Source organism: Neovison vison, chromosome 7 (assembly GCF_020171115.1).
Source record: "Neovison vison isolate M4711 chromosome 7, ASM_NN_V1, whole genome shotgun sequence".
Classification (NCBI taxonomy): Eukaryota; Metazoa; Chordata; class Mammalia; order Carnivora; family Mustelidae; genus Neogale; species Neogale vison.
Window position 1 is genome coordinate 196,158,164 of NC_058097.1, and position 60,948 is coordinate 196,219,111.

The window sequence follows — 60,948 nt, forward strand, 5'->3', positions numbered from 1 at the left end:
CTGACAAAGGAAACTGATTGTTATAAATTATATTTCAGAGAGCCTGACGTAAAAAAATTATGCTAGTCTGATTACAAGGCACAATAGCTCATCCCATATGAACCTAATGGCATGGAAATACATTTAATAGTACATCAGTTAGACTTTTCAACTGGAATTTATTGTTCTATTAGAAAATGAGAGTTGTTCTATGAAATATATGCTCTTAAAAAGTAAAGTATTGAGAGGCCAATAGCGATTTTGGTGGAGAGATGGAAAGGAGACGGAATCATGAAGCAGGGGGAGTGTGGAGGCAGGAAGCAGTAAGGATCTAAAGACATTTGGGCTGAGGAACCCAGGCAAGTTCTACTTGAGTAGCTCAACCCCAGCCCAACTAGTAGTGAGTAACCCCCCCTCCCCCGCCAAATAGCCTATTAAAAGGCCCCAAAACTCCCTGCTAAAAACCTGTAGGCTGACTCTGAAAAGGAGGCAAGAGTGACTTGGTGGCTCCTTCAGGGAATGACTTACCAAGAAGCCACTGAAAATGCTCGAAAGGTTCACTTGGTCAGTAAGTTGGGGCAGGTCCATCGGGGAAGGATCCCTGTAGATGCACTTCCCCTACGGCTTGTTGCAAGCTCTGTCACTCTTTCCTGATGGGCCCCATGGCCACTTAGAAACCAGAAGTCCAATACCTTGGTGGGCCGAGGGGCGGAGTGGTAGCCCAGAGTTGACAACATGTTTGGCAATGGTCAGGAAATGATCCAAGGGAATAGAGTGGAATTTGTGCCCTAAGTAAGGTTGATGAGATTTGGCAGATCAAAATACAAGATTCCCGGTTAAAGTTGGATTTCTCATAGTATTATTTTTGTTGTAATTATATTTCATGCAATATTTGGGACTTTAAATAATCAAATATCATATGTGGCATACTTAAATATTTTTTAAGTTGTTGTTTTCCTGAAATTCAAATTTAACTGGGACTTCTGAATTTTGTCTGGCAACCTTAGTCCCAATCCAGCCAGAGCAAAGCAGTGTTCTAGCAGCAGAGGCTAGCGGGGAAGGTCAGGAAGGAAGATGCTCTCCAAGGCTGTATCTACTCTAGGTCATTCTCACTGTAGAAAAAGAGCACTGGAGATGAATTTAAGAACTTGTTCAAGGGCCAAAGGATTGGCTTGAACAATGTTCAGGGAAGACTTACAGAACGTGTGCTGCTGACTGAGGGATCAAAGTGATCCCACTGATTTAGCCCTGGCAGGTGCCCAGTGTGAAGTCAGCAGCTTCCCAAGTGTTGTATCCCCATCTGGACACTAGAGGGAGCAGCCTGGTCAGAAGGAGCCCAGATTGCTTTTTTCGGGTTCCAAGAAAGAGTGAAAGTCTAATTTCCATGCCAGTTGAATAGAGAGGGAACCTTAGGAGATACAAAAGAAGGGGGCATTGAAGAGAAGATGCTGGTTTATGAGCCTCCTAAGCCAGAGGGAAGAGCTACCTTTGCCCAGATCAGGGGGTTAGCAGAAGACCATGTGAACAAGAACCCCTAGTCATGTAACATAAGAGAGAGTTTCTCCCGAGAAATACAGTGGGTAGAAGATGAAGTGCTTTATACAGTGGCTTTATCCAAGGAAAGAACGTCTGTTGCAAAAATCCAAGCGAACTTCAGTCCATGCACAGAAACCAGGTGCACTGGAAACTAGCCCTGTCTTCACGGGCAGTGGGGACACTGAGATGTGGGTGGGCATGCCGGCTATGAGCCTTGTCTTGAACAAGAGCCTGGGTCTTCAAGGTGGACCTCTTACATGAGCAAAAAGTACCAGTTTCCTATCCAAGCCTGGGTAGGAACCATGTGTGAGAGACTACGGGGCTTTGGTCCACCATACTACATCAGCAGACACATGTTTGATCAATGTTCAGGACTAATTAGAAGACGTATAGGCGCCCACTTCTATTCCTAATCAGGACATAAATTTAGTAAGATGTAGTGCTAGCAAGGGGATCACATGAAAAAAGAACCCATTTTGATTATTGAGCCTGTATTCTTCCTGTTCTTCCAAAATAGGAGCCCAAATATCACAAGATCACACTGAATAAAACAGAATGACAAACAGTGATATTTACAAATTTTCCCCATAAACAAGGAGTGACCCTAAGCTACCTACAATTAAGAGGATTCCGTACTGTATATAAACATTAGAGTTCTCCAGGGTCTACTGCTTTTCTCCTTTGGAGAAGAGTGAAAAGGCATTTTAGGATTGAAAGCTATTTCTGGAGGAAACAGACTCTATGCTATTCTAATCAGATATTCTCCTGACAGCTCATAGGAAAGAAAGTCCAAAGCTAATAGCGAAATGAGAACCAAAAGAGTAGTGATGTATCACTCAGACCTTATGACAGGGTTCAATCAGAGGAACAGAACCAATATGCATGATATCGATAACATATTTGTCATAAAGAACAATACATTTTGGGAACTGGGGTAGAAATGCATGGAAGGTTATTGTCCTTGCATCTGATGGTAAGCCCAGTGCTGCTGAAGGTCAGCAGGGTTGGGGACATACTGGAACTTGCCTCTTTCTCTCATGGTCTCCAACCTTGACCATGTGGAGGACCGGCAGAAGCTGGCACTGTCACCATGGAGTTGCATGAACACCTCGTTCAGGACTCGAAGAGTCTGGATGAGGAGACCTGGTGTGAGTAGGAGAAGTTGATCCCCAGTCTGGTCCTGTGCCCAGTGAGCCAGTAGATCCGTGACAGTGGGGGCATGCCACAGGGGCACTGACACTCCACAGCCACTGGAATCAGGGTATATGACACACCTGTGGAGGACATTTCTGTGAGTCTTTTGAGAGCAGTTTCCATAATCATTCTCTCGCTAAATAATTGAAGAGGCTTCCCATTTTTATTCATTTATTTTGAATGCATGTAAAGACCTTAGTTGCTAAGATGTCTAGATGCATTCTGTCATTTGCTTTTTACAGGCACTGTTCTCTAAGGTGGGCACTAGCTCTTACATTTACAAATGAGATAAACGAAGTCTTAGAGTTTAAGTAACTTCCTTTCAGAGCTCTTTCCACCCCCCTACAGTTCTACGTTTAAAACAAGTACGTTTAAAGGAACTACTTTTTTTTTCATTTACTCATATTTCTTCCTCTCCTTCCCTGAAGACACTTTCTTGTCCTTCCCTTCTTCTTCCTCCTCCTCCACCTCCTCCTCCTTCTCTTCTTCCTCCTCCTCCCTTTCCCACCTCTGTCTCCACCTCCTTTTCCTCGTCTACCTCCTCTCCCTCCCTCCCCCTCCTCTTTCCTCCCCCTCCTATTCCTGCTTCCTCTTCAGTATTCCATTTGCAATGGCTCTGGCTAAAGTGAAACAGGAGGAATATATTTTTGTGGCCATCCTGTTAGCTATTTCCTCATGATTTACGGTTAGAATTTCTCTGTCCTCCCTCGCTCCCCAGCATCTGTCCCAGGCTCAGGTGCCAGCCGTGGTGGCAGAGCTCCTGCATATGGTTACTGGCTGCGGGACCTTTGCTCACTTGATATCCAGTGCCCAAGTTCACAGCCTACCAGAGCTCTCCTTGGGTCATCGTATCCAACCCTCTTTTTCTCTTTTCTGTGACCAAGTTCCCAGTTCTCTTCCAGTTTCTAGAACTAGAACCTCACCCAATTTGTTAGGAACATTCTCCTCTTCCTCACAAGCTTCCATTTCCAGCCTTTCCTCACCAGTCCTGCCCTGTGACTGTCCTAAAGATGGCAGTGCAAATCTTCACGTTACTTATTTCCTTATTGTCTCTTGCCTCTGATCGTTCCACCACCTACTTAAGGACACTTACCTATTGAGGATGATTATGTCATGTTAGCCTTAAAAATGAAACTGCCAGTCATTTTACCAGCAGAAAGGGGTTTATTTGGGAATAGTAGAGAATTACAACTTGAGAAAAGCAAGCTACAACAACCACAGCCAAGGCAGACCAACAGAGGGAGGACCGCTCTTTTATAGAGGAAGCTGTGGGGAGCTAGGGAAAGCTGCCATAAACGCAAAGTCCACTGGACTAAAGAGGGAGTTCCAAGTATAGGGCCTCCTCATTGGCTGAGTTGTGGCCAGGCCGCTGTTAGGGAAGCACCTTTCTTCCTTGCACTGGGTAGTAAAGTAGGTAAAGTAGCTTGAGAAGGTTCGTCTCTTCTTGTGGGGTCTGCAATCCTCGAGAAGTGGTAGGGTGTGAGAGCTCCCTGCTTTGACCTCCCAACACCATTTTATTTTAAAGATTTGTTTGTTTGTTTGTTTATTTGAGGGAGAGAGCATGAGAGAGTGAGCACAAGCAGGGATAAAAAGAAGAGAGACAGGGAGAAGCAGGATTCCCACTGAGCGGGGAGCCTGAATTGGGGCTCCATCCCAGGACCCTGAGATCATGACCTGAGCTGAAGGCAGGTGCTTGACCAAAGGAGCCACCCAGGTGCCCCTTTCCAAACACCATTTTAAACAAGGTTTCTTTTTATTAATTTTCACAAAAATTCATCTTCTAAGCTGGGACACCTCTGAAAAGGAAGGGAGGTGTTATTAAAATCGCACTGGGGGTAACAGGCACCGCTCTGACCTCACGGTACCCAGAGTCTGAAGTTTGTACACAGCCTGGCCAGGTATGGGCTGATGTTAGGAAAGCTGGTTAACATTTCCCTGTGATAGTCTTCTTTTCTATGAAATTGGGCTAACAGTTGTTCCTTGGTCTGGAGTTAGCATAGGAGGAGGTGGGTCAATGCATGTAGAACATGTAGAGTGATGACCCCTCCATGGCAATCATTCAATGTATTTAAACTACAGTTTGTATACTTTTTGTACCTATAATGTTGGCAACTTAACTAGCCTTTCGAAACCTGTAAGACCTGAATGTGAGGTGTGGGACTACTCTCCCTCATCTAGACACTGCTCTTACTGACTTTGTTCTTTGACGTAATTCTTCGGTGCCCATCCCCAGTGCTTTCCCAGCCATCTCCCTGTATGTCCTGCTTGTATTTCTTGTTCCAACAATGCATTGGGCAATGTCTCAAAGCCAGAAGACAGTTACTCCTGCTGCCAGTTTCCTAATCAACGGTAAGCCTTCAGGAAGCACAGTGAACTCAGAGTGATCTTAGCACGCTCTCCAGCCAACACATTTTCACTGATTCCTCTACACTGTTGCACAAGGCAAAGGCACGTTAAGTCGGAGTCAGAAGAGGCTGCAGTTTTCCAGAAAAGACACTCTAGCCATCATTTTCGAGTGTCTCCTACTTGGCTTCAGAGGCAAGACATCTTCCAAGGCCTGAAGCCTCCCAGGTAAACCCTATAGATTTCCTCTCCAGAGAAAGCCTCCTTTTTAATTATCTGCTGGGGTGCCCCCCAGTGGGCCATGAGGATGTCTGCAGAGTTTTCTGTATGGTTGCTATGTAGAGATTTGAAATTGCAGCGAAGAGCATGGCTTCCCTTTAGAATTTGATTGTTTCCTGGTGCCAAAATGTTAGATATAATTATATAGTTATTTCTTTGGGAAGACACGGGCCTGGACACGCATAGCCATGTGCACGCACAAACATAGGCATGCACACACACACCCCTGGGATGTATTCTATCCAAGGGGCTGCCTCCAAGTTTGGCTGCCAGCTCTGGGAATGGGATGGTCTGGACACACTTGAAGCCTGGGATTTAGTGAGTGGGTTTCTGCATAAGCTCGGAGGGATCATAATGACATCCTAGAGCTGGGTCACCAGGTTCTGATTCCTATCTCTTCAATTGTTGGCTGTGTGTTTTTTGGGAAGTGACATAACTTCCCTGCCTGTAAAATGGAAAGGATCACAAGAGTAGTACTTATTCATGTGGATGTGTGAGGGATAAATGGGTTAAAGGAGTAAAACACTTAGAACAATGCCTGACACAGAGTAAAAGCCAGATGGGTGAACTTAACTGGAGTTCTCAGAAAATCTACACTTTTCTCACTTAAAACAAAACAAAACAAAACTAAATTGAGCAAATAATTGAACATAATTTATTTTGCCTAAAGGCTGAAATTCTCCCTGGTAATTATAATTATTCAAAAAAAAAATCAAATTAAATGATGTGGTTAGACTCGATTTCCCCCCTCTAGAAGGTCTCTGGAGTTTCTCCGTAGGAGAGGCTCCAATCCTTGAAAACAGATTTTCAGTACAGCATGGCTCCATTGAGCTGGACCAAAAATTTATTTATTTGTTAAGCATGTATTCCCTGAGTGTCCAGTGTGTAACAGACAAGGACATAGGCACTGACTTCTTATGTTGGGAAGACAGCAGATAAAGCTGAGCTTCCAGTCACTGGAGGCTTAGAAGGGTAAGTGGTATAAAAAGGGAAGCAGAAGACATTCTTAAGAACAGGGAGCTTCCTCCAGACTTGGGCAGGACTGAAAAGGGCTTCCTGCATGAAAAGTGTGGATGTGGGCAAGGGGTCAGTCTGGAAAAAGACCAGACATTATCTAGGTGGAGCCTGAGGGACAATGTGTTCAAGACAGGAGGAATAATACTGAGAAGGAGGGTTTGAGACTTTTGAGAGCTTGATGCTTGGGGAATTAAAAGAAAGAAACCATGGCTGGATGGAGCTATGAGATAAGGAGGAGGAGGCATGAAGCTGGAGTAACAGGCAAGCAGCTTCTGATCATGAAGGAGCGCTGCTCCCCACATTACATACATTTTAAAGCAGTAGATGTCTTATCTAAAATATATGCATATTTCCCGGGGTGTCTGGTTGGCTCAGTCAGTGGAGCATGTGACTCTTGATCTTTGGGTTGTAAGTTCGAGCCCTACATTGGGTGTAGAGATCACTTAAAAAAATAAAATCTTTAAATATGTACACACACACACTTTTCCCAATGGAGAAATTTTATTTTATTTTATTATTTTTTAAAGATTTTATTTATTTTTTGAAAAAGAGAAAGACAGCACAAGCAGGGAGAGCTGCAGGCAGAGGGGAGAGGGAAAAACAGACTCCTCTGAGCAGAGAGCCCGATGCAGGGCTTGATCCCAGGATTCTGAGATCATGACCTGAGCTGAAGGCAGAAGCTTTAACCCACCGAGCCACCCAGGTGCCCCTATCAGTTTTTATACTATGAAATTATACTGTCCAAGATGGAACATACTGTGTATATTTTAGTGATAATGTATTTTTTAGTTGCAATGATTGTGGAGGTTCTTTGGTGATCTTTATATATGATACTTTAAGTCCTTTTGACACAAGGCAGAGTGCAAGTTAAAGTCAACATTTAGCAACTGTTTGTTAGGTTAGGGACTTCATACCTTATCAAAGTTGCCCCTTGTAAAGTTAATATGAAATTAGAATTATTTCCATTTACATATGTGAACACTGAGGTTCCCATTCCTAGATCACTCAACTAGTAAATGGCCAAATTCAGACTTTGACTTGGCTCTTCCATGGTGAATAAACTATCCACAGCTATATGGCTGCCCAGAAGGCAATCTTCCCCTATAGTAGTATGTAGCATAATGATTTTTTTTTCACATTAGTTAGCATAATGATTTTTAAAAAATGTTGGACCTTAAAGTAGAATGTCTCTAGTAGAGCTGAATTCATTTATGAAAGGTGTAAGTTTGGGTATGTGGTTTAACCTCTCTATGCCTCCATTTTCTCATCTTTAAAGTGGGAATAATATTCCAACATAGACTGTGAGGAGCATTAAATATGTTCAGACGTTCACAGGAACTATAGCACGTTTGGTATGTAGCAGTAAGTATTCAATAAATTATACCTATTGTTATTATAGGAATATGACCAAAGGCATCTTCCTTACCTAAGGGTTCACCACTCAGTGAAGCCATCTGTCTGGTTGTCTAGGACAGATTTGCAGAGAGAGGGGCCTATGTAATAATGTATACCTGTGTATAAAAAAGAGAAGGGAATCACTCTTCACTGTTTCAAGGTTAAATGAGACATCCAGACTTACTACAATAGTCTAATGATTACTACCCCAAGACCAAATGAAACTCAACAATGGAAATTGTTGCACCATTTTGAAGTCATTTTGAATCAAACATTTCTGTTGTACTAAAAAATTTTTAGCTAACAGTAAAGGGGAAAACGTCAGTCCTTTGGACTTCTTTTTTGTGACAGCCATCAATAACCCCAGATGGCCTCCCAAGGAGTTGGTAATGAAGAACCTGGGATAGCCTCAACAGGTAGTCCCCCAGCAAGACAGGCAGAACCAGAGGTGATAAATAACTCTGTCTACCAGCCCATTGATGGATTGCAAAATCACCTGAAGGAGAAACTGCAAGCCTTAGGGGTATGTCAACCTTAGTTTAAAAAAAGGTTTAAGATGGAAGAAAATACCTATCATATGGAAAATCTTGTTTATTCCCATCAGGGAGAATCTAAGTTATTCAACACTGAGTCAATAATGTACTTTTTAAAGAAAAGACCAGAATCTACTTTAGACTTGGAGAGTAGGAAACATCCTATCAACATTGGAGAATGGACTCCAGTCTGAGCAGCACATCAGGAGGCTGAGTTCTTATGAACTCATACTCCGTATCTTAAATTTTAAAAATTGTGTTGAGGAAGGCTTAATGAACTGTTGTTTTAATGTCTGGGTGCCTTCCCCATCATATTATGGCCCTAAAGTATGCTAGGAAGGTGATTGACCTTATCTATGAGATCAGCCATGTTGCCTGTACTCTTCTACCACTTTGTGGAAGGGGGGTTTGTGAGAATAAACAGGAGCAGGGGGAGAGGTGGAGATGAAGGGCTGCCCCTGGTATCAGTGGCGATAGCATGGGATGGAAACTTCCGAGCGTAAGCCCTAGCCCAGTTAAATTAGTTGACTTTATAATCATTTCAAGCAATGATACCTGCTTTCTGAAGGAAATTAAAATGGTCTCTTCTCCGTGTACATTAGTATATGACCATTATGCCTTTCCCCCCTTCTTCTTACAGGCCGTCCAGATCCTGAGTGGAGCAATTATTCTGGTTCTAGGTGTTTTTCTAGGTTCCTTAAGAAACATATTCCATTTCTTCAGTCTGTTTTTCTTTATCTTCTACACAGCCTATCCACTGTGGGGCCCTATATTTGTGAGTATTCCTATTCCCCTGACCAGAGATCACTGCATAGATACCACTGCTAGAAATGTGTTGGATTATTATAGTGTCGTTCTTAGGTGATTTGAAGATGGCCTGCTATGGGTTTGATTTGTAATCTTTACATGTTTTAAAAACAAAGTGCCTTTCTGACTAAGAGAAATCATATTTTCTGAGTACAACTTAAGTCCCAAACATGAAGGTAATGTATTCATGTATTAAACCCAGGTATTATGGATACTAAGAAAATCAAATGAAAACTGAGTATTGGTGAATTGTTTTGTGTAGCCAAGAGAGTCCTGGTTTGAGACACAAGAGATTTGCCTGCTGATCACAGTCTTGAAATCCGAAGATTGATTTCCCCTATCTAGGTCAAAATGTAATCAATAAAATGGGCGTTGGTCCTAGGTGATCTTAAAATTTATTTATTTAGCTTTGTTATTTGACCATCACCTACCTGATGGTTTATTTATTTTTTTTAAAGGTGATTAGTAGGAAGTATTTGTTAATTAGGTAGGGTTTGTTTTGTTTGTAGATTCTGGTATTAGAACTTCGAGAATTTATGTGTGTTTGGTCTCAAATAAAGGTGCTGCCATGACATATCAAAGATGGGAAGGGTTAGCTGAAAATGGTAAATGGAACGTGTAATTGGCAAATGAAGAAGAAAAAATGTATAGCAAATTTTGAGCTCTGATTTATTCATACCTTGTTTTGTTTTTATTTTTTTCCCCAAAATCATTGACCTTCAGATGTCCTGTAAAACAAAATTGCTCATCATCTGGTCAAAAATTTCTTGACCCAAATCAGATCTCATGTTCTGACAAAAGAGTATATTCAGTTTCTGGATATAGTCTAACACATGTAATTTGGATTTAACATTTCTGAAATGTTTAAGTAGTTAGTATAATTATTTAGATGACCTAGCTAGAATCTGGATTTTTTTTCCAGAAAATCAGGAGTACACATTTTCTCTGCATCATAAATCCTATCTAAATGGGAAATTTCCATATTATAGAAAAGAGAATAATAAAGAGTCTCAATTATTCAACTGGAAATGAATATTCTTTTCTCAGAAAGCTGAGGTCGGTTTGTTGAAAAAAAGTGGTCAGGGAACTAGAACGCACTCTTTTAAGGCATCCTCAAGACTAAGATTCAAATCTGACTGTTGGATTCCCATTGCCAGAAACTTTTCTCTGGCTCTGTATCACCAGCGGAGCAAAGTCTAAGATCCGTGACATGGAACAAAGCATTTCCTATCTGGCCTTTCTATATCCTTGTCTCCTTCCCCTTTCTTCTGTATACAGACCCTGCTGTCTACACACACTGATGTGTGATTCCTTCTGTTTACCGATCTTCCTCTTACTAATCCATATTAAACCATGTGCCTTTGGAAAAGATATTTTAGCTCTTGCCCTCCAGTTTCCTAGGATAGTAGAAATAATATAAGGACCTTCTCACTGGGTCACTAGGAAATTAAGTGGAAAAAATATATAAAAACCTTAGCTGTTTTTAATAGGTGCTTCATGTTTGCTAGGCCCATATCTAGTATCTTACCATGTGTTATTTCATTTTATCCCCATATAACTATAAGATCAGTGACATGGAGCTATGAACATCTCTATCTTACAGAAAAAGAAACGCAGGCAAAGATGGGTGTGACAGTTTGCCTCAGGAAACAGAATGAGAAAAGTTAAGATGGCATCAAGACACAGAGCATATGCTCTTGACCACGAGGCTCTAATGAGCCTGGAGTTTCTTGTGATAACCACTTTGTTATCAAGCTTTGCGCAGTGGCAGTATCGTAGCCAATGAGGTTTATCCGAGGCGCGATTATTGCTAATTGAAGTGGAATTCAAAACCCGTTCCTTCACATTCAGTCAGAATTCAAGAATTGAATTTATGTAGCAAGCTTTAGCTCTCCATGATTTTGACGTTTGCCTTCAAACCCTAGGATTGGTTTGATAAAGTGTTGTAAGATATATGAGACATAAAACAGAATGAAGTTTTAAGAAAACCATGAACTTGTAGAGAATTCAATTTATCAAATTAGAGTCACGAAAACAATAGCTTATCAAAAATAATCATTTAAAAAATTAGTGGACATTTCAATATAGACAGATTTGCAGAAGTTCTTTAAGAAAATCTAATCCAGGGGCACCTGGGTGGCTCAGTGGTTTAAGGCCTCTGTCTTTGGCTCAGGTCATGATCCCAGAGTCCTGGGATCGAGCCCTGCATCGGGCTCTCTGCTCAGCAGGGAGCCTGCTTCCTCTTCTCTCTGCCTGCCTCTCTGCTTACTTGTGATCTCTTTCTCTGTCAAATAAATAAATAAAATCTTTAAAAAAATAAAAAAAGAACATCTAATCCAATGAATCAAACCCTTATCTGAAGCCTGGGTAAGAACACGAGAATAATGTTACATATGAATGTGCATATAAATAAATGTTATCTACATTAAATATAAATTATGTTACACTAAATATATGTATTTATTATATTTTTAAAGTATGCACACTCATGTAACCTATAAAAAGCCAGATATATAACATGATGATAGTATGTATTTGCTCAAATTTTAATGAATTTAAAATTTCATTGCTATAAAATGATGAACGACATCAAGTATAATTCATGTGGTAGAATGTTAATTTAAAAATGAATCTTTGTACAACCATTGCTAAATAGCTACTAATCCAAAGAGTACTAAGAAAATATAGTTGAGACTTAGTATTCTCTAATCTGCTTTGTTTCCTGTGTTCAAGCAGTTCATTGTTTCAGGATCCTTATCTGTTGCAACTGGGAGAAAACCCACAAGAGCGCTGGTAAGTGGCAGTTCTTCTTGTCTTCCTATGATCATAGGACTTGAAATAAATTATCTGTTAATAGCAGGAGAGTAGAGGTTGGTGAATCCAACTGAGATACCGAGTCTCATGTAATGCACAAGAAAATTAATTCTCTTTCCTTAAGGCACTCAGATGGTAAATTATCAGAAAGTCATAGAGATTCGAGTGATTATTGGGATGGTTCCCTTTAATAGTTGATGAATCTGCAGCTCAGAAAAAGGCTTCTTGACTTTTGTGTGTTGTGAAACTTGATGAATTCTAATTACTTAGAGCGTACACTTTCTACCACTGATTCCACCACTGAAAGCAAAAAGTTCTATTCCTTTAGTGATTCATTAAACACTTACTATGCCCCTATTATGTGTTCTCTCTAAATCATCTGCCCAGCTACACAGCTTCTCTAGCTCATTCTCTGCCCTCTCCCTGGATGGTCACCTTGAACCCCAGTCCCTTTTCTCTCACCTTTATTCTCTGTTGATGACCTTTCTTCCTATTCCGAGAAATGCAAGCCACTGGAGAGGAACGTTCAGACCCCCACTCTAATATCCAGTTTGTGGACAAGATCTGTACTATTTCTCTTTTCATTCTAACCTCTTATAAATCTGTACTATTTCTCATTTCATTCTAACCTCTCCACTATTTTCTCTAAAGCTGGTATCCCTCCTTGAATACTAGATTCCGTTCTTTTTTTTTTTTTTTCCATCCAAGTGCACCACTCCAAATGTCTTTCTGCTAGATCTTTTTAATTGTCCTATAAGCATCCAGTAACTGCTCTAAATAGAAAAAAATATATACAGTTTCATTCCAAACTCATTCCAAAAGGCTTTATTTTCTTCTCTACCCCATCTCCATAACTATTCTCCTTAAGATTACTGAAGACTTCTGAGCACCTGGGTGGCTTAGTTGGTTAAGCAACTGCCTTTGGCTTGGGTCATGATCCTGGAGTTCCAGGATCCAATCCTGTATCGGGCTCCTCCCTGCATCTTCCTAGACAGCATTCCTATTAACACCACCACTTCCGCTTCTCTCTGGATGTCCAGGTTCTCCTCTCTCCACTCCATTAGCCCTAATACTTATTCCCCTTCAAAAATACTACGTAGTTTACCAGTTTGTATGCTTAATTGTTTTCTTTGTCTTTGCTGCTAGAATGTAAGCTCCATGAGGGTATGGGTCTTTGTTCTGTGATGTGTGCCCAGCATCTAAGATGATTCTGGGTGTGTAAAAAACCTTAAATCAATATTTATTTAAATGAACCACCACCAAAGGAAGGAAGGATGTGCTTCCTATATTGAATGAAAATTCCTGTTCTTTTTTTAGGTGCAAAACACTTTTGGAATGAATATTGCCAGCGCTACTGTGGCTCTAGTTGGGTTTGTTTTTCTCTCAGTAAATTTAGCAGTTAATAAGCAGTCTTTCAAGAACTGTGAGTCTTCACAGTCACAGGACTTGTGCATTTACGTGGGCATCTTTTCAAACGTATGTTTTCCAAAATTATGTTTAATTATAAAATATTTCAAACAACCCAAAATGTACAGAAGAATAATGTATCAGGTATCATGTAACCTTGATTTGAACCTGGGCTTGGCCATGTATTAGCTCTGTAATGAAGGTCAAATTAGACAATCTTTCTGTGCTCCAATTTGCTCGTCTTTCAAAAGAGGATGATAATAGTATCATTCTTACAGAGTTGGTGTAAGAATTAAACAAGTTAATATTTGATGAACTGTTGAGACCATGCACTTTCTGTTATACTATTAATATTGATTACTACTACTATTACACTCTCCAGAGCAGTTAAATTGAAAAAAATTTATTTCACATCTTAATAAAACTTATTTGGGAGTTTTGCAGTGTTCTCTGTAGTTTGGGATTTTCAAATCAAGACGGACTTCTGAATTTTGGCAGTTGTCTTCCTTTTAGAGGGAAGTTCCTTAAAAACCTTTTCAGATGACTTCATTGTTTGTGTTAGAAATTCTCCTTCTGAGGTCCAATTAGAATTAAGATTTTCCTTCAAATATACCTATTTTCTCCATGATGACCTATTTTATGATCTATTTTTACTGACTAACTCCTGTGTGCTGGCATAGAAGTTTCTGCATCAATTTTCCCAAGTTGTATTTTTAATTATATAAATTTATATTTATATTGGTCTGATTTTTTATTCCTGTGGATTTCATAGTATTTTGCTTCTGGAGCAATTTTATATTTGTATCTTCAAGGTGCCTCAGTGATTTTGTGTTTATTATTTCCATTTAGTGTTTGGTTGCTAGCGACGGTGTAAATGCATAAAACCGCTAATGAAATTCCATTAATGAAATGGTGGAGGGGTCATTTTTGTCTATTTTCCTTAACTGCCTACTTGTCTGCCTAGTTTGCTATGATTCAAATTAGTAGATGTTAATGAGAGTATCAGCATTTCGCCTCCACAGTTTCTTTACCTGTGACTACCTCACGTGCGTTGATAAATGCAATGTATCTCTCTCTAGGGAAAGTATTTCCATGTTTTTAGGTTGGCAAATTGTCTCTTGTAGAGTGTTCGTGTATGTCTGTGTCTTAAACCTAATCTGTGGTTCACTTTGTTCTAAGGGCAGGAGACGTTATATTTGGTCTCCTGATGACACTTCTTTCCCTCTGAATGTTTGTTCTGGGTTTGATATGAGACATCATATCCCCTAGGGCCTGATGTCCGTAATGCTGATCCTTACCTTGCTGGAATTGTGCATAAGCATCTCTGTCTCAGCCATGTGGTGCGTAAAAAGCTCACGTAATTCGACTGAGGTGGGTTAGTTTCCATCACTAATAATTCACATGGATTGCTAGGGTTTGAGGTTCTCACTGAGTCCCAGAATTGGAAAGACAAAATCATGCAGTAATGATTTGTGGGGTTCCTAGAGTTAGAGATGGTGTGAATATGTGGGATGGAATCAAGGCTGGAAAAATGAGGAAACAGTGTATTTCCTATAATATTCAATACATGTATAAATTCATAGTATCATGTTATAGTCATATAATTAGTATAATAATCAATAAATTAAAATATCAATAATAATACAATTAGTACAAGATAATAAATATTATAACATTTAGTACATTTTTATTCAGATATAATTAAGTTCAATTATTTACTCTTAACTTATCAGTTTTTAGTTGTATAGCCAGGAAAAAATTATAAATTCTTTCCAGATTTTAAGTAACTCAAGTATAAGATGAAAACATTTTCATGCTCCTCTAATGTTTGTTGTGAGGATCATGTACATAAAACCTTCAGCACAGTAATGATCAGCAATCACATGTTATTGGTGATGATCATGATGATTAAGGAAGGGTTGGAAGGAGAGGGAGGTGATGATCCTATTCTTGGACATTGATATTTTTATTTTCCAGGTGATTTCTACTCCTTCCAATTCTGTATAAGCAGGAATGCCTCCTGATGAAAATAAGTCTGAGAGCAAGGAAATTCAAGCTTAAATCTCCAGTGAGTCAGAGCTTCATCCAAGAACTCGGGAGGATGGGAGCCTACAAAACGCGATCCTGCTCTCTTAGGGCACCAATCACGAGAAACTTGAATATTTGACTCAATCTTCTTCTGTTCCAATTATAAACCCCATTAGTATGTTTGGGTATGGAAGGAAAAATATACTTCTTTAGACATTCTTGGTTTTGTAATGTCTGTGATCACCGCTCCAAAGTTGTTCGGAAAATCAGTGTCTTTCTTCTTACCTACCTATTCCACTGCCTAATAAGTTTTAAAGAAGTCAAGTAGAAAAATTCCCATTTTATGTGTTTTCTCTAAACCCAGCTCCCAACCATCCACTAAAAAAGAAAATGAATCATATATTTTTTTTTTCATTGCAGAAAAACACTTCCTGGCTTTAGCTGACATACGCATTGTAAAAACTCAAATAAAAATCCATCATTATCTTCAAGATACATTTTTATTACATTTGAGGTGGGGAGGGTCAAGCCTCAGAGATTTTGTTTCAGTCAGCTGCTGAGATTCCAATATGCCCTGATACATAAAGGATGGTGGAGACCAGGGACTTTGAGAGCAGTATCAACATTTGTTCTTCAAAGGATGGTGAGAAACTGCAAAACAGAGATGTAAAAAATAAGCCTTTGGAATCTCACAGATCTGGCTTTAAATTTTGATAACTGTCACTTATTACCTGTGTGAATTTGAGCAAGTTACTTAATCTCCTTGATCTGTTTCTCCTCATCTATAAAAGACATGTGATAATATCAGTGACCTTCAGGTACCTGGGTGGCTCACTCGGTTAAGAAACCTACTCTTGATTTCAGCCCAGGTCAAGATCTCAGGGTCCTGGGATCGAATCCCACACTGGGCTCCATGCTCAGCTCAGAGTCTGCTTGAGGTTCTCTCACTCCCTTTCCCTTTGTCCCTCCCACTGCTTGTGCTCTCTCTCTAAATCAATACATAAATAAAATAAAATAAAATCTTAAAAAATATCAATGACCTTATCAGTTGTTATGAGACAAAATAGACCTACAAGTACTAAATAATGCTGGTGTTATGGTGCTGCTGCTGCTGCTAAGGCTGAGGTGGGGTGGTGGTCAGATGTGCAGGGAAGATGGCAGAAACCCTCACTTCTGTGTGGCTCCTCCTATCCCCTAGGGATATTAATGGTTATCTTTTCAAGGTGTCATTTTGATGTTAAATCTCCTTCTGATATATGTGATTCCTGATTTATCTACTGCTGAAGTGCTTATGTTTCACATTTATAAATGAATTCCCTTCTCTTTTTTTAAAAAAAATTTTTCAATTTATTTATTTTCAGAAAAACAGTATTCCCTTCTCTTGATACTAAACTGTGTCATTCAGAGTGTCCGTAAATTCATACCCATAGACTACTCTTAGCTCCTTGTTTACCATGTATGCAAAAATTCTTCCACACTCTTCTCTACTTATTGTTGCCTCTCCAGAGCATGCACACACATACACACTCATTTTATATATATATTATATATATATAGATTAGAATACATATATATACACATATATAATACACACACATATATAAAATGAGTGTGTATGTATGTGCATGCTCTGGATATATATATATGTGTGTATGTGTATATATATGTATTATATATATGTATATATACATATATGTATATATATGTATTCTAATCTGCTTTTTAATCCATTCAACAATATCTGGAGAGTGTCGACTATGTGCACGTGCTGTGGTAGAAGTTTAATGTATGATAGAGAATGACGGATAGTTTTTGCTCTCTAGTTGCTCATAGTAAGAGATATAGACCTATGGAAATATGTGATTACAACATGGAGTGATAAGGGCTATGATAGGAAGAGTATAGGATTCTGGGAAGACGTAGGAAGAGTTTCTAACTCAGACAAGAGGGGATAACATTTTTTTCTTAGAGGACTTCTAAACCGAGCTCTTAAAGATGACTAGAGTTGGCAAGATAAAGGGGGGTGGATGCAAAAATCTTTAAGCTGGGGAGAATTGGGGATATTCAGGGAACTAACAAAAGAGTTTAGTGTGTCTATGATGTGTGAGGGGCAGATGGCAAGATAAAACTTTAGAGAGAGAGGGAAATTACACACATCACAAGAGATCATAAGACAAACTCTATGAGTCTTCAGAAGCAATTGAAAATTGTATGTAGTGGTGTTGAGCTGGGTTATATAGACTTGTGAGAACTGATTTTAAATTTTCAGGGTGACTTGAAATTAGCTGTGGGGGTAGTATTTATACCTCAGAGACTGGTAAGCCGCAAGTCACATTCCCACTCCCACCCTCCAACTCTGGAAAGCCAGTTGTTGAAATTTACAGCACACCACTGGGAAAATATGGACAGGGCATACACTTGCTTGAAATTTAGAGATATCCTTTTGGTTGCAATGTAGAGTGTATTGCAAGGAGTTTGTGAAGAAGAGGTTGATTAGGAGTCTGATACAGTACACAAAGCAAATGGTAGGTGCCTATGGACTTCTCCAGAAAAAAAGTGATTTATAGTAACATTTGTATTATCATTTTTCATTATTTCTACTTTTCTCCTCTAATATGTTATAATTAAACAAATTATTTTTTTGGTATTTTTCCAAAGATATCTGCTAACAAATTTTGATCAAAACATATTGACATCCTATAGTGGACATTGGGATTGCCTATCTGGCAGCCATTCTAGCTATCCCTGGCTTGATGGCAACCTTGAGATTTTGGTGGAGACTGCAGGACTCACCATGGTAAATCTGAACCCATAAGAACACTTCCATTCCTGATTGTATCAGCCCATGAAATGTCCCTTAACCAGGGCTTGATTCATGTGTGGAACCATCAACATTAAGTTAGAGGCTCTTTTATGAATGTAAAAATGACCTTCCCTTTCATCATATTTGTGAACTAAGCTACAGCTAGAATTAGTAGCTATAGTGGCCGTGGCGAAAACCAACCTCAGTAGTAAGCTGAAGGCAATGTAAGAGAATTTCAGAAAACAGAAATCAAACCCTAACCTACCACATCTGAAATTTAACCCATATCTGGAATTAGAAGTTTCATGAACACAGACATTCTGTTTTTATTGTTAAACATTTGTTGCAAATATCTTCTCCCATTCTGATTTTGTTTTGTTTTATTTTGGTGTTTCTTTTACCTCTTGTTTTGCTTCCACCCTGAATTGTTGTAGTTTTATTTACTCACTTTTCATCATGATTTATGCATTTTGCGTTTTGGACAAGAAACCCTTCTTTACTTCAAGTCCTTGGAGATTTTCTTTTTATATTAATATTTTTAATATATCCATAATTTACTTTTTCTATAGTGACATCATCATCATCATCACCATCATTATCATCATTGTCCTTTTGGAAAGCTAATAATTCTAGAATATTTTGGTTGAATATCTCCTTATTTGCCATACTGAAGTTCACATACATTCATGCACATACCCAGAGCCTCCTACTTCAGAGACTTTGTTGTTGATACAAAAATAACACATTGTTTTAGGTGCACAATTATTTTTGGGTAGTATGGACATTTAACAGTATCAATTCTTCTAATCCATGAACATGGAATATATTTGTATTTATTTTTGTCATCTTCAGTTTCTTTCACTGATGCTTTATGGTTTTTAGTTGTTCTCTTTAACTATAGGATTTTTCCTTTCAAGATCTTGCTCATCTTTTATTATATTTACATCTACAAATGGGGGCAAATTACTTTCTTTTTTAAAGATCAATATATATCCCTTGTCTTTTCTCATCTGAGACATTTTCTCAGACTACCCTTGTTTTCATGACTTTGACATTTTTGAAAAGCACTGTTCTGGTATTTTGTGGAATGTCTTCTCAGTGTGATAATATTATGCCATGATTCAAATAGATTTATGGTTTTGGAGGAAGACTTTCATATAGTTGAAGTACCTTTCTCATCACATCATGTAAGGACACCCAGTATACTCATGATATCAATATGGTGTCATTGGTGTAGTAAACCATGATTACTTGGTTAAAGTCTCCCCAAGATGTGCCTCTCTAGTTTGTAGACTGTTTTGAGCTGAAGGCAATCAAGACTCTGTGGGCTCAAGAGAAACTTTGTCCCTCCCTTAACTACCTAGGGGGATCTAAACTGGAGATCTTTCCCAGAATAAGAGTTATTGCCAGAGACAAATTTTTTTAAAAAAAATTTATCTATTTATTTGAAAAAGAGAGAGAGAGCATGCACAAGCAGGGGAGGGACAGAAAGAGATGGAAAGAGAGAATCTCAAGCAGACTCCCCACTGATTGTGGATCATGACATGGGGCCCCATCTTATGACTCTGAGACCATGACCAGAGCTGAAATCAAGAGTCACATGTTCAAACAACTGAGCTACCCAGGCACTCCACCAAAGATAAATTTTATATGAGTGACCCATCTGTGTGGCAGGACAAACATCCAGTTACCAAACATGTACCTTTCTTCTTATTGCCCCGTGATTTTCCCTCCCCTTCTTTGAAGGCCCAGATCCCTTCCCATTCCTTAACTCAGACTTCATTTTACCTTTTTTGTCTTTGTGCCTCTCATATATGTGGAACTCTCATACATAAGAAATTAAATTTTATTTTCTCTGGTTAATCTGTCTCATGTCAATTTAATTCTTGGACCAGCTGAAGGAAACTTTGAAGGGAAGAATAAAATTTTTCCTAAAAGATGAAGACATCTTTTAGATGTCTTCACTGAAAAGTTGCTATTTTTTCTCTTCCATCCTCCATTCATTAGAAGTGAATTAATGTCTAGTTTACATTCAAGGGGAAGAGAAATGAGCTCCACCTCCTGGAGAAAGGGCTATCAAAACAAAGGCAGGCATTTGTTAAAACCACCATTGTAATAAATATTTTAGAAAAGACATTTTGAGGCTATGTAAATATCTTATTTCTCCTTAAAGTTTCACTTATTAATTTTATCATTCACATACAGAATTTTCTTGCAGCAATTACTTCTGTGTCATTCAAAAGTTGATTTTCTATATTCTCATTTCTTCTTCCTTTATTATTTGAATTCTGAAAAGAAGATTTGTCCCTTTTCTCTCATTTCTTTCTTCATTAAATCATTTATTTATATCTGTCTGGACTAATATATATTTATATTACTCTTTGTGTTATGACACATATTTTTTTAATTGGTCCAATTGTTCCAGTTTTTGCTGTTGAGAGCTGAGCTGACTTCTGTGTAGTTTTGACATGCTCCCAATGTTCCCTTTCTTTTTTAGCACTTTGCTGTTTTCTAGAACCAGAAGATGCTCCAGGTTCATTTCCCTGTTGCAGACATAGAATTTCCATTTCTATAGGGAGACCTGGTTTCTTTTTGGAGGGAAATTATGTTTTAAAAAACCTAATATGGGGTTAGGTATGCTTATTGCTATGAAAGTCACTGTTTTAGACCCCACCCAGTGGACAAGGTGAAGAAATATACATAAAACACTAACCTGTGTGCACACATGTTTATATTTATTGCTGTACCTGTTATCTGCACATATGTTAAAGGATACATGAGTTCAGACTCATCTCTTCTACTCAAATCCAGCCCCACAGGGCTCATTCTAGCAGCAGCCCTGCCCTGCTTATTAATAACCTGTTTATATATAAACCTTGTTTATAACATGTAGGAAATCTGGCAATGATTATCCAACATTTATTTGTGTGTTTGTTTAACCTTAGCATACTTGTAAAGTTGTTTCAGAATTGCTCACCAGTATTATGTAATACTCAATTTACCAACACGAGTACAGCACTGAGGTACAGCTCCCTTTGTCTTTTGTCTGTGGTCTGCAGTCAGAGAAGCTGTTTGTCAGCTACTAAGGTCAGCTTCATTTAACTCCCTTCTCTTCCAGTGAGGTTTCCATGTGTTTCTAGTAAGATTTAATTCATTTTTCACAGTCTGCATTACATCCTGAGTTCCATAGTTATCCTGGTTGGCTTTTTTCTTTTTTCCTCTTCCTTCCCTTCCCTCTTTCCTTTCCTTTCCCTCCTTCTTTGAGGGAAAATAAAGGATATGGGGAAATTATTCTCTTGCAGGAAGTCACATTCCATCTTTGACTTGCTGTAAGATCATTTATATGGTCCTTAGTTTAAACTGCCTGACTCAGGCTTTCCTCCTGTCGCCCCACAGAATCCCTGTGACCTGGAGAAAGTAGCACAGCTTTGCAATAATAAAACCTCAGCTCAGGAAAATATTTTATTTATTTGAGAGAGACAGAGATAGAGACAGAGAGCATGAGCAGGGGTAAGAAGGAGAAGCAGGCTCCCATCATGGGGGTTGATCCCAGGGTCCTGGGATCATGACCTGAGCCAAGGGCAGATACTTAACCAGGCACCCCAAAACTCAAAAATTTTAAATGATTTTTTCTATAGGTTGTAAAGTACTTCTGCTCATCTTTTCTCCACTGTGTCTTGTGAAATTCCTTCAGTTAAGCCTGGGTTTTATTTTGGGTTAGGCTGGGGTGAGGGCAGTGGTTCATTGTTGGGTTTAGAATAGTGGGAATTATAGGGGTCCAGAGGGTGTTGGGCCATGATGTGCCATTTTGGCATGCAGATGATTTTGAGCTGAAAAAAACCAAGGCCCAAAAGATCCAGAAGAAACTTTGACCTTTCTGCTAACTGCTTAAAAGTATTTCAATAGAGAACATCCTCCGGAAGGAGAGCTACCATCATAAAGAACTACAGTATGATGTGAACAAGGTGCAGGAGGCTCAAAGAGACCTAGCAAAGTCTGTTGAAACTCCTATGCTCCATTGTTTCTGCATGTCCCAACAAACACTTGCTTACCAAACATTTTCTATCATCTTCCTGTGAATTGCTTCCCGTACCTTTGAAGTCCCAGACACTTACCCCTTCTCCTTCGTTTAGGTTGACATACATGCCCAGTTTTATTTGCCTTTGGGATTTCACGTGTTTGTGTGGATTCCACATAGTAGATAACAAAATTAATTTTTCTCCCATAATTCACTTTAATTAGTAGACCAGCCCAAAGAACTAAGAGTAAAGGGGGAAATGTTCCCTTCACTCCCTAATGAAGGAATCATCTATTCATTCATTCACTTCTTCAATATTGAGTTTCTACCACATGCTTTGTCCTTCTGTGAAAAATTCAGAGATAAAAGTGCAACTTGTGGAATCATTTTGTCCCTATTTTCATGGAACAGTAATAAATGAAGTGAAATGTGTAAAATAAAAACCCACCCAGACAAAGGGTTACATAAATAGTCACAATTTTGATTAATGGTTAAAGATGAATTTGAGTCATCTATACAAGCATTCCCGTCTGGATGAATTGTCTCACCCATATCTGATGCAGGTGATACTTAGATAAAACTCAGGACTTAGACTTTGGGCTGATGCTGGAATGAGTTAGGGGCATTGGGCTGGAATGAGTGTATTGCATATGTGAGAAGGACATGAAAATAGAGACAAATTTTGGATGTCTGCCATCTCCCTAGTAAGAGGTCCTAGTAAGTTTTTTTTTAATATGAAGAAGTTATCATAAAGAATACATGGACAATTTTTTTAGAACATAGTACATGGGTGCGTCTCTAGTTTGAAAACGCTACTGATTATCCAGTAGAATTAATGCATAAAATTTACATTAAATCTAAACATCATGTATTTTTATCTTTATGGATTAAGAGAAATTATAAAGACATCTAGAGAGAAAATACATGACACATACAAATATTTGTAATTTTGTAAATAATTGTGAAATTATATTGGAATTGCCAAAATGAACTCTAGATGCTAGAAGAAAAGAGAGTGAGTGGTTCTCAGTAAAAGAATATTTTCCAGTTCAAATGCCATACTTCTCTAGAATTCAATCAAATACGGGGGGTGTAAAAAGAAAATGTTCAGGCCAACAAAACCACAAAAACTCTATTTCCCAGATACCCTTTCTCAGCATTTAACCAGAAAGTGTGTTCTATCCCGCTCACGAGTAAATCAAAAACTAGGGAGCCCCCTACAGAGGGCGCTTTTGCACACATACCATTTCCCTCAGCAAGCATTGCCACAGGAAGATGATGAACTTAGCAAGGGAGAATATTTTTCACCAAGAATTTTTTTTTTTTTTTAAGATTTTATTTATTTGACAGAGAGAGCAAAAGTAGGCAGAGAGAGAGAGGCAGAGAGAGGGGAAGGAAAGCAGGCTCCCTGCTTGGCAGAGAGCCCATCACCCAAGAATTTTATCTCCTGCTTTTAAGAAAAGGACTAGAGATCTCTCCCAGTTCCTGCAACCCTGCGCTAACCACTGCTTGCAGCCGGTGAGAAATTGCCACAGCCTCACACTAAGCAGAAGTTTTTGGTCACAAGAGAACAAATATATTATACACATAATTTTCCCTGTGTAATTGCCATTTGGGGAGCTAGAAGGGGTGGCAGCAGATAGAGAACAGACGCGTGCAGGACCTTGGCAGTTGAGTGGCCCAGAAGCAGCAACGGCAGGCAGATCGGCTCCAATTTCAGGAAAGAGTTGAAGAGATTTTAAGCACGTGGGTTGTCTGTGTAAATCTTTCTCTTTGCATTTCTTAAGTCATGTAAATGAAGAGACAAAGACTTTTGCTTTTAGATCCACCAGTTCTGTGTTCTGATCAATGTTTTCTTATTTCCTTCCTTTTTATAACCCAACTTCCCATGGAACCTTGGTGTTTGTGTCCATTTTGGCCTTTCTGGGCCTCTTAAAGAGAGAGACAAAAGGACACAGAGAGAGAGAGAGAGAGAGAGAGAGAGAACAGAGCTGTAATTATTCCTTTGGGAGTATCAGAAGATATGCGGAATATCAGCTTCCCATTTGTAAAATGAAAATTGGTGCATATTTATTTTAAGTAAATTGAGCATTCAGTTGGAGAATACAATTGTTGAGGTGGGATCTGAAGGGACATCTCTTCTGAGTGTGAAAGAGTAAGTCCAGTGTGTGCTGAGAAAAAAAAAAGATGCTCGTGGAAAGCATCTGCAAATGTTCTGCCGGGATGTTACACACACCCTGTGGTGCAGGAAATGATCTCTCTATTATCTCTTTCTTTCAGACAGAGGCATAATTAAACCTCATCTTGATAATCTTGCCTCCACCAAAAAAAAAAAAAAAAAAAAGTCATATTGGCATATGTTTCAATGTTCACAATCGCAAAAGACAACACTGCATGTTCTAAGGACTCAGATGTGGGGACAGGATTGGGTAAACATCTCCAGAGGGATAGAAGAACGTACTGATGAAACCAGGGTATGAAGCAAGTGGGGGGCCAGAAGATAGGTTTTAGTTTCTGGTTTGCATTTTGCAAGTCTCTATTGAAAATTCTCAAAAAACAGTATCATTATGCCTCCATCAGAAAGGATGAATACCCAACTTTTGTATCAACATGGATGGGACTGGAAGAGATTATGCTGAGTGAAATAAGTCAAGCAGAGAGAGTCAATTATCATATGGTTTCACTTATTTGTGGAGCATAAGGAATAACACAGAGGACCTGAGGAGATGGGAGAGGAGAAGGGAGTTGGGGGAGACAAAACACGAGAGACTGTGGACTCTGAAAAACAATCTGAGGGTTTTGGGAAGGTGGGGGGAGTGGGAGGTTGGGTGAGTCTGGTGGTGGGTATTATGGAGGGCACGTATTGCATGGAGCACTGGGTGTGGTGCATAAACAATGAATTCTGGAACACTGAAAAGAAATTAAAAAACAAAACAAAACAAGAAAAATAATATCAGGTCCAAATACCAAAGACTGTCCACAATTTGTTTCCTGTCTAAACCTTAAGCCTGACTTCTAATTATTTGCTGCACACATAATGCACTCTTACATGCTCCCAGAAAACACCACCAACAGGCATTTCTTTAGGACTTTTGCAAGCAGATGTGGTCTCATTCTGCAGATGAAAACTCCTGAGGGCATGATTTTTAAATCCTGGCTCCCACGGTATTTTCTTAGGGAAAGGTTTTCCTTGAATTCTGCACACCCCTTGGCAGGTAGAATTGTTTCATCCTCCTGTGTGTTCCAGCAACATCTGGCATACTAGTAACATGAACTCATTTATCTGTGACTTACTCTTACAGCCTGTGAGAGCAGTCAGGACAAGGACTGATACCATGGTATCCACCTCTCTGTGGTGGTGACATAGTGACATCAGTGACAGAGCAATGCCTGACCTAGAGCCCAGACTCCTTTTTGGATGAATGTGTACATAAAGAAGTTTTATTCCTTAATCTCAGTAACACATTGGTTCATTCCGCAAGTTCCCAAAGACACCGTGGGCAGATGGTGCATGGCTTCATTGATTTTTGTCATAAAAGGTATGCTCATATATCTTTTAATGTCCTCTATTCACAAGCATACCTTAGTTTCCTGGAGAATGAGAAGAAGTTTCATCACATCCCAGAGAGACAATACAGGTGACCAGAGGGGCAATCTGGAGTATCTTACAGTTTAAGGAAGAACCACTTAGGGTTATGTCAATACTTAATCTGAAATAAAAGAATCCCACATCTGTGATTCATTTTACCACGTATTTATTTGTTTAGCTAGTTAGCTATTAAGATGAACACATCAGTTAAGCTCTGACCCTAATTTAGATACATTGCTCTGTCCACTTAGATCTACTCGTGGAATGCTTATCAAGTTCATGCCCCTCAGGGCTTCATGGCTGCTTCCTTGCCCTCAAAAAAATCAAAAGAGCAGAGAGTCAGTCTAATTAATGTTCAGCAGCCCAGAGAGTCTTTTGGATGAACACTTAGCTCCCACACCCTATCAGGAATCGCCCAGAGCATTCTTCCTGTCCAATCTCAGAGCCCATCTGCTGCACAGAGCTATATGAGTCATGCCCAAAAGACAGGAAGAGAGAGAAAGACAACAAATATCGGATTCAGAGGCAAATCCAGAGATTCAGAGGCTAAGACACACTCGTGAGCACGCGTCAGCCTTAGATGATGTGTGAAGCCACCTATGCCTTAAATAGGGAAGATAGGCTTTTCAGAGGTACCTTGGGGAAAGTTCTGGCACAGAAATGGCCAAGGAGAGAAAGCTCCAGAAGGGAAGAACATCTCTCTCTGCTCTGCCATTCTCTCTCACCTTCTCAGTCTCCAGTAAACTCTTTCCTTGGTTGGTTCTGTAAATGGTGCTGGTCTCAGGCAGATTCATTCTCCAGGACTCTCAAATGTCCTCGCTTCACACTACTCTCTGTTCAGTCCCTTAATTTTGTTCTTCATTCTAACAAACAAATGAAAAACCCTATTGCTCTTAATCAGCTGGGAATCTTATCTGACAAATGTCTTAAGTGTAAAGATAGTCGTCAGTACCATTAGCCAGCCCATGCTGACTGTCCGTCCGGAGCCCTCTGTAGGAGGAAGGCCCCTGAGGCTCATTGTAACCGCGTTCTTCACCGGCGGACAGCTCAGCTAATGAAAAGATGGACCCAGAAAATAGTGGCCGGGCAGGTCTTGCTCTCCCAAACCCACAAGGGCCCTCCAGGTAAGTACAAGCTACTCTTTTTTCCTATTCCCAGTGGGCCAGAGACAGTCACGGTGCTGGGGAGATGCCAGCTCCTGGATGTAGGCACAGACCCAGCTGGTTGAATTAACATATGTACTATAAGGAAACACGTTGCTATACTTTGCCAGTAGTTCTCTCGGGGTGATAAGGAAGTTGAAACTTAGCTTGTGAACTGGAAATAAGTTTTCTCGCAGCAGTGGCTCATTTTCTGGGATTGAGGTAGGAGAGTTTGTACTATCAGTTGAGATTTCTTGCCTCAGCAACTGGTGTATGTTAAGGGAAACTTTTCAACATGACCTGGGATTCCTTACTAGTTACTCTTTATGAACCTCAGGCTAAGGGGATCCTGCCCCACTGTTTAGAGGGAAACATTCATGAGTGAGGCTGGTAGAGGAGTATGATTCTGTTTTCCTTTGCTTACTGAAGACGAACATGTTATTAAGACTTTCCTTTTCAAGTTTTTAGGAGAGGTTTGAGAATCAATATTGGATTCTCAATATTGGATTGACTATCACTGCAAAATATTAAGTATGTTCCAAAGTTTTAGAAGGGACAGTATTTGCAATTAGCCTCATCTGAGGGTGAAAGAGGGAATAGAGATTGAACTAACCCGTCAGAGCTGTTCCTGTGCACAGGAAGTTGACTGTGAATGTGTCTTTGACAAAATATATTCAGGTACATTTCTGTGTTAAAAAGACTGAGAGACACATGGGTAAACGTGCCTGTTTTTATTTTTACTCATTAGCATAGATCACTGGGAAAGAACTTGGTGTAGTAACCCTGGATTAGGACTTGATTCCTTTTCTGTTCCATTTTGTTCATCTCGTCACTGGCTAGACAGTGATCTTGGCCACCGTCTTGGACCCCCTGAGCCTCAGCTTCTTACATATTTCAATGATGATTTTAATTACAAGATTGTTTTTGAAAAAAATATACAATCAAAATCCTCCTTTTCTGTCAGTTGATAACTTTTCACAGAGAGAGAGAATTTTCTCATGGCTGAATTTCTGTTTAAACTTCACAGTGCACCTGAAATTGAACTTTCAGAAGTATCTCTCCATGAAAACCCCTTACTACAGAAGGCTGCCTCATCCCCACCATGCCACACATGGCTGATATTTTTGAAGAGGGAACTGGAGTTTCTGGGGGTGAGTGAGCATCTTCCAACCTTAACCAGAGTAGGACTGGCTCTAGGAAAGAGTAGTTGCGTGCATGAACACGGTTTCCCCACTTGGATTCATGAGGCATGAGAAACCTGGTAGGTGGAGAGGTGACATTGGGCCCAGTTGAGTAGAGAGAAGCATTTCTTCATGAAGACTGGGATAAGAACGGCAAGTAGGATCTGCCAACTCTGGTCAGTTGCTGGTAGATTAATATCATTAATATCCAATTAACAATTTTTGTCTACACTTCAATGGAAAGAACAATTATTGATGTCCACCATGACTATGTAAATAAAGGTACATGAGAAATGATTGGCCATGCCTGCATTTAGGTCATGCCTGAATCCACCCTTAGAGCAACCTGATGCTACTGGAAAATATTGCATTTGAATTCTGTCTCAGGATTGCCTGAAACACCAAAGCAATTTCTCATGTTTGGGCTTCAATCATTAGGAATGTGAATGTGTTAAGGGAGTCTTGGAGAAATCCTTCTTAGTCTACAAAACATATGCATTTTTTACAGGTAACACAAATTCTGGTTGGCTTGATATGTCTTTGTTTTGGAACAATTGTCTGCTCCGTGATCAATATTTCAGAACTTAAGGAAGATGTTTTTTCATCATTTAAAGCAGGCTACCCATTCTGGGGAGCCGTGTTTGTGAGTAAATTATCTGTATTTGCTTCTGAAATAACACTGCACATAGCTTTTCTCTTGTCTAGGTCAGGTCCAACCAATGATTTATTCCAGTATTTAAAGTGTATAAACACATAGTAGTTTGCAAAGCGCTTGGGTTAAACATGTTAGCACACTTCTGTCAGACGAGAAACCTGAGATTGATAAAAGTTAAATGAATTACCCAAGGGACATTTAGCTAATAAAAAATGAATCTAAACTTTCAGGATCCAATTCCAGAAAAATATCCCTAACACTACTTATCCATCAAGTTATCTTCATGAAGGCAGGAGGAAGAGACTGAGGAGGTGGGGAGAACAAGGTCAAACAAGGTCAAAGACATCTGATAAACTGCTACTACGTCCTAGCAACTCATTTAGGGGCTTTCTCGTTGTATCTCCTTTAATCATTGTACTGTTTCTAAACTAGATGATTCAATGAGATCACAAAAATATACAGCTTTATTGATGTATAAATGACATGCAATCAATTGCACATATTTAAAGTCTACAGTTGGATACATCTCGACACCTGTGTACACATGTGATAATATTACCACATCAATATAATGAACATATCCATCACCTCCAAAAGCTTCCTCACACCCCTTAGTAATCCCTTCTTCTATTTCTTGACTTTCCATCCTTAAGCAGACACTGATCTGCTTTCTGTCACTTTAGATTAGTTTGGATTTTCTAGGATTTTATATAAAGAGAATTACACAGCGTATTCTCTCTACACTCTGGCTTCCTTCACTCAGCATAATTATTTTTAATTAGTCCATGCTGGTTTTTGTATCGACATCTCATTTACAAGGACATACTTTAACTCTAATAAATATTGCATTCGCTTGGCACTCTGCTAAATACTTAGGAATTATCAGGTCACCTACCTGTTCACAACTCTCCTTGAACTTCTGCTGTATTTTATTTTTTCTTATTTTTTATTTTTTTAAAAGATTTTATTTATTTATTTGACACAGAGAAAGAGAGATCATAAGTAGGAATAGAGGCAGGCAGAGAGAGAGGGGGGAGTAGACTCCCTGCTGAGCAGCGAGCCCGATGTGGGGCTCCATCCCAGGACCCTGAGATCATGACCTGAGCTGAAGGCAGAGACTTAACCCACTGAGCCACCCAGGTGGCCCTGCCACATTTTATTTAACTCTTCTCTCTACCTTCCTTCATTCTGTATGCTTAGCTTATTAGGTGTCTCTCAACCCATCGTACTTGAAATTTTGAAATTTAAGCTTTGAAATTGTTTTCAATTTGTGCTGTTGATTTACATCTTCAGTGAATCTTCTCCTATGTACATTTTGTAATTACTATATGTCTATATGACATATGTTAGACTTGAGAACTACATGCCACAAACACACGTTTCTTGCCCAAAGGAACTATACTCTAACACACAGGATGCTCATACAAACAAGTAATTACAACAAATTAGAGTCATTCCATAATAGTCATGTAGCAGGTCTGCAGGACCTTGCTACTCTGAAGGTAACGATGGATTGTCAGGGTCAGCATCACCTGGGAGGCCGGTAGAAATGAAGAAACTCAAGAAACCTCCAGGACCAATTAAATAAAAGTTTGCCTTTTGAAAAAGACCCATAAATATAGAGAACAAGCTGGTGGTTGCCAAAAGGGAAGAGATTGGGGGGATGGGTAAAATGGGTGAGGGGGTGGGAGATACAGGCTTTCCATCATACAGTAAGTAAGTTACAATGATAAAAGGCGCAGTCCAGGGAATATAGTCAGCGGTGTTCTAAGAGTGTTATATGGTGACAGTTGGTAGCTACACGTTACATGTGGTGAGCATGGCATAATGGATGGAGCTATGGAATCACTATGTGATACACCTGAAACTAATGTAACATTGTGTGTCAACTACACTTCAATTAAAAAAACAGAATCTGTATTTTAACAAGATCATCACATGATTCGCATGCACATTTAATATTGAGAAGCACTCTATAGGAAACAAGAATAAGAATATAATGAGCTTCTGGGGAATATTAATACATAGCTATATAGAGTACCCACATGGGGCACCTGGGTGGCTCAGTTGGTTAAGCAGCTGCCTTTGGCTCAGGTCATGATTCCAGGGTCCTGGGATTGAGCCCCGCATCGGGCTCTCTGCTAAGCGGAGAGCCTGCTTCTCTCTCTCCCTCTGCCTGCCCCTCTGCTTACTTATGCTCTCTCTCTATCTCTCTGTCAAGTAAATAAATAAAATATTTTTTAAAAAGTTATAGAGTACCCACAACTTTACATCATATTTGGAGGATGGGGCTGGAGGGGAAATAAATGTCCAAGACTCACTGGGCTTTCCCCCATTTCCTTTTGTACAGTTTGCTATTTCTGGATTTTTGCCAATTATATCTGAAAAGAAACACACTACCTGTCTGGTGAGTTGCCATTCTGTCTTTATCCATCCTTGAGAAGACAAGAAAGATGGAATTTTAGGAGTCTTGAGGGAGACATGTCATCATCTCCCATATTATGAGTGAACGTGGATATGTGGTTTTTTCCCCCACGATCCTTGTGTTGGATATAATCATTAAAAATATAATCATTAGGGACGCCTGGGTGGCTCAGTTGGTTGGACGACTGCCTTCGGCTCAGGGCGTGATCCTGGAGTCTCGGGATCGAGTCCCACATCAGGCTCCCAGCTCCATGGGGAGTCTGCTTCGCTCTCTGACCTTCTCCCCTCTCATGCTCTCTCTCACTGTCTCTCTCTCTCAAATAAATAAATAAAATCTTTAAAAAAATATATAATCATTAAAATATCAGTTGTCTTTTTTAGAAGACAATAGAGTATAGTTACCTTGGCACTTGATTAAAAATTATCCTCACACCGGGCCTTGTCCTTGTAAGTACAATCATCTGATCAGATATGTGACTTGTTTCTGATTAAGGAGATTGCTTGAGGAGAGATGATGTGTGTCCATGTGGTCTTTTCTAAACACAGTCTTGGAAAGAAGGTTACAGATCCTTATTAAACAATGAGTATATTTCCAAGATTTATTTTTAAATTTACATTTTGATCCAACACAAGGTTTTAATTGTGGGCAACCCAGCTCTAAAAATGCAGACAGGCCTACTGAATGCATGGGCAGATGGAGGCTCAGGTCTGAGTGCTGTCCTTCACCGTCAGGTGTGGGGAACCCTGTGGGCCAACACTGTCAGCAGCATAGCTGCCGGAATAGGAATCTTCATCCTGACGGTCAACCTGAAGAAGAGCTCTGCTTTTATCTACAACTGCCAGGAAGTTTATGGAGAGGACTTCTGCTTTATGGCTTGTTTTTCCACTGTATGTATTACTTGTGGGGAGCTAAGATCTGGGTCCCACTCTAAGTGAGATCCCTCTTTTCCTTTTCTGTGAATTGTCCTTTGCTATAACCTCTCTCCCATAATGTGCTGTTCTGGATGTTCATGCACAGAGATGCTGGCTGCCGCCCCCTCTCCTGCTGAATCCTGTGACATTGGAGTCACCTGCATTGAACCATTTTGTGGCTTTCCCGTGTGTGTGTCACTTCACTGGGACTGATCACGTCAAGGGGTGGTGGTTTGTGATGAAATGGTGATGAAATCAGGGGCTGCTATAAAGGAGCCCACTTTCGGGGTACCTGTCTTGTGACTCTACTTGTTTTGGCTATTGTTCAACAGGAAATTGTGGCAATGATCCTGTTTCTCACCATTCTGGGATTTTGTAGTGCCGTGTCCCTCATAATATATGGGGTTGGAGAAGTAGTCCAAGGGAACAAGGTAAGTAGAGGCCTGATTACTCAATCCTGAATGACAAGCTGAAGAATTTAAGCTTCATCACTTAAAAATATGGCTTGGATTTCCTACAACATTTCTTCTAGAAATTTTTTGTCCATGTTTCAGTATTTTGATTTCCAGATCTCTTATTTTAAATCACATTTTCCACTCGTAAGAGCATAAATCTCATTGTATAGCCCCGTTACTGAGGATTAGGAAAGTGGAATCTTCATAATTTTAGAAATTGCAGATATGCTTCTAAGTATGTTGAGCATGAGAGACGAATATGCAGGTAGCATATGATGGAAACATTCAGGTATCTGGGCTTATTTTCTCTTCCAGAATAGCTCCCTTATATTTGTTCTTGCTCTCTCCTTTTTCTTGGCTTTCATCTTTCTACATGCTCTGAAGCCTCAATTTTCTTTCCTTCCTTATTCACAGTTGCCAGCTGCATTTTCACTTGCCTTCCCATCCATTTTACCTTTGATGTATGACAAAGAATCACCAATGCTTGATGTGCATACACTTACTCAAATCCTTAGATGATACACACTCTCTCCATCTGTCCACTTGCCTGAAACATTCAAGTCTGGTGGCCTTTTTGGATTGCTTTCCTCCAAAGATAAATAAGACAGCAGATATACCCACGTTCAGACACATAATAGCCTTGCCAACTTGTTTTTGACCAGCCAGTCTGGCTTGATTTGTTGGAGATGGAGGGAATAATTATGGTGTAATGAAGGAGAGTATGAGACTCAGAAAGGCAAAAAGAGATGAGTTATGTTGCACGAATTTTTCGTCTAGTGGTAGAAAATTCCTCGTGACTGATATTAAATCATTTTTCCCTCATCAGATTGCAGAAGATCGTCTTTATGAGGAATTAAACATATATTCACCGATTTACAGTGAGTTGGAAGACAAAGTGGAGGCCTCTTCTCCAGCTGATTCATAAGAATTGTGTCTTCAGACCATCCTGACTCATGGCAAAGTTCTAGAATAGGCCAAGATCTTTGTTTAAGGGGCTATTGGCAAAATTTCAGTTCTGTCTATGGTCTTCCAGGTTTACATTAAGACTTATTCTCCAGATGGTAATATTCTGTCTGAGGTTTCTGTTCACCTAAACTTCCTCCTACCCCGCCCATTTGTGGATATGTGATAGACTCCTACTTTTCTTGTTTCCTATTGCTATCATGTATAGGAACTTTTGTGGGAAATCAACATGTAATCAGCAAGTATTAGCTGTGTGCCTGTAACACCCACTAAACAAGTGGAAGGCTGGTTGAGAGCTGAGTCAAACTTTGACAGTTTTGGAACACCTGGGTGACTCAGTGAGTTAAGGGTCAGACTCTTGATTTTGGCTCAGGTCATGATCTCCTGGGTTGTGAGATCGAGTCCCATGTCAGGCTTCTTGCTCAGTGGGGAGTCTGCTTGTGATTCTCTCTCTCCCTCTCCCCCTGTCCCTTCTCCCACTCCTTCTTTTTCTTGATCTAATAAATAAATAAATAAATAAAATCTTAAAAAAGAAAACCAAAAACCTTTGACATTTTGATCATGTTTGGCTCTTAGCCCTTTTCAGAGTTCATAAGAGCTACACATGTGCTTGATAAATGTCTCCCTACTGCACTATAATCACTTAGAGGGCAAAGTCCATACAGGAAACTTATATTGAAGATCAATTTAGGCATTTGAAATTGCCCACATTTGTCTCTTTCACTTTGTGTTTCCCAGTTTCCCTCATCATGGGAGCTCAACGTGTATTGACAGAGTGAATGCGTGAACATTCTGGGAGAGTATCCCATGAGGTCAGGTGAGAGGTAGAGTAGACGAGGAGAAAGAGAGTACTCCGAAGTGAATTTGGAGGTGAGGAGAACAACCTAGCAGATAATTAGCATTAGGAGGATAGTCAGATGGAGATTTGAATAGAATCCTGTATGCTTGTACTAATCATTTTGACGAATATATCAACTTAACAATGGATGCTTCCTGCTTATTTATGTGTGATCTTCTATGGAGAAACCAACATGGAATGCTGAAGGATCATCCATCTTATAAAATGCTTTGGAATCCCAGGACTATAGCTTATTAGAGTGTGCTGTGGCAAGTTATTTAATTTTTTTTTTTTGCTTGTTCTGGCTTTTCTCATCTGTAAGATTAAGATATTAGGAGTAATTTACCTGCCAGGATATTGGAAATAATTTGCCTGCCAGGATCTGTTGTGGGAACACACACACACACAGACGTGCGCACACGCACACACACCCCTTACCATATATGTTAGTTTTCACATGCAAGTATTTTTACATCCCCTTAATGATAGCATACTTTTTCACAGACACAAAGTCTCATAAAGATCTGTATTATTTCCTGAATCACCACTACATTCACTGACACAATTTGTTCAATAATGTTTGCAGATTGATGAATGGGCAGAGGGGAGTTTCACTAAGTTACTCAGTATCTGGTGAGGTGGGTGGGTAAAAACAGGAAAATCATAAATGGAAAGATCATTTAATGAAGAATGTGAAATGAAAATAAATTAATAAAGACTTGAGCTGAAATGGAGTCAGTGGGAGCAGAGAGAAATGGTCATACCTAAAACACGGAGTGAAAGAGAAATTGAGGGGCGCCTGGGTGGCTCAGTGGGTTAAGCTGCTGCCTTCGGCTCAGGTCATGATCTCGGGGTCCTGGGATCGAGTCCCGCATCGGGCTCTCTGCTCAGCGGGGAGCCTGCTTCCCTCTCTCTCTCTCTGCCTGCCTCTCTATCTACTTGTGATTTCTCTCTGTCAAATAAATAAATAAAATCTTAAAAAAAAAATTAAAAAAAAAAAGAAAGAGAAATTGATAGATCTTGTTAACAAGTTGAGTTAAAGGATAAAGTTAGATAAGCAACCAGTTGATGAACACATTCTGTCATTGTGTCTCAGGTCAAAGGAGGCCACCTGCCAAAGTCGAAAGAACTGATAGGAAGTCAGAAATATGAATTGATGAGGGAGGAACATAGATAGACCTAAATTAAGCTCAGTTTCAGACTTTCATTTTGAGGAGACCAAAGAGAAATACCATGGAGTGAGCCTGATTGTCCAATACAGAGTTTGGGGAAAGATGAAATTTGGCGTCATTATGAGAGAGATCATCGTGAAATGAAGCCATTTAACACTCTGAGGAAATTATTTTGAGATAAAAGTGAAGCCAAGTTAACCTTCGAATACTGATAATCACAGGGGAAAAAAAGAAGGAAAAACAAATCTAGGGTAGAAGTTATAAGAATTAGTCAGAAAAGTGCACTGTGAAACAGCAGGCAGCAGGCAGCTCAAAGTAGAGAGAGGCCCAGTAAAGAGAGAATAACTCACCATCAGAGACGGTATCTGCTGGTTTGGGCAAGAGAGACATCTACAAGAGAAATCTTGCCCCCAGCATGGGTGAGAGAGAAGTCTGCCTCCAGGTGAGGCACAAAGATAGGGCAGAGCCAATTGCAACGGTGAATGAATGCCAGAGTCGCAGAGAAATTCAAGCCACAGCGTGGTGGTAAGTAAGTGAATAAAACATTTGCAGAGGCATTTAAAAAGAGAGTATGTGATATGAGAACTAAGAAAATAGATGACCAGCAGCAAGTTACGAAGAAAAGTAAGCAAAATATTTATGTTGCTGCTGCTGTCTTTGTTATTAAGAGGAGGAAAAAGTGTTTTATGTTAATTGTGTTTTATGTACTTAGAGTGCCAAAATTAGAAAGTGACAGGAAGATATTAACTTCCTCGGACTAAAGAAATGATCACATGACCACACACTTGGTAGGCTTACCCATGGTAAGCATGGTAGCATGATAGCATGGTTTCATTTATCTTTTCCTTCTTTCCTTCCTTTCCTTTTTTTTTTTTTTTTTTTAAGATTTTTAAAAATTTAGCAAGACAGGAAACAACATGTGTTGGAGAGGATGTGGAGAAAGGGGAACCCTCTTACACTGTTGGTGGGAATGCAAGTTGGTGCAGCCTCTTTGGAGAACAGTGTGGAGATTCCTCAAGAAATTAAAAATAGAACTTCCCTATGACCTATGACCCTGCCATTGCACTCCTGGGTATTTACCCCAAAGATACAGATGCAGTGAAAAGAAGGGCCATCTGTACCATAATGTTTATAGCAGCAATAACCACGGTTGCCAAACTGTGGAAAGAACCAAGATGCCTTTCAACAGATGAATGGATAAGGAAGATGTGGTCCATATACACTATGGAGTATTATGCCTCCATCAGAAAGGATGAATACCCAACTTTTGTAACAGCATTGATGGGACTGGAGGAGATTATGCTGAGTGAAATAAGTCAAGCAGAGAGAGTCAATTATCATATGGTTTCACTTATTTGTGGAGCATAACAAATAGCATGGAGGACAAGGGGAGATGGAGTGGAGAATGGAGTTGAGGGAAATTGGAAGGGGAGGTGAATCATGAGAGACTATGGACTCTGAAAAACAATCTGAGGGGTTTTAAGTGGTGGGGGGGTGGGAAGTTGGGGGAACCAGGTGGTGGGTATTATAGAGGGCACGGATTGCATGGAGCACTGAGTGTGGTACAAAAACAATGAATACTGTTATGCTGAAAATAAATGAAAAATAAATTTAAAAAAAGATTTTTAAAAATTTATTTGATAGGGACAGAGAGGGAGAAGAAAGAGCACACATAGGGGGAGTGGCAGACAGAGGGAGAAGGAGAAACAGGCTCCCTGCTTAGCAGAGAACTCAACACCCAGACCCTGGGATCATGACCTGAGCTGAAGGCAGATGCTTAACTGACTGAGCCACCTAGGAGCCCCTCTACTTTAATTTTTCTGAAATAAAATTATGTTTCTCAAAATTTGATAGCAGCATAAAAATACACCCTTTCACTGTGCTGCTTGCTAAGCAGTATTCCCGTTCTGGACCACATCACTTCTGTGACATACACATTCCCATCTAAACTCATACGGCTGGTCTACCAGGACCTCTAGAAATGCATCCAGTTTATCTTTACAACAGTACCATACAATAGCACTCTTTCCCCCACTCAACTCCTATTTTAACCAAATTGTTGACTATATCTTTCCTGGGTACACAACACAATCTTTGTCTTACTTGGAAAGCCTCTTGTCACAAGTCCGCTTCAGGCAGACACAGAGCACACAGCTGGCCTGTTCTTCATACGTGCGCTGCCTCAAATTATCTTTAACATTTTCCACTTAAAGGTCATCTTCTCCATGAAGGCCATGATACCACATCTGTTCATCCAGCCTCCATTTCTTGCTCCCTAACCACTCTACCCCATGACGCAGTATATGATCATTTATTGTTAGTGTACTTGTGATCTTCCTGGTGCATTCTCAGTTACTAGTATTTGTGCAATAAACTGCAATACTTTAAGTTGATTTTTTGTCTGTCTTTGTATTTGTGTGTGAGGATAAGGGTCTGACCAACAGTAACAGAGAATCAAAGCATCAGTTCAGTGATGCCCGGGACCACGGACCATTTATGCAGCCCTCCTTTTTTTTTTTTTTTTTTTTTTTTTTTAGAGAGAGAGATCACAAGTATGCAGAGAAGTAGGCAGAGAGAGAGAGAGAGAGGAAAGCAGGCTCTCCGCCCAGCGGAGAGCCCGACATGGGACTTGATCCTGGGACCCTGGGATCATGACCTGAGCCGAAGGCAGCGGCTTAACCCACTGAGCCACCCAGGCGCCCCTGCAGCCCTCCTTTTTGACCAGCATTTTATCAAATGGAGCAATCCATAAATAACCCTCTAGACAAAAAACAGCTGTATGAGCACTTGTCTGCCAAGAAACGGTGGGATAAAGTGTAAAAGAAACTGTGATCATGAATCTCATTTTACAAATAAGTTCTGACTCTAATTTATTTGCTGTTTTACATGAACTTGGAACAATCTTCTCCCTTTGTGGACCTTGGGTTCTGTGTCTGAAAATGAGCAGAAAGTTTTTGAAAATCCAACGGAAGATTTCCAACTGATGTTTCTGTTTCCATATTCTGTGCTTTTGGTAATCACAATGATTAAGTTTGTGGCTGGGTAGCAGCAGCGATCTGAATTATTTGGTGCAAGTTTATGTATGGCCTAACAAGGCACCTGGGACGATAATATTTGTTCTAAACTCCTCTTACAAAAGCTAACCAAGGGTTTCTTTCTGAAAATTGTCTTAGAGATAAAATTTCCTAAATAATTCCTATTCTATGAAGTTTGGGTCCACCTACAAAAAAACAGTGATAAAATAAGATACTGCATTCATCATTTCAGCTTGATGTAGAGTGTTGAAGTGAATTTATATATGTAAGAGTGTGTATATCCATTGGTAGTTGCTGTGTTTCATGAGTATTTTCCTCTCCTGGAAAACCTCTACTCACTGTGCTGTTAGTGGGCTCAATTAATGTCTCCCAAACAGCTTCTCTCTGGGATGCCTGCACAGGGTTTTGGTGAATAACATTGAAGAAAAGGGATTGTTTTGAATGTGACCTTGGGAATATAATATACTCAGAAGCAAATTGTAGTAGTATTAGATGCCAGCTCTCTCATCTTGGGCAATTTTATCTTCGTTAATTTTTCTGATTTCTTGAATGGATGTATTAAACACAACTATTTCAAATTCACTGTATATTTTCAAAGATCCTAGTGCCCAGTACCTGGAATGGTGCATGGGACCTATTTTTGCATTCATTAATATTGATGCATAATCAAGGAAATTAGGAAAAGAGACACTGTCCCAACTTCTCGGAAGCCTTTCACAAAATTCACCTCTAACTTGTCATTTCTAGTTGGAGAGAGTGGGTGTGGGACCCTGGAATGGACGAGGAAAGATAATTATTAGCAGCCTTCACATAGAATAGTTCTAGGTAAATTGAAATGCACGAAATACACATTAGAGGATGGCACTGTCTTCTCCCTAAACAGGTAAAGTAGACGGGGAGAGGCCCTAGAGAAACAAGCTACCAGATGAGCTTTGGGAAACGTCTAAAAACATTTGGGTGATGAGAAATTCTTAACACATACTATCAGCCTATTATGAGCAAACTGCTAGGAAAATACAGTGCAAGAGCCTCAGTGTGAAAAAAACACAAGGAACAGAGGAATGGATAAACAAGGGAGATTCTGGGCTCTAATGTTAGGCTGTGCCACAGAGGAACCTGGACGGAGTACCTCATTTCCTGTTCTTGTTCTCTGGTGGCCCCAGATAACATTTTTGGGTTGGATTCTGACCTGTGCTTCTGTGAAGACTTGGTCCCTGGGATAGTTTTAGGGCAGGCAGAAGGAGGGCTGGCCATTAGTCTGTGCGAGAAAGTTTGGAATGGCTTTCTACATAGTGTAACGGTTTTCAGTACTTTCTTCTCCAGAGACAAGTGTCTTAGGACAGACAACAGTCACTTCCAGCCTCTAGCCACATTTTTGCCACTTGTAAATGAACTGATATTTCATCTCACAGGATTCTATGCATATGGCAGTGGAACAGGATAAGGGCTGATCCCCTGTGGGATTCCAGACATTTTACTCCTTCACAGAACAGAAGATGGGAAATGTGTTGTGAATCCTGCCTTTCAAAGTTCATATTCAAATAGGAGGAGAGAGAAAGAAAGAAAGATTCACTTGGGTGAATAGAAGATGCTGTTAGAACACAGAGGAACAGTAATGCTCACAGGGAAGGTAATACAGGAAACCGACCATTAAATTTTAAAAAGCTGAGCTGGAATTCAAACTCTTGCAGGAGAATAAGAAAGAGAATAAAGTTCAAGTTAGTTGAATTCCTACTAGGTCTGTAGTGGAAGGTCTTCTGCTGGAAGCCTACCTTGTCTTAGTTCATTTTAATCCATAGAACAAACTTTGAGATAAGAAATATCTCTCTTTAAAATCTGTTTCTTTATACAAGAATAAAAACAATTCATCCAAGGTCACTTAGCCAGTAGATGCCAGAGCTGGAATTTAAACCAAAGCCAGCTGCATTTAATATTTATGTTGTTTCCATTTGGCTCTACTACCTTTTTTTGGTTATGAGGGGTGTGGAATTAATGAGTCCTGGCATCTTCCAAGTGACCGGTCATTTGTTCCTCATGTGGAAACCTTGGAGCACTGGAGTGACATTGGCATGATAAAGCATAAGGCATCACCCCTCTTTGTCCCATTTATGTGTATATGTATATATGCATGTATGTAAGCTCCATGCCCAGCATGGAACCCAGGGTGAGGCCCAAACTCACAATCGTGAGATCAAGACCTGAGCTGAGATCAAGAGTTGGAGGCTTAACCCACTGAGCTACCCAGGTGCCCTGATCCCCCCCCATTTCTCCCTTTTAAGCAAATAATCCTGCATTTGTCCCTGAGCACAAGTATGTTTGCAGGACCTGTGGGGTTCAGACCATACACCGAGGGACCCAGGAGGAGTCTTGCTGACCTGTGCATCTGGTGTCAGGCAGACAGATCTGGGTAGGGGCTGCTTGCTAACTGACTACAATGTCCCTTGGCCTCAGTAGGGGAAAACCAAGAGAGGGCTCATCTGGGCATTCACAGGCAAGAGACCCTCAATAGAAGTCCAGCCTCACTGAGGAGAGATACTAGCACTCTGTGCAAAACCAAACCAAGATAAATGCCAAGTTTTAATACAGTGGCGAGGTAAAGAGGAGCTTCCAGTGATGCCCCTTCCTTGAGGAGACAGAGCATGGGGCTGAAGTAGTTGGTGGCCTTCTTTCTCTGTCTCTTGGAGAAGCCAGAGCAATGAGTGAGTTCCCAGCTACCACAGCTGTGCGGGTCACTGCTGGAGAAAACTGTTTCTTTCCTGTACCACCCTGAGTATGGAGGAGATCAAGAAAGAGACAGAAAAGAGTACCAAAGGGCGTGAAGTCCCCTTCACGCCCTTTTTCAGTTCCTGCTGATTGCTCTTAGGACTCCAGCAGGAAGCCTGCACTACAAAGAAACCACCGTAGCATAACAAATATCATGGAGGACAAGGGGTGTTAGAGAGGAGAAGGGAGTCGGGGTAAATTGGAAGGGGAGGTGAATCATGAGAGACTATGGACTCTGAAAAACAATCTGAGGGGTTGGAAGTGGCGGGGGTGTGGGAGGTCGGGGTACCAGGTGGTGGGTATTATAGAGGGCACGGATTGCATGGAGCACTGGGTGTGGTGAAAAAATAATGAATACTGTCATGCTGAAAATAAATAAATTGAAAAAATTAAAAAAAAAACCTAAAAACTAAAAAAAAAAAAAACACAAAGAAACCACGGTTAGGCTAATAACAGATTCCTCAGCAGAAACCCTACGGATCAAGAGAGAGTGGAATGACATATTCAAAGTTTTGAAAGAAGAAGGTGGTGGGCAAGATGGCGGAGAAGTAGGAGACACTGCTTGAACTGGTCCCCTGAAGTGGAAGAAAAAACTTGCCTACCAAGAATACTGTATGTGGCAAAGTCATCTTTCAGACATGCAGATATGAAGTTGAAATACAGATTATTTTCCAGAGAAACAAAAGCTGAGGGAGTTCATCACCACTGGGTCTGCCTGGCAAGAGTTGTTGAAAGCAGACATCCAGGCTGGAATAAGAAGTAGTTAAGGACATGAAAGTATACAACACATGTTGATAAGGGTCATTATGCCATCAGTTTTGGAATCTCTTGATTTTGTAGCAGAATAGTATGTTAACAGCTAACAATAGCATAAAGATTAAGGAAAATGATATTAAAAATAACTATAGCCACGATAATTTGTTAACAAATAAACCATCTAAAGGTGGGAAATGGTGGCATCAAAAATATAAAGGGGAGAAAGTGGATGGAGCTTTTGTTTGTTATTGAAGTTAAGTTGCTGTCAGCTTTAAATGACCCGTTTTACCTATAGATGTTTTAGGTAAACTTCATTGTTCACCTCAAAGCAAAAACCTATAGTAGATTATGATCAGAGACAAACCATGAGAGACTCTTGACTCCAGGAAAAAAACTAAGGGTTGCTAGAGGGGAGGTGGGAGAGGAGATGGGGAACCTGGGTGATGGGCATTAAGGAGGGCATGTGATGTGACAAGCACTGGGTGTTATGTGCAACTAATGAATCATTGAACATTATATCAAAAACTAATGATGTACTATATGTTGGATAATTGAATTTACATTAAAAAAAAGGATAGTAGGGGAGGTGAACCATGAGAGACTATGGACTCTGAAAAGCAATCTGAGGGGTTTGAAGTGGCGGGGGGTGGGAGGTTGGGGTACCAGGTGGTGGGTATTATAGAGGGCACGGCTTGCATGGAGCACTGGGTGTGGTGAAAAAATAATGAATAATGTTTTTCTGAAAATAAATAAATTGAAAAAAAAATACAGATCATAAAAAAAAAAAAAGGATAGTCACTTCCAAAAAAAAAAAAAAAAACCCAAAATAAATAGTAAGTGTTGGTAATAATGTGGAACAAAGGTCACCCTTTTACATTGTTGGTGGGAATGTAAACTGGTGCAGCCACTATGGAAAACAGTATGGACATTACTAAGAAAAAAAAAAAAAAAGTAGAACTACCGTTTGAACCAGCAATTCCACTCCTAGGTATACACTGAAAGCAGGATTTGGAAGAAATATTTGCAAGCCCATACTTGTTGCAGCATTATTCACAAGAGCTAAGAGGAGGAAACAATCCAAATGTTCATCAATAGACAAATGAATAAACAAAATATGATATATATATAAATAAAATATTATATATATATCATATCTATATAATGGAAAATTATTAAGCCTTAAAAAAAAGGAAATCCTGTCAAATGTACAACATGGATGGACCTTGGGGCATTATGTTAAGTAACATAAACCAAGGACAAATGCTGTATGATTCCACACTAACGAGGTTCTAAAGAAGTTGAATTCGTAGAAACAGAAAGTAGAATGTTGGCTGCTAGGGGCTAGGGGTAGGAAATGAAGAGTTGGTCAGTGGGAATAAGATTTCAGTTTTGCAACAAGAAATAGTTCTAAGTGCTGTTGCACATCCATGTGAATATATGTAACTGTGCCAAAACTATACTTACAAATGGTTAAAGTAGTAAATTTTATGTTATATTTTTTGTACTATGATTAAAAATTAAAAAATAATTTTTGGACCCTGTGGGGGAACCAGATTCAGGAAGCACTGCCATTGCCTATCAGTCACAGCTGTTTTCAGTAAATCAAGACGTGATTGCTGCAGCTCATGATAGAAAGTTGCAGAAACCCTCACTGGAGGCCACACAACTCCCCTCAAACACTGAGGCAAGTGACCAGTGGGAAAAGTAATGTTGCCGTTCACCCTCATGCTTGCTGAACCATGTGTCTATGTCTCTCCCTGCCAATGTAGAAAAGCGTATATGACTTATTTATATGTCTCTTTCCTCCACTAGGTCTTCTAGCACATATCATTGGCAGAGTATAAATTGCTTCTAGAACATTAGCTAAGGGATCTGGAAAGTATTGGTCCCAGTCTTCTAGCCCCTTTCACACAAAGTGGGATATGGAATGAGAAGGATCCCCTCACCCCGGTTTCCATTAAAAAATCCAACATGCATATTGAAGATAATTTTACTAAGTGCTTGGTGTTGACCTCTATGTATATTGCATTTCCTCTATGGATGAATTTATATTCTTTTTTACCAGGAGCAGGGAAGTTTAGGATGGAACAGGATGCCAGGATGGAAGCAGATGTCTATTGCCACTGAGGTCCTTCTGTTACTAACTTTGAAACTTTGACGGTTTTGGCGTGTATGGAAGTGGCAACTGTAGGCTATAGGTTCAAGATAGTCTTTCTTGAAATGTTCAACTGTGTTTGTGGATCTATAGTACTATGCCTAATGTGTGGCACAAACTTTGCCTCTTGGAGAGTAGATTCATTCACTAACTGTAAAATCTTTCCTTGTGGTTTTGTTACACATTGGTTCTAAATGTTCCCGGTGATGGTGTTGAAGATAATTCTGTTTCCTGTGTGGGAAAAGGTGACTTAGTAGATTATTCCAGAAAGAGGAAACTTTCTGCAAAACAACGTTATCTTTCTTGCCTCTCTTCCTTTCAGATTAAGATGCTAATCTCTTTTGACAACTATGTGCTCTTTTTGTTGGGCGTCTTTCACTTAGAAAACTTATATTGAAGGTCATCCATGTTTTTGCATGTATCAAATAGTATCACAATGTATGGATTTACTATAATGTGTTTATCAATTTGCCTACTGATGGGCATATGCACTGTATCCAGGTTTGGTCTTTGACAAATTAAGCTACTATGAACTTCATGTTCAAGACTTTATATGGACACAAGCTTTAATTTCTCTTAGGTTAAGTACCTAGAAGGGAAAGGGTCAGTCCTATGAAACATGCTTTATGTTTAAGAGATTGCCAAGTAGCTTCCAAATCGATTGTACCATTTTACATTCCTCCCAGTAGTATATGAAAGACGTGGTTTCACCACCTTGATGCCCCCACTTGGTATGGTCAGTCTTTTTCATTTTACCACGCTAATAGATGCGAAGTAGACTCATTGTGATTTTAAATTGTATTTTGAGCTCTTTTCATGTCATTACTTGTTTATTTGGTCAAGTGTTTATTCAAATATTTTGCCTCTTTTTAAACTGAATTGCCTGTTTTCTAATTTTTGAGTTGTGAGGTCTTTGTATAGTCTTTAATCAAGTCCTTTATTGGAAATATGATTTGAAACTATTTACTCCTAGTGTTTTCTTTTTATTTTACATCAACATCTTTCAAAGAACAGTTGTTTTAATTTTCAGTCCAATTTGCACTTTTTAAAGTGGATCATGCTTGCACTTCTCCAAGCTCATCAGCAAAAGCAAGAGAGAGATTTTTCTCTGGGAGATAAGAAAGCTTCTGCCGGTTTACAGAATATAGGAAATTTGGGGAATTCAAGTTTTGTGGGCATTTTCATGACCATATCTCCATCCCAAGTCTCACCATCCCATTGTTTTTTTACTAAGGTCTCTAAAAATACAATAAAAGACTTATTAAAATGCATATCTAGTGTCCTCTGCATTTGTACTACCTTCAAACTTTAAAATTTGTTCTTGATTTTCAACATAGTCTGCAGAATATATGTGTTTATAAGTGTTTTACGGGAAGCCTTGTGACCTCCATGGTGTACATCAGGTTGATATTTAACTAATCTAAGAATTTTATCCATTTTCTTTAAGGTTTCTAATATGGTTACAGCCAAGATGACAATCCTTATTGTTGTTGTCTTCCCATATTGGTCAAAGAGTTAAAACTGCTTAACTCAAAACTTTCTCTTCTACATAGGCCTCATTCCCACCCACTGCTGGCTGGAGTCTCAGTAGTGACATTCTAGCGTGTTAGAGATCATGGTCATAATTTCCACTAATCTGGAATCTTTATGATTATCTGATTGTGTAGACAGTCACTTCCAAAATCTGATAAAGAAGGTCTGCTTTGTAGAGCTGGTCTCCTCACTTCCCCTAAAAGCAGCATGTGAGATAAAGATTTGAGCGCAGATGGTTATTGGGTGGTCAGCTTAGAAAGCTGTGAGAAGGACTTGAGAATAGACGGGAAAGAAGGAAAGCCACAACAAGATGTTTAAATTCACCATTTTGGGTAATTGAGATTCGATTACCCAAGTACCTTCAAGAAGTGTGTAAAACACCTCCCAGAACTGTCAACTTAAAGGGCAAGAGGCTGAGACATTTAACTTTCTTTGAGTGCATACGAACATTCAGTCTGCAGCATATGCTAACCTTGTGCAATTTTTAAATTATTTAAAAATTTTTTTAAACATAACCTTGTGCAATTTATAGACCTTGCAAATATTACCTCCAAGCTGATGACCTTTATTTTCCATCTGCATGGTTCTTTTTAAGGTACTAAATGCCGTTTTTTTAAAAAAAATACGTAGTTATTTATCTATCTATCTATTTATTTATTTAAATTTGAGAAAGAGAAAGGTGCACCACGGTTGGGTTTTTCCACGTGTTGGCTATTGTGAATAGTACTGTTATGAACATGCATATACAAGTATTTGTTTGAATATTTGTAGTTCTTAAGGTCACATATTATGTGATTCCATTTATAGGAAACTTCTAAAATAGACACACCTTTACATGCAGAAAGTATATTAGTGGTTTCCAGGGACAGCGGGGGGGAGCAATGGACACAGGGTTTCCATTAAAGGTGATGAAGAGTTTCTGGAACAGGCAGAGGTAATGGCTGGACAACACTGTGAATGGATTAAATGCCTCTGAATCATACATTTTAAATATGGTTAATGACTACTTTTGGAATTGAGTTTCTCACTGGGCATTTAGGGTTTCAGATATGAGTGTAAAATGATGAGTAAGCATTTCAGTGTAGAGTCTGCATCCCGAAGTTGGTGTCTAGAGTTGGAGATAAAACAGTAGAAGCCACGTGCGCCTAAATGCTACTTACACTTATGTAATTGGATATGATCTATGTTAAGAGAAAAGAGAAGATATTTCATTTGCAAGTTTTGATTACATGAAATTTTAAAGTGGAATAGAGGAGAAGTCAGTCCAGAAAATGAGAGCTCGTGGTCCCCAATATAAACCAAAATCTGGGTGAGATACAAAAGGAATTCTTAAGTTTTTTACTTAAAACATCTGCCTAAAAATCTGAGTTAGAAAATGACATTTCTTTAGCTTAAAGATTCTCTTTGTTTGGAGGCAGCCAGAGAATAAAGACTTGGCAATGGGCTGTGTCTAAACAGGGTCCTTTCCAATGCTGCGGGTGTCATACCTAGGAAGCCTCCTTGAGTTTTGAAACTTTTCTGTGTTTGTCACAATCTGAGTATCTGGGTCAAAAAATCTTTAGCAGGACCTCATGTGGGTTTTCCCTTATCTTTGTTTTAGGCCATGGTGCTCGCTGATAATAAACAGCTGCGATGTGTCCAGACTTCTAGTATAGTAGACAATTACTCAACTCTGTTGTCTAGAAGTAGACTCTGATAACTTTATTCCACTCTGTCTTTCCCTTTTCATTCCTGTTTTCCTGGCTGAGATGCCACTTATTCTAGAAGTTTGTTTTTTCCCATTGAAATGGGTAGATATTGAGAATAGTGTATTTCTTCTCTGCCTCTTTTTTATGTCTTTGTTTTAGATCTTTCTTAATTATATCCTAGAGTAAAACCAAAGTATGGATGGATATTCTCAGAGTTAATAAAAGTGGAGAATATATCTCTTTCCCCTGTGTTCATTGCCAATTTTACAGAACAAACATTTATAATCAAATTTTATGAGCTCAAAAGGAAATAAACACTCTGTCAATAATTTTATATAGATATAATATATAATATTTAAATAAAATATAATTATACAAATACAGTAGTCATATATAATTGTATATGTAATCTATAATTTATCTATCTATACCTATCTATCTATATGTAATCTCCTCAATGGTCTCCTCATATTCAAAACAAAAACTAAGTAAAATACCACTGGCTTTCATTTTTTTTTTTTTTGGCATGAAAATATACTTCAGACTTATCTTGTGTATTTCTTACCCAAGATCTAAAATCTGCCGTTTACCCAAGGTTTGGTTTCTTTTATTGGAGAACAATATTTGAAGCAAAAATCTGCGACTTAAGTGTGCCTGTTGTTACTTTTTTTTTTTTTTTAAGTTTCTCTCAATGGAAAGAGCAAGGAAATACGTGTGCATGTTGACCCTTGCAAACACCTGTATCTATGTTAACTGAAATATGAGCTCATACTGATTTCTCCATCTCTAATAGGTTGTCATATGGATCATTCTAGACTTCTCCCCTTGCTTGTCTATGATCTTTCATTTCAACAGCAAGAAACATGGCTCCCACAATCTACCATGTACTTACTTAGTGCTTCAATTACAGTATAAGTGCATAGTATGTTCAGATTTGACTGACAAGATTAATTGAATGCTGTAGATTAAATGTTTATGTCCCCTCCAAATTCATAGATTGAAAACCTAATCTGCAATGTGATGGTATTTGGGTATGTGGTCTGTCAGTAGAAGGTGATTAGATCATGAGGGCAGAATCCTCATGAATAAAGTGAATGCCTTTTATAAAAGAGACCCCAGAGGGCCACCTTACCTCCTTGAGCCATCTGAGGGCCACCTTACCTCCTTGTGCCAGGTCTATAAACCAGGAAGTGGGCCCCTGCCAGACCCCAAATCTGCCTACACCCTGATCTTAGATTTCCAAGGCTCCCAAACTGGAGAAATAAATTTCTGTTGTGCATAAGCAACTCAGTGTGTGGTATACTGTTATATAGAGTGGTCCAAAAAGATTAACGCAGCACAGAATTACTTAAAGAAGATTTTAAAATCAGTATAACAAATTCAAACCACCAACCAAAGAATAGAAGACACCAACATTCAATTCCTATAAGACCTGATAGAAATAGCAATAAACGTGAAAAAATGCTTACAACCATTTTAAGCCCATTAAATGGGTACAAACTGATCTCTTGTATACTACTGGTTTTTAGTATCTTATAAAATAAAGACCTGGACAGGATATGATGCAATACTAACAACATGTGTCACCTATTTCTTAGGGTAAGATAATTTGAAATATGACTTTTGAGAATAATTTAACAATATCCTATAGTAGGAGGTGTGCACAATTTAGGACATACACCTTGCAAATTATTTCCCAGTATACAAAGAAATGTGCACCAGACTGTTCTGAGTTGGGTTTCTTCTAAAAAATATTGCAGGAACTGTACATTTCACCAAGATGCAAGAAAGAAAATGTTTGTATTTACATAGCTGAGTATGGTAAGATAATGGAACTGAATGAATAAAAGCCACACATTATGACAGTGGGTGGAAAATACTCTTTGAAGAAGGTAAAATAAACATGATATATTTTTAAAGCACAATCATAATATATTAGTGAACTTGATTAAGGATAACTCTCCTTTTGTCTGCCCATATCTTAACAAAATGCTCTCCCTTTCACAGACTTCCAAAACCAGTGAAAAAGGTAAAGAGCAGAGCATTGAAAATCAATGTGGGAAAAATTCTGTTTTTTTTTTAAGATTTTGTTTATTTATTTGACAGAGAGAGAGATCACAAGTAGGCAGAGGCAGGTAGAGATGGCGGTGGGTAGCAGGCTCCCCGCTGAGCAGAGAGCCCGATGCAGGGCTCGATCCCAGGACCCTGGATCATGACCTGAGCCGAAGGCAGAGGCTTTAACCCACTGAGCCACCCAGGTGCCCCCCAAAATTCTGTTTTTATTTAATGTTTTATTTAATATTTTGCAGTAAGTGGGTTCAGTAAAACAAACAAACAAAGAAAAAACATATGTTTGGATCTGATTTCTCTCTCTGTAGATCTTCTGAAGCAACTGGTTCTCTGCTATAAAAAATTAAGTAGTTACATTCCAAACAAAATTATAATCATAATCAATAAAGGTATTGGTTGAAGAGCTCTCCAATGTAACCAAGAGAAAAGGGCTAGCAAAATCATTGGTTAATATCTTTTTTTTTTTTTTTTTTGTAGGCTCCATGCCCAGAGTGGAGCCCAATGCAGGGCTTGAACTCATGACCTTGAGATCAATACCTGGGCTGAGATCAAGAGGAAGATGCTAACCTCCTGAGCCACACCACCACCCCACTAACTTTTTTCAGTATACCCAGTTGTAGTGGTTAGTGATTTTTGTCATGATGTTTGTTAACAAAATGTTAACTTGTAGAAATTCAAATTTATTCTTAGCTGCTGTTTGGTCTTTGGGATAAAAGTGAGAATGACTTGTCCTCATGTGACTGAGGTTTTGATATGAAAAGACTTAAATACCGTACTTATGAGTACAGCCTGGAAGTGCAACCAAGATCTAAAAGCAAGTTTCTGTTATTGGGTCCTTGGCTTCCCTATCTCATGCGAGTGGTAGTTTACTCATTGAAGTTTCACTTGCAGCTGCCCTGTGGTAGGCAGGATAGGATGACCCACAGGAAGTCATGGTGACTACACATAGCTGAAAGTGATTGTCCCACTACTCTTCAGATCAGGTCAGACTCTTCGGTGGACATGGTTTTAAGGAATGATGGTGAGAAGGAGCTCTCACCTCCCATTTGGTGCAGTTCTAAAGGGATGCAAAGGTAGGAAGATTTCCTTTTCTATTCTCAGCTTCTAGGAAGAGCTCTGGGTTGAGCTATTGGCGGGTGATGTGTAGGAACATGGATCAAATGTGTCTAGTAAAGGCTGAGGTGAGAATGAAATTTGGGATGAGTTAGCCTGCTTTTGAAGGATGGGTTCTCATCTGCATGGGAGTAAATGTTCAAGTTGTGGAATTGTGCCCCCTTCAACATTTATTTCAATGGGAAGACATTAACTAACTTCCAGAATATATGGAATGTGAACCAAAGAAATTGAAGGAAAGGAGAGGGAAGAAGTGGCTGGCTAAAGATATCCGATACAGAACTCTTTTCTTGGAAATGGCCCTGTTGTGTATATTCAAACACAGAAAGCAGCTCAACACACCTTGGTTTCATTCTTGACCTGATATGAGAGGGAAACTATGGAACTTGATCATGTAAGGAAAATTTTCTGGTCCCTTATTTGTTTCCTGTCTTATGATAGAAATATTACTCTTTCAGGGTGCCTGGGGGACTCACTCAGTTAAGTATCTGACTCTTGATCTAAGATCAGGTCTTGATTTCAAGGTAGTGAGTTCAAGCCCTGTGGCAATCCATGCCGGGGTTGGAGTGTACTTAAAAAAAAAAAAAAAAAAAGAAAGGAAAAGAAATATTACTCTTTCTTGAGACATATAAAATTATATACAAACATTTTTTGACATTGTCCCATATCTATGTGTCTCAAACACACACAGAATTATCTGAGACCCAATGTAACCTAAGGTCACAAGTTTAGGTTTTATCTTCAGGATGTTTTGCTTAAACCTGGATCCTGATCACGAGCAGATGGTTGTCATAGTTCTGTCAGTGTTGTTTTTCCCAGACAGAAGTAGTGATGTTATTATTTGAGTCCATTTGTAATTATCTCTGTGTGGGTAAATATGCAAGAATGACCACCTGTTTTCCCCTTAGGAATAAAGAACGAGGGGCATCTGGGTGGCTCAGTGGGTTAAGCTTCTGCCTTTGGCTCAGGTCATGATCTCAGGGTCCTGGGATCGAGCCTTGCATTGCACTCTCTATTCAGCAAGGAGCCAGCTTCCTCCTCTCTGCTTGCCTCTGTGCTTACTTGTGATCTCTCTCTCTGTGTCAAATAAACAAAAAATAAAAAATCTTTAAAGAAAAAGGAATAAAGAATGAGACAGAAACTAGGAAATATAGACAAACCAGACTTATTATAGGTCACATTACAACCAAAGCATATCAGGCAAGACATATCAGGCAGAATGAACAAGTGTGTGTCAGTGATTTTTTGCCACAGTAATGGTGCATAACAACCCCCTGAAAGGTAATGGCTTAAAGCAATAAACATGCATAGGCTGACAAGTCTGCACATGGGTGTGTATGGCCCTTCTGAAATTCCCTGGAATCATTCACACGTATGAGGGTCAATAATTGCTATCTGGTTAGGGATGACTTCAGCTGGGATGAATGCTACAGCTTTTCTCATTTCTGGTATCTTTTATCCTCAACCAAGGTGGTCCAGCTATATTTTCTCAGCCATGACATGAGTTCAAGAGTCTATGCTTTTAAAACATTTTCTTATATCCCATTGGCCAAAGTGAGTCACAAGACTGAAATCAAAATTGAGGAGGAAAGGAAATATATTCCATCTTTTAACAGGGGCAGCAGTGTGTCATGTGGCACTGGTGTGAATGCAGGGAAGGGTAAAGAAGAAAAGCTGTCGATGCAACAAATCTATATGCAAGGGTGGTATACAACAATTAAAGAGATCTCTGAAAACCATTTTGAGTTGGCCTGGCACATCAGAGCTTTTAATAAATCATCACTATGCTTATGGTGTAGGGCAACATTAACAGAGGCAAATTTGCTAGAGAAATTGAATTCTCATTTGGTCCAAACACATAAATGCTGACTGACATTGAAGAAGTGATAGAATCCCTTGAAAACTAAGTTCTCTTGCAAGGAAACCGAAGGTTCTCATTTTATGTAGTTTCTCCTCTCATGCACTTATGAATTCATGATATAAATTAAAAATTTATTTTCCTTTACTGTATTATAGGCTTCCAGTTGACAGGAATTGTGCATGTTTTGTTCATTGCTATATTCCTAGCAACAAAACTTATAACAGAGCCTAGCACATAGTAGACATTTAATCAATATTTGTTGACTGAATGAATGAATGAATGGATAATACTCTTGTGAACCAGAGCCATAACACATGGCTCTTACAGGACTCACTAGAATGATTTGTTGTTTTTCTACTAGCACATAGTAGACATTTAATCAATATTTGTTGACTGACTGAATGAATGAATGGATAATACTCTGTGAACCAGAGCCATAACACATGGCTCTTACAGGACTCACTAGAATGATTTGTTGTTTTTCCACCACTTTTTCCCTAAAAGATGTAAATTCTTCATGCATTCTTCATGCATATTTGCCATATTAAATTTTAATAATACAATAAAAATAATAATGATGTATTATCTATTAATATTTCGATTATACCAAGCACTTAGTTCCAAGTTTTATATGTACAAAGCTATTGAAATCATGCAGGCATATGACAAGCAACAGGAGGTGAGTACCACAAGCACCCCCTTTTGTAATTTTGCTATTTATTAAAAGAATTTTTAATTTATTTTACAGAAAGATAGAGAGAATGGGGAGAGGGGGAGAGGGAGAGAATCTCAAGCAGATTCTGCACTAAGCATGGAGTCAGACATAGAGCTCCTTCTCCTGACCCTGAGATCATGATTTGAGCTGGAACCAGGAGTGGGATACTCAACAGACTAAGCCACCCACACCCTCCCACTACAGTTTTTATAATTTTAAAAACTAAGGCATGGAAATGGTAACAAAGATATACCCATGTTTACACAGTGTGTGACTGGAATTATAACTCAGGCAATTTCATTTACCATCATGCTAAACTGCCTCATGATGCCATTCTTCCAAAGGACATTTTTCATGTCTACAAGAAAGGGGTTGAAGAATGAATCTGTTCTCTGTAAAATATTTACATTCACAGCACTAAAGATTGTGTTAATACACCAGAAGGAGCAACTGCATGGTTTGGCCCGAATCCCCCACAGAAAAATATCATCCAACTAGACCACACAGACAATCTGAAGACCTTCCTGAAGGGGGAGCCCCAAGTATTGGGGGTAAGTGAGCTTGACCTCCAAACATAGTATTTGGGAAGATAGCCGTTTCCAGAGAGGAGAACAGTTGTCCTTTGTGGTTCCTGAGGTATGATTAACTCTGTCATAAACTGACCTCTGTAAACCTCACTGTGGCAGGAAATAGATTTTTCAAAAATCAGAGGTCCTATAATCTGAAAGGAAAATGCATTTATCTAGTGAGAAGGGAAAATTAAGTTATCATAAAACCTTTCTAAACAATCTTGAACTTGAGAAAAGGCCATGGACTCCTAGGGGTTTCATCCTTGGAGCCTTTTCAAAACCAGGGGATGGGAAATAGCTCTGTGTAAAGACCACAAAACCATCTTCTTAGAAACCTGTGTGCTTCCTACTCTGAGCATCTTTTTTTTCACTTCCCAGGTGGCTCAGATCCTGATTGGTTTGATGAAAGTGTGCCTATTTGCTATAGGTCTGCATTTTCGTTCTTCTGACTCTTCCCATTGGTGTTATTCCCCAGCCATGAGCTCAGGATATCTTATATGGGGATCCTTATTTGTGAGTATGTTGGAATATCTCAACTTCCTCAGTGGTAGAATTCTGGGAATATTTCTTCCAGCCTTCTCTTTCAAAAACCAATGACTTGATCTGGGATTTTACATCTTAGAGCAAAACATGTGACCTAAATGCTTGTGGGTTCTGTTGAACTCTGGTTTGGGGGAAGTACAAGTGCACGCTCACCAGGTTGAGTAGATTCTTCCATTTTTAGTTCTTTGTGTCTGGAGCTGTGTCTATTGCTGCTAGAAGAAACATGACATTAAACCTGGTAAGTATTTCCCTAGGCCCGAAGCAACAAGCAGAATCAGAAGTGCTCTATCTCAAGACAAAGGAAATAATTTCCAATTCTCTGAATGATCTGGGCTCTACGGGGGTCATGGCAAATTCTTGCATGAGGAAACTAAGGTTTGACTTACTTTTTCAGCCCTATTGTCTGATACTCCATACCTAGGATTGATTTGTGAATACAGAATCCAATGCTTCAGCCCATCCTTCTACGACTTAGGAAAATTATTTGAGAATATGTCTTCAACCCCTTCAAAATAAGTGAATATTTTTGTGTTTCCCAAAGGGAGGAAGAGCGTGGAACAGAAGGACGCAGGCGACACTGATTATTCTCTTCCAGATCAAAGGCAGCCTGGGAGTGAACATACTCAGTGCTGTGGTTGGGGGAGTAGGGATAATCTTGTCAACAGTAGGACTGACTATGGTACATGAATTGGAAAAAAGTTGTCTTATTCTTGTAAGTGTTTCTGAGCTGATTTTATTTTCTGAAGTTATCTTTCTATTATTTAAATATACATTAGTCTGAGATGATTGTCTCTCAGTTGATCCTGGCTTATCGCCACAAGTAGTAAGATCTGGGACTTTGATCTCATGGGGAGAACTTTCAGCCCCTTTTTGGCTGGGACTTACAAGGATTTTTTTCTTGCATTCTTCACTGAACACAGTGATGTTAGAAGATTGAGCATGAGGATCTTTCTTTAAAGCCTCCAGGCTTGAGTTCGGAGCTGGCTCAGGAAGTTCTGTGTTATATGCGGGTGGGGCAGGGAGAGTCAGGGTCTCCAAGCCAAGATGCTCAGAGTCTCGGGGGTGGATGTGGTGTAAGGAAAGAACAATGATATCACTTTCATAGTCTTGGAGGTTCTCTGCTCTTTAGATGAGAAAAAAGTAGAAATTCACACAGGGAGTTATTATAAGGAAAATAACTTGAAGTGGGCAACAGGGAGAATTTCTAAGCCAAGAAAACTAAGGAAACACATCTGATTTAATCTAAATTTGCCCTGCGTTTATGAAGGTCTAGAGCAGACTCCTCTCAGCCATTTTAGGATTTTCTTTTCAATTTTTCTTCTTTTGGTTTGTTATGGGACAGACCGTACCTTTTTCTTTAATGGAGAATGAGTCAGATTGGAATCAGAGAATCTAGGGCCAAGGGAAGTATTCATGTCTTAATCATATTCCTTTTCTTTTTCCTCTTCTCTCCCTTCGTGGAAACGACTTCTTTTTAGAGGGCACTTGAGATTGGGCTACTAGTCCTCTCCCTGCTGGAAGTCAGCATCGCTATCTCTCTCTCTGTGTTTGGGTGCAAGGTGACCTGCTTTGTCACACAGGTAAGCGTTCAGGACCTGAGGGCGTGCTCACGTTTCTCTCATTGTGTGTTCCTGTTTCTCTCATTGTGTCTCTTCTTTCTGAACCAATGAGAAGGATAAAGAAGCAGAGTGCAGGAAAGATTGTTATGTATGTGACTTCTTCCTGAAATTGGAAGGGACAACAGAACACAGAGATAGAACTATGTTTCTGGGAGCCTCATAGATCTTGCTGGGTATTGATTTTTATCTGGGGGGGGTATAAGGTCCTGAAAAAGAGATATTGAACTCTCAGGTCCCAGGATACAGAAAAGAATTAGGGGTCCCCAGGATGAATTGAATCCCTCTAGCTGGAAGAGTGTGTGAATAACACTATATATTTTTCTATCTCCACAGGTGGTGGTTATTCAGCCAAACAATGACAAGGTGCCCTCGGTAATGGCCCCTTATGAACATATTTATGAGGACCTGGAGTTTTAACAGGATAGTTCCTGCTTTTAGAAAAATTATTCATTGAGTATCACTAGGTCAATAATAACCTGCCCGCCCGAAAGCAGTCACATTTGTGCATGGGAACATAGTTATTACAAAACCAAATAAAATACATTTTTCCCTCTATTATGCTGATTGTGGTTTTTGGATCCCATCCTCCCACATCATCCCATAATCAACCATATGGCAGGGAGGCAAGTATCATTTCTAATGATAACTTTTTTTTTTTTTTATTTTTTTAGGGGCTTTTTATTTTTTTATTATTATTTTTTAAAATTAAATTTATTTATTTTCAGCATGACAGTATTCATTATTTTTTCACCACACCCAGTGCTCCATGCAATCCGTGCCCTCTCTAACACCCACCACCTGGTACCCTGACCTCCCACCGCCCCCCTCCACTTCAAACCCCTCAGATTGCTTTTCAGAGTCCATAGTCTCTCATGATTCACCTCCCCTTCCAATTTCCCCCAACTCCCTTCTCCTCTCCATCTCCCCTTGTCCTCCATGCTATTTGTTATGCTCCATAAATAAGTGGAAACCATATGATAATTGACTCTCTCTGCTTGACTTATTTCACTCAGCATAATCTCTTCCAGTCCCATCCATGTTGCTATAAAAGTTGGGTATTCGTCCTTTCTGATGGAGGCATAATACTCCATAGTGTATATGAGTACTTCTAACGGAACTATACCACACATACAGAAAAGAGTATAGATCATTGTCACAGCTGGTCAATTTAAAAAAAAAAATTTTTTTTTTAATTTTTAAAAAATTTTTATCTTTAAATAATCTCTACACCTAACATAGGCCTCAAACTTACAACCCAGAGATCAAGAGTCGTATGCTCTACCAATTGAGCTAGCTTGGCGTCCCCAATGTTTGGATGGATAGAAAGTAAACATCCTCATGTAACCAGCACTAGTATCAATGAGTAAACATTACCAAAGTTTCGGAAGACTGTGAATGCCCCTTTCTTTCACTAAGATTCCCCAGGGTAAGTGCAATCTTGACTTTTACCACTCATATGGGTTTTATCTGTCTTTGAATGTTATAAAATGGAATCTTGCAATACGTGTAACTGAGTATATATCCAGGATATGGCTCCTTTCTTCTAACATGTTTGTGAACTTCATTCATGCTATTGCCAGTGACAAAATATCTTTATGTCTACTGCTGCAAGATAGTGTATTGTAAGATTTATAGAACAATCTATTATCTATTTAAGTATTGGTGAATATTTGGGATGCTTCTCTTTGGGATGAATAGTACTATGCATGAAAAATGTATCTATATACTTTAGTACAGGCATATGTAAAATTCCATTGTGTGTAGACATAGCAGTGTAATTTCTAGGTCATATCCAAAATGCATATAACACATATATGCCTTCTAGCAGTGCCTGAAGTCCAGTCATTGCATGTTTTCACCTCGACAAATGTGATTTTCATTTTAACAATTTTGATGTAGTTGTATCACATTGTAATAATTTTAATACTATTAATTTTATAACGGCTTTAGATTTATTTTTTCATTTTTTATTTATAATTTTTAAATTTTTATTAACATTTAATATATTACTAGCCCCAGGTGTACAGGTCTGTGAATCTCTGGGTTTACACACTTCACAGCACTCACCATAGCACATACCTTCCCCAATGCCCATAACCCAACCATGCTCTCCCTACTCCCCCTTCCCCTTGGCAACCCTCAGTTTGTTTTGTGAGATTGAGAATCTCTTATGGTTTGTCTCCCTCCTGATCCCATCTTGTTCCATTTTTTTCCTTCCCTACCCTCCAAACACCCCAAGTTGCCTCTCAAATTCCTCATATCAGGGAGATCATATGATAAAATTGTCTTTCTTTGATTGACTTATTTCGCTCAGCATAATACCCTATAGTTCTATCCAGGTCATTGCAAATGGCAAAATTTCGTTTCTTTTGATGGCTGCATTGTATTCCATTGTATTATATACCACATCTTCTTTACCATTCATCTTTGATGGACATCTACGTTCTTTCCATAGTTTGGCTATTGTGAACATTGCTGCTATAAACATTCAGGTGCACGTGCCCCTTCGGATCACTACTTTTGTATCTTTAGGGTAAATACCCAGTAGTGCAATTGCTGGGTCATAGGGTAGCTCTATTTGCAACTTTTTGAGGAATCTCCATTCTGTTTTCCAGAGTGGTTGCACCAGCTTGCATTCCCACCAATAGTGTAGGAGGGTTCCTCTTTCTCTGCATCCTCGCCAGCATCTGTCATTTCCTGACTTGTTAATTTTAGCCATTCTTTTTTTTTAATTTATTTTTTATTTTCAGCATAAGAGTATTCATTATTTTTGCACCACACCCAGGGCTCCATGCAATCCGTGCCCTCTATAATACCCACCACCTGGTACCCTGACCTCCCACTCCCCACCCCTTCAAAACGCTCAGATTGTTTTTCAGAGTCCATAGTCTCTCATGGTTCACCTCCCCTTCCAATTTCCCTCAACTCCCTTCTCCTCTCTAACTCCCCATGTCCTCCATGCTATTTGTTATGCTCCACAAATAAGTGAAACCATATAATAATTGACTCTCTCTCTGCTTGACTTATTTCACTCAGCATAATCTCTTCCAGTCCCGTCCATGTTGCTACAAAAGTTGGGTATTCATCCTTTCTGATGGAGGCATAATACTCCATAGTGTATATGGACCACATCTTCCTTATCCATTCATCCGTTGAAAGGCATCTTGGTTCTTTCCACAGTTTGGTGACTGTGGCCATTGCTGCTATAAACATTGGGGTACAGATGGCCCTTCTTTTCACTCCATCTGTATCTTTGGGGTAAATACCCAGTAGTGCAATGGCAGGGTCATAGGGAAGTTCTATTTTTATTTTCTTGAGGAATCTCCACACTGTTCTCCAAAGAGGCTACACCAACTTGCATTCCCACCAACAGTGTAAGAGGGTTCCCCTTTCTCCACATCCTCTCCAACACATGTTGTTTCCTGTCTTGCTAATTTTGGCCATTCTAACGGGTGTAAGGTGGACTGGTGTGAGGTGGTATCTCATTTTGGTTTTGATTTGTATTTCCCTGATGCTGAGTGATATGGAGCACTTTTTCATGTGTCTGTTGGCCATCTGGATGTCTTCTTTGCAGAAATGTCTGTTCATGTCTTCTGCCCATTTCTTTTTTATTTTTTTATTTTTTATAAACATACAATATATTTTTATCCCCAGGGGTACAGGTCTGTGAATCGCCAGGTTTACACACTTCACAGCACTCACCAAAGCACATACCCTCCCCAATGTCCATAACCCCACCCCCCTTCTCCCAACCCCCCTTCCCCCAGCAACCCTCAGTTTGTTTTGTGAGATTAAGAGTCACTTATGGTTTGTCTCCCTCCCAATCCCATCTTGTTTCATTTATTCTTCTCCTACCCACTTAAGCCCCCATGTTGCATCACCACTTCCTCATATCAGGGAGATCATATGATAGTCGTCTTTCTCTGCTTGACTTATTTCACTAAGCATGATATGCTCTAGTTCCATCCATGTTGTCGCAAATGGCAAGATTTCATTTCTTTTGATGGCTGCATAGTATTCCATTGTGTATATATACCACATCTTCTTTATCCATTCATCTGTTGATGGACATCTAGCTTCTTTCCATAGTTTGGCTATTGTGGACATTGCTGCTATAAACATTCGGGTGCACGTGCCCCTTAGGATCACTACGTTTGTATCTTTAGGGTAAATACCCAGTAGTGCAATTGCTGGGTCATAGGGCAGTTCTATTTTCAACATTTTGAGGAACCTCCATGCTGTTTTCCAGAGTGGTTGCACCAGCTTGCATTCCTACCAACAGTGTAGGAGGGTTCTCCTTTCTCCGCATCCTCGCCAGCATCTGTCATTTCCTGACTTGTTAATTTTAGCGATTCTGACTGGTGTGAGGTGATATCTCATTGTGGTTTTGATTTGTATTTCCCTGATGCCGAGTGATATGGAGCACTTTTTCATGTGTCTGTTGGCCATCTGGATGTCTTCTTTGCAGAAATGTCTGTTCATGTCTTCTGCCCATTTCTTGATTGGATTATTTGTTCTTTGGGTGTTGAGTTTGCTAAGCTCTTTATAGATTTTGGACACTAGTCCTTTATCTGATATGTCGTTTGCAAATATCTTCTCCCATTCTGTCAGTTGTCTTTTGGTTTTGTTAAGTGTTTCCTTTGCTGTGCAAAAGCTTTTGATCTTGATGAAGTCCCAATAGTTCATTTTTGACCTTGCTTCCCTTGCCTTTGGCGATGTTTCTAGGAAGAAGCTGCTGTGGCTGAGGTCGAAGATGTTGCTGCCTTTGTTCTTTTCAAGGATTTTGATGGATTCCTTTCTCACATTGAGGTCCTTCATCCATTTTGAGCCTATTTTCATGTGTGGTGTAAGGAAATGGCCCAGTTTCATTTTTCTGCATGTGGCTGTCCAATTTTCCTACCACCATTTGTTGAAGAGACTGTCTTTTTTCCATTGGACATTATTTCCTGCTTTGTCAAAGATTAGTTGACCATAGAGTTGAGGGTCTATTTCTGGGCTTTCTATTCTATTCCATTGATCTATGTGTCTGTTTTTGTACCAATAC

At 39.4% G+C, this 60,948-nt stretch overlaps 3 protein-coding genes and 1 non-coding gene across 6 annotated transcripts; all 4 read left to right on the plus strand.

Moving 5' to 3' along the window:
• The first annotated feature begins 8,110 nt into the window (after nucleotides 1-8,110).
• LOC122914524 (membrane-spanning 4-domains subfamily A member 3-like) lies at nucleotides 8,111-15,311 on the plus strand. The gene is made up of 6 exons (XM_044261140.1): nucleotides 8,111-8,266; nucleotides 8,917-9,051; nucleotides 11,820-11,876; nucleotides 13,215-13,373; nucleotides 14,574-14,675; nucleotides 15,282-15,311. The coding sequence occupies exons 1-6, from the start codon at nucleotides 8,111-8,113 to the stop codon at nucleotides 15,309-15,311; spliced, it is 639 nt and encodes a 212-aa protein (XP_044117075.1).
• Nucleotides 10,837-10,975, plus strand: LOC122914684. Its single transcript, XR_006385815.1, has one exon. It is a non-coding gene; the product is annotated as a U4 spliceosomal RNA (small nuclear RNA).
• Nucleotides 15,312-26,296: 10,985 nt separating the features above from the next.
• LOC122914525 (high affinity immunoglobulin epsilon receptor subunit beta-like) lies at nucleotides 26,297-33,863 on the plus strand. Its single transcript, XM_044261141.1, has 7 exons — nucleotides 26,297-26,866; nucleotides 27,912-28,035; nucleotides 28,574-28,708; nucleotides 31,071-31,127; nucleotides 31,877-32,032; nucleotides 32,389-32,487; nucleotides 33,338-33,863. The coding sequence occupies exons 1-7, from the start codon at nucleotides 26,805-26,807 to the stop codon at nucleotides 33,434-33,436; spliced, it is 732 nt and encodes a 243-aa protein (XP_044117076.1). The 5' UTR covers nucleotides 26,297-26,804; the 3' UTR covers nucleotides 33,437-33,863.
• A 16,428-nt stretch (nucleotides 33,864-50,291) lies between these two features.
• LOC122914526 (membrane-spanning 4-domains subfamily A member 4A-like) lies at nucleotides 50,292-56,462 on the plus strand. Of its 3 annotated transcripts, none has more exons than XM_044261142.1 (7): nucleotides 50,292-50,557; nucleotides 53,589-53,724; nucleotides 54,121-54,255; nucleotides 54,467-54,523; nucleotides 54,827-54,997; nucleotides 55,764-55,865; nucleotides 56,238-56,462. In XM_044261142.1, exons 1-7 carry the CDS (start codon nucleotides 50,487-50,489, stop codon nucleotides 56,319-56,321), a joined length of 756 nt encoding a protein of 251 aa, XP_044117077.1. In that variant the 5' UTR covers nucleotides 50,292-50,486; the 3' UTR covers nucleotides 56,322-56,462. The 3 variants fall into 3 exon arrangements, with proteins under 3 accessions (XP_044117077.1, XP_044117078.1, XP_044117080.1); XM_044261143.1 differs by having other exon boundaries at nucleotides 54,881-54,997; XM_044261145.1 differs by lacking the exon at nucleotides 54,467-54,523.
• Nucleotides 56,463-60,948: the final 4,486 nt, after the last annotated feature.

Coding starts and splice junctions, on each gene's coding strand:
- LOC122914524 (XM_044261140.1), top strand. CDS start 8,111: ATGGCCTCCCAAGGAGTTGGTAATGAAGAACCTGGGATAGCCTCAACA. Junction 13,374..14,573: donor ACGTGGGCATCTTTTCAAAC/GTATGTTTTCCA, acceptor CATATCCCCTAG/GGCCTGATGTCCGTAATGCT. Junction 14,676..15,281: donor GCTCACGTAATTCGACTGAG/GTGGGTTAGTTT, acceptor TTTATTTTCCAG/GTGATTTCTACTCCTTCCAA.
- LOC122914525 (XM_044261141.1), top strand. CDS start 26,805: ATGGACCCAGAAAATAGTGGCCGGGCAGGTCTTGCTCTCCCAAACCCA. Junction 32,033..32,388: donor TTATGGCTTGTTTTTCCACT/GTATGTATTACT, acceptor ATTGTTCAACAG/GAAATTGTGGCAATGATCCT. Junction 32,488..33,337: donor AAGTAGTCCAAGGGAACAAG/GTAAGTAGAGGC, acceptor TTCCCTCATCAG/ATTGCAGAAGATCGTCTTTA.
- LOC122914526 (XM_044261142.1), top strand. CDS start 50,487: ATGGTTTTAAGGAATGATGGTGAGAAGGAGCTCTCACCTCCCATTTGG. Junction 54,524..54,826: donor GAAACATGACATTAAACCTG/GTAAGTATTTCC, acceptor TGTTTCCCAAAG/GGAGGAAGAGCGTGGAACAG. Junction 55,866..56,237: donor TGACCTGCTTTGTCACACAG/GTAAGCGTTCAG, acceptor CTATCTCCACAG/GTGGTGGTTATTCAGCCAAA.